The sequence below is a fragment of the Brachypodium distachyon genome, chromosome 2, assembly GCF_000005505.3.
Source record: "Brachypodium distachyon strain Bd21 chromosome 2, Brachypodium_distachyon_v3.0, whole genome shotgun sequence".
NCBI classification, from domain to species: domain Eukaryota; kingdom Viridiplantae; phylum Streptophyta; class Magnoliopsida; order Poales; family Poaceae; genus Brachypodium; species Brachypodium distachyon.
Window position 1 is genome coordinate 55,084,901 of NC_016132.3, and position 59,053 is coordinate 55,143,953.

Here is a 59,053-nt window from a genome sequence, read left to right on the forward strand (position 1 = left end):
TAGTGAGTTCTGATTTTGACAGACCATGTTCCAGATCGTGTAATTTTTGTTGATAAGATAGCATATCTCTCGAAGTATGGAGAAGGCGTTGTTTATTATGCAAAATATCTACTTGATATTTTTAGGTCGATAAGTATGAAAGTATCTTTGGAAGTAAAAATCACTATATATTTACTCAGAAAAAATTAAGTTGTTGGTAATCTTCTCACTTCGCTCAAGAACTATTTGCATCAGAATAGTAGCCATATATTCTATGTTGTAGATATTTTTTTATTACGATCATTCGATTATGGTCGATTTGACATATAATATGAGAAAAATTTATATTTAACATAAATATCAGTAGACTATATATCATAAGATGTACAAGATAAAAATTCATCATAAAGTCTGGACAATCAATTTTATTAAAATATATTTTGCGAACCTAGAAAAATAGTAAATGTGAGGAATTCGCCCTACCTAAAAAAATGTTCTCCTCCGCCGATGCTCCCAGCTTCGGCGCCAGCGTCGCGGCTGCGGATTCAAACAACTCCAGGCATCACAGACCATCCGAGGTAACAGAACAACGAGGCAACCATCCAAATTACTCGAATTTACCCAGCAGGACTTACCTGAGAGAGTCGAGGGAGAAAGACTTAGATCCGGGAGCTTGCGCCGCCGAGGACACCTTGGTCTCCTGCCATGCCACAACGCGAGGAACGTGAGGCCCGTGCAGCAATGTTGGCAGTTTGGGTATCTCCGGGAAGAGGAAGGGCATACCTGGTGCCTAGTGGAAGCGGCCGGTTAGGTACGAGCGCTCCAGATTCCAGCGAAGGGTCGCCAGCGCTGGATCCATTTCGAGACGAGGCGGAAGAAGAGCGATGGCTAGTGTGCAATGGCCGAAGGGGACAAGTGTGGAAGAGTACTTTAGGGCCTTCTGCAGCATCTCCACGACCACGAGCCAGCTTCGCCTAAACTGGTAAGATGCTACGGGCACGACCATGGGGTGGCCAACGGGCCGGACCATTAGAAAAAAACTGCCGATAGCAGTCCCGGCCCGGCACGGTGCTAAAAGGACTGTGCTGGCCCGTGCCCCGGCTTAGGCCGTGCCTGGGCCCTCGCCTCGGACCCATAGGTCGGCACGACCCGGCCAGTTTAGCATTTTTTATATATTTTTTCGGCAGGATGGCCACCTATAACTGCGACAGGAAATTAAGCTATTTTGATTTCTTCCTTCTGAGCTTATAGAATTGCAGCTGGTTGTCCAATTTGACTAAAGTTTATTTATAATTAGAGAGGCTAAATTTGGGGCCATCAGTTAGGGTTTGTCAGGTGGGGATTTTTCGTTGTTTGTCTAGAATAGTAAGGGGTGAGCGTAAAACCCAAAACCAAACACCGAAACCAAATTAACCGGAACATGGACCGATAACTCAAGCCAAATTAACCTCTACTAATTTCTAACCGAACTGAATTCGGTGAATTTGGTTATAATCCCTAATTAACTGAATAAATAGAACGAATAATAGATAGCTTAAAACCTTCTTTCAATTATATATGTTTCTTCCTTTTGAATCCGTACAATTAAATGCAGTTACTGGCTAGCCCATCATTTTTTAACAATGATTCGTGCATCTTTTGTACTGTACTACTATTTTTTTTATTATTTCTCAACTAAATCCAAAACAAACAAGGTAAAAGTGCTTCATCTCACGGTACAACTCGAAGCAACTTCCCGTTGTACCGGCCCAAACACCATTAAGTTCTGGAATTGTTATAAAAACTCAACCAAATGGATAAACTGTTGGGAACCTTTGTCTTCTTTTTTTGATGCAACTTCGAGGAACTTGTTAAGTCGGTCTAGAGGCCGTAAGAAGCGGTCTAAAGTTAGGCACATTTTGGCCGCTTGCTTGAAACCAAGAATTCATCGTACATACGCATCAAATAATCTTTCTCCCTCCTCTGGTCATCACATTTGTATTTCTTTTTTTAAAGAAATTACGACCGACTTCTAATTCATAAAGCCCATCAAGCAAAACTTACAAGGTGTTGAAGGAACAATAAACAAAGTATACAATCATTAAAAAGCAAATACGAAGCATAGCTCGCACATGGCAAAGCCCTCGTCGACCGAAACAATCACTCACAAAGGAAAAGGCAAACATAGAGCCTAGACGAGGGTACAAACACTCTAATTAAAGAAAAAACTCTCGCCTGCATCAAAAAAGATGGACGCCTTCGCATATCCCTTTGTCCATCATCAAAAGGGTCCGTCCTCTCGCCCTAGCTCGAAGGACGCGGATCCATTGAACTGCATAAAAGCTCACCGAGGGGCTCAAATCGTGACCACCAAAGAAGACTCCAAGCACAGTCACCAATTTGAGACAAGACAACAAGAAGACCAACAACGTCGATGACCACAAACCAGTCACGCTTTGACCAACTGTCAAAGACCATTCAATTCTCATGTGTGCTACAATGGTGATCCGAACATTAATTATGGACTATAGATGGACTCAAAACCGATTACTACAATAACACATTGTGGTAAGCCAACGGATGAAACCTCGAAGCTATATCTAGACGCATCATTTGATGAGATTCTTGGCAAGGGTTCTATTGAGTTGTTCTATGAAATGATTATGCAATGCTTTGTCCTTGTCATGAGTTGTGGTTTTCCTAATGTCGTCCACAATGACAATGACGTAAGCTATAGTTCTCAAGCATGACATGCAATTGTTGGAACAAATGCGAGGGGATCAGATTGTCACGTATTTTGATAGTCTCGCTTCTATTAGGATTGTGCAAAATGGGTTCAGCATTGATGGCATGAATGTCGTCGTTGTCAAACGACTATTGACTACCATAGCTCATATGTCAAGAGAAATCAACCATAATGGAATCGATGTATTTTCCACCTACAAACTCACAACACCTATGAAAGATAGGGATGCTAATTTATCGTATCAAGATTTTATAAATGATTATTTGTTATGAGTATTTAGAAACTTTGCAAAATAATCAGAAATTGCGGCAACTAGGGTTAAGCTGTCCAAACGTGGCCAACACAACGTAAGAGTAGGGATGCGATAATTGAGGTGGCTAGGGTTTATACCACACGTTTTCCCGTGTATTTAACAGACATTTGTATATGTTACATATAACGTCATTATCGTTGAATGTGCTTGTAAACGAACTTTTTACAACCTTCCAATTAGAATACTCCCCCGCGCATACGTACGTATATTTTTCAAAAGAACTTTCACGTAGAAGAACCCTAAATGCCGCCAACAAAATTTGCCATATAGTCGTGTGAAACCGAGATTTACATTACAAATCTGACACACAAAATACTACGGGTTTACACTTACAAACAAACCGCCAACAGAAATATCACGTGTTATATTCTAAAGTTGGCCACCACATATCTTTTCAACTCATTTTTGGAATACATTTACAGCACATTCAAAAAAAATTATCACCAGCTCAATACCACGCATTTTACCAGCTCTATATTTGGCGGACATTAATAGCTTATCATAAAAAATTTCGTATAAATAAGAGACTTTCTCGGCCCAAGTCGAACCCAAACCAGCACGATTCGGAGAGGAACACAGAGGCAAGCCCTCAAAAAAAAAGAGACGAGAGCGAAAAATCGAGAAACCTCCTTCATCTCTGTCGCCCAAACCGTTCTCCCCCCAACCGACCCCTTTGCTTTCTTTCTCTCGTCTCCCCTTCTCCCCTCGTGAAACCCTAACCACCTCCCTCCGCAGAGATCTTTGCACCGTTCTCCGATTGGAGCGGCGCGCTAGGCCCGCTATGGCGCCGGAGGCTGCGCAGATGGAAGTAGAGCGGCGGCTGCGCGACATCGGCTCCCGCTTCTCCTCGCTACCGGAGCCCAACACTGAACTGCTATCTTTACTCGAGGTGAGCGCCCAAGCGAATTCGAAAATCACTTCCTTTGCTGTCGCTGTTATCACTGTTCTCCTATCTGTCAGTTTTTTTTTTGAGATAAAGGAAGAATTCGTCACAAAGACGGAGTTATCGGCTCTACAATTTAGCGTTGGACTGTATCTGTTAGTCTATCCTAACGGCTTACTCATATAACCTGAGGTTACAGGAAGTAGGTGCTATTTTGGTTGCTTAGGAACTTTGAATTTGATTTTTTTTGTTTTGTTTATGCAGGAAGCGGATACCTGGTTATCCAGGGTGGATCAATCGCCGCCAACGAGCATATCCAATGCCCTGCACCCCACGATGGAGGCTTTGACCAAAAAAGGTCTACTAAACCACCCTGATCCAGGCGTCAAGGTTGCTGTTGCCTCTTGCTTAACTGAGGTCACCAGGATCACTGCACCAGAAGCCCCCTACGAGGATGACGTGATGAGGGTGAATCTTCTTTTCTTCTCAGGATGAAACCATGGTGTCTACAGGTTCTTACCCTTGTCACGTATGTATGTGGCCTTAGGATGTGTTTACTGCAATAGTCGTGGAGGCTTTTGGCAATTTGGATGATATGGACAGCCCCTCCATTTGCAAAGAGGGTTTCAATTCTTGAAACTGCTGCAAAGGTGAGGTCTTGCGTCTTGATGTTAGATCTCGAGTGTGAGGACCTGATACGGGACACATTTCACCATTTCTTCAGAACCATAAGGTACGGAACATATTTCTGTTTTTCTAGTTTTCCTTTTCTATAGTTTATGTTGAATATGGGAGATGCCAAATGCATTAGGAAGAGATAAGTTGTTTTCATCTTTACTTTCAAAGGAGTGTGGATTTTGTCAAATGAATTTGGACTAGGGAGAGGACATAGCGAAGTTGTGATCTTGACTTTGAGAGATCCCTAGGAATGACTGCGTCTCTCATAATGCATTGCTCATATGACATGATTAGATTTTATAATGATTAAATTTTTTACGGCATTGTATTTTCCTTTGATGTTATTGCTTGCGACATTTTAGAGATATGTCTGTATCAGTAACTTGTATCCTGATAACAAATTAGTGATTACATCTGCCTACCTAGGATTTTCGGAATTTCTTCATTTCCCCCAATGTTTAGCTTCTCCAAATCACTTGTTCGAAGAACTCAGGTCCAGTTGAGCTCGCTGCATAAAATATGACAGACTCCTCCATCAAATGTTATTTCCTTTTTTGCTCTCCCTTCTTTTGTTTGGAATTTGTTTCATTTTTCTCTGAAAAAGTAGTGTACAAAGTGCACATGATTATTTCAACTGGTGCAAGTTGATAGTTGATACAGTGTATCAGTGGTTTTGTTGATAAATTGACAAATTATTTTGAAATGGGAATTCAGTAACTCACGACAGATTTCTATTTCAAGAAATCCCACTACTTGCCTGTCCATTAGTATATTTCCTCTATGTATGTGCACGGTTGCGTTGTGTGTAGTTTAGCCGTGTTAGTTTTGTTGACTATATTTTTGTTTCTCATCTCATTCATTTACTTTCTTAATTTATTTCAGCCCAACACATCAAGAAAATGTCACCTCCTCTATGGAAACTATAATGATGTTTGTAATCCAGGAGAGTGAGGCTGTACACCCAGATCTGGCATCGTGCCTCCTTCAGAACCTTAGAAAGGAAAAGAAAGTAATTGCATCGTTACACTGTTAGCATTAACGATATAATTCTTACCACCTTCACTAATCCTTTTTAACTTGACTTTCCAGGATTCATTTCCGGCATCTTTGACGCTGGCAGAGAAGATACTGAATCTATGTCCTGAAAAGTTAAAGCCGGTGTTTATTCAGTTGCTTCAGGGCACTCCTTTAAATTTGTATAGCGAAACTGTTGAATCATTGGTAGAAGGTTCTTCACATGCTAGAGATGACAAAGATGATGCTTCTGGAAAAGACACGGTAAGCTGAACTTTTAACCGTATACAACTCCTATTTGAAGGTCTGAAGATATTTTTTGGAAATTTGTCGATCGAATGGTTGGTTTATTTTGCTGCGCATTTAGTGCATTTTTATATTTCTGTTGAAATGAAATGAACAAGGGTGCTCCCGTATAATTTCCTTTCGGCTAGAGTCAGACTTGTTGCTCACCGGAAGCTCTTCCTTTTTCGCAAACAGGGGTCCATGGGTGCAATGAAATTACTTTTTATGTTGGGAACTGTCAGATTTGTTGCTCACTAGGGTAGCAAAATAGGTCTCTGCTATCTGGGTACTCCTAGCTGTAGGAGTGTAACATAAACTGTGGCATTCTATGGCAGTTTTGTTTAGGTACTGTATTTTAGTTTTGAATGATCATATTAACCTGGGAAGGACCAAACAGAATTTGGACCTTCAAATTTTGAAGAGTCTGAGTTGTTTCTGCAAGAATAGTGTTAATGTGAAATTACAAACAACAGTTCGGTGACATTTTGGTTTCTTCTAGTGTCAGTAACATGATCCACCAATGTTTGTAGTGCACATTGTCTAAAGATGAGATCATATTAGCCAGAGTCTTGCTTGATGTATATATGTTATATTTCAGCAGCTGATTATTAAAATCCTAAGTTTTAAATGTGCAGGTAGCTGACAAAAAGTTACCTCAAACAACTGTTTCTGATAAGTCACCTCAGGTATCTCCCTTGGTTATTAAGTACCTAGAGTTCTAGGAAGTAATATAGAGTTATAATGGTGCGTATATTTTATTTTCTAGGAAATTTCAAAATCAGAGAAAGATGTCAATTGCCCTGGACAAGATGAGAGTCATCCATGCAGTACTCTCACACCTTCTTTGAACAATGTTGGTGCTTCAGCTGATAATGTCAAGGCTCCAAATGGACCAGCTTCTTCTAAACAGAAGCCTGAACTGCTTTCTGATGACAAGCAGACAAAAGTTTCTGATGAGTTGATACACAGTGACAAGGAAGCACCAGAACCAGTCACCGCAGAGCCTGGAAAGCTATCTGGTATCAGTTCAAAGAAAAGTCGCAAGCTTGACAGTTCAACTGAGTCTGAAGTGACTGAACGTTCTAAGGTTCCTAGCGATAATCAGGGACTTGTGGCATCTGGGGAGTTGTCCCCAGAGACAAATGATGGTAAGAATGAGCTGGCATTAGAGACTGGCAATAGAGCTGCTGATGACAAATCAAAGCCTGTTGATAGTACACCTGCTGTAGATAAACCAAAGCGAGGCCGGCCTCCTGCAGCAAAGTCACAGGAGAAGAAGCCTGTTGGCAAGAGCCAGGTATCAGGTCTAGAATCTAAAGAAGTCCGCTCACGCAGTGCTTCTGGAGGAAGGGCTGTAAGACGATTGGCTAAAGATGGTGTGAAATTGTCATCTAGAAGAAGTAACGAAGAAGAATCTTCAAAGAACCAACCAAAGGACAGGTCTAATCTGCAGAAAGAAGACACACTCTCTGATGAAGAAACTGACGAAGATCAAAGTTTGAAGGTAATTATCTTGCCACCAGTAGACGTTTTCAGGTGTTTTCTTTGCACATAAGTCATGCATGTGTAATTATGGTTTCGTATTAACATGATTTTACTATTCTTAGTTGGCAAATATAGTGTACTTTACAGGCATAATCTGTTTTTTAATTTTCTAATGTTCTACCTTCTGGCGGTTATCATGTTTTTGAACTTCTCCAGCCATTTCTTTTAGCATAATGGTTTTCTGAGTAGTAATGGCATTGTGTCGTTATGTTCTAGTTACATTGGAAGTTTATAGAGTTTCAGTTGCATTGACCAGTATAGTTCTATTTGCAAGTGAAATTTTGAGCATCTTATACGATCTTACCAGGTTAGCTACAACCACTATTTTATCGCAAATGCAGGAAATGGTGTCTCCAAAATCATTTACTAAGATGGAGAAAAGCAAAGCCCAACCAGGGGACAGTGGGGGATCAAAAAGGCAACGTTCGCAGGAAGCTGAAGAGGTATACATCCTTTATTATTTATTAGTGTTGGTGAATGGTCTTGTTGCGATCTGATTTCTCTTTCAGTTGGTAAAGCCTTTTCCATGCTTCTGACAGGTCCCTCCGTCAAAGAAAAACAAAGTTCTTGATGGAAGCCTTATTGGCTCAAGAATCAAAGTATGGTGGCCTGATGACAAGAAGTGAGTGCCTGGACAATCATATGTCCATGTTTCTTAGATGCAGTGTTGTTTTTAACATTGTCAATTTGTAGTCGTTAGTGTGAAGTGTTACTTGTTTATGCTTATTAGCATTTTTAGAATAAAGTCCTTGATTGAGATGAGGATGACACATGCTTTTGCTGACAACATTTCTGTTACATTATGCATTCCTATTTTTTGATGTTTCTAAATGCACATTATGGTTGCTCATTTGTCTTCTTTCTGAATAAAATTTGTAAGCCAATATCGCTTCTGGGTGGAGCTATACACATAATTCTGTTTTTTTTTCTTTAACTTTCCTTTCACTAGTTATGCATACAATGTCTTTTTCTCCTTGAGTTGTGTTATCCTGTTATTTGGTTAGTTTTGAAGCTGTTTTTGTTCTGCAGGTTCTATAATGGCGTTGTTAAAATTTTTGACGCTAATTCAAAAAAGCACAAGGTGCGTGTTCACTAGATGTGTGTTTTCGCTGCTTCTCTGTATTCCTTTGTGCTGACCAAAGACTAACAAGGTTCTTGTTTTTCTTGCTTTTATGTTATTTTATCGTCCAGGTTGTGTATGATGATGGTGACATTGAAATACTATTGCTGAAGGATGAGAAATGGGAATTCATTACCCAGTAAGTGTTTGATATTGATGTTCCGTCTTGATTCTGCCTACATAACACAGTTTATGTGAAATTGTTACTTCCTTTTCTACACAGTAGCAAACAGGACAGCATTGATGACTCACCCTGTGCATTCGTTTTTTCGTTTCGGTTCGGTTTATAGGTTTTTTGGTTAATACGGTTTGTATACTTCGGTTTAATACGGTTACGTATAAAAATACGGTTCGGTTATAACCATTTGATTTCGGTTCGGTTTCGGTTATAAACCAATTAACCAAAGTTGACGCGAATTTTTGAACGACACATAAATTTTTACACATGTTTCCTTTCTAAACAAAAAAAATTGAACTGTCTCAGTGCCTAGCTGGCCCAATTTGCTTCTGATATTGCTCTAGACTAGAGAGGCTTGTTCAGAGGCCCATATTGCACTATAGTCTAAAGAGGATGGCCCAACTGGCCAGGAAAAATGAAACGCAAATTGCAAGCAGAGGCAATCGAACTCACGACCAGCAAGCCAACAAGCACAGTACAGACCACTGGGGTAATGCTTCAAATCTGTTAGCTAGCGCACCATATCATTTATATGGATTCGGTTTTTTTCGTTTAACCGAAACCATTCGGTTTCTAACCGAAATAACCAAATCCAAATCGGTTCCGCTTTGTTGGAACCGGAACCGAAAACCGGAAAAACCAAAATTTCGGTTTGGTTTGGGTTATTTTTTTCCGGTTTCCGGTTCGGTTTTGCACACCCTGATTGATGACAGTGATCTTCCCAAGAAGAGAGGACGTCCAAAAGTTTTGCGTTCCACCAACAGTATGTCAAATGATGATAGCCCTGTGACAAGGATGAGGCTGTTAGCACTAAAAGTGTCAACTGATCAAAAGATGTGGCTGGCAGCAAGCACAAGGAATCCACTGTATCTAATCCAAAAGGCCCAAGCACACAGAAAGCTTCTGATGGATCCAAGTCAGATGGTCTTTCAACAAAAAGAAGGCCAAGGGAGAAAGAAGTGTCATCTGAAGATGAAGAACAGGGGTCTGCAAAAGCATCTATTGGGAACAAGCGCAGAAGGAAGGTCCTTAACTAAGTTTCTCCGTGCCTGCAGCTCTGGCATGAGGCAACCTGTCATGCTTGCTTCTTTTTCCTTGGGCTGCTTGCGTGCTGAGCCCTGTGCTGATTGAACATCCTGAACCAGCTTCTAGTTATAGCAGTCTCGGTAGTATCTGTAATGTTTAGGCGTTAACTTAGTTCATTGTGATCGGCTTGAAACCTTTTGGAAAACGGTTGTCATGCTTGCAGAGGTTCAAGCCTTCTTATTGCGTTGTAATGTAGTATTTGTTTACTTGTAGTGTCGATGCTATTCGAGCATGAAGCATCAATTATGAACGGAAAGTTTGTTTACTTAGAAGCCGAAATCATGTTCTTTATTGAGCTTGCAGTCTGAAATGGCTACTAATCTATCTCTACTAACATAAAAAGTAGGGAGATCTGGAGGTCAGATCTTAGCTATCTATCATTTAAAACCTAATGGCTCATGTAATTTCGATGATGTATTGATGTAGCACATCACATTCGTTAGGACAAGTTTTTGACCTGGTTTAGTATATGACATGAAATTGATATCTGTAATTATAATTCCATACCACATAAAATCACTTTTTGATCAAAATCTTGTCTACATCATATGGAGTATTATAAAAAGATTCGCTTGGGATACTTCTCCGGAACGATTTTTTTGTGTGCATTACTCGAGATGTGCATTGCATGTATATGACTATTACCTCCGTTCCATAATTCTTGTCTCAAAATTGCCCAAAAATGGATGTATCTATTTCTAAATCTAAAAAGCGTCTAGATGCATGTAATATTTCGACGAGAATTACGGAACGAAGGGAGCACTTTTTTTTCTAGCCATGTGTTCCTTGCAGCCTGTGCTCTCTCTGTCTCTAGTCTGTGCACGCCAAGGTTATACTACCATCCGGTGGATGTGGATATCTGTACTGGCAGGGTCACTCGATGTTCGTAAATCGTAATGAATGGCGCCGCGCCCGCGGTGTTACCATGGCCGATTCGTGAGCCAATCGTGGCACCATGGAAGTGTTCGAAGCAGCTCTGACAATCTGTGACTGAGAACTTATTGGCGGAACCCTTAGGACGATACTATCTTCGTTTCATAATTCTTGTCGAAATATTACGAGTATCTAGACGGTTTTTAGAAATAGATGCATCCATATTTGGGCAAATTTGAGACAAGAATTATGAAACGGAGGAAGTACCAACTTACGTAAAAGAACACCAATCGCTATACAATCCGTACGAAAAGCTTCAAAGGATACAAAGAACAAACAAACTTGAAGGTCGCACCGACTCGCCGTGCCATTTCCAACCACGCGATCCGACATCAACACAAGAACAGGAATAGAGTAACGAAAGTAGCAAAAACATAGAAGCAGGAATTTGGGTGGAAAATTGTTCGTCAGTGGTAAACTGGTAAGGCCGTGCGAATGAGGTGAATGGTGGAAGAGTGTTTGTCGGTGATAAATTGGTAAGGCCGTGCGAATGAGGTGAATGAGGTGATTGGAATGGACGGAGCTGACTCTTTCTGAAGATTTCACCAAGAATCTGACGTATTTTTGATAAATCTGGTTCTCTTGTTCGATTAAACCCACATTTGGTTGTTTCAAGACAGTTTGGAAATTACCCTATTTGGCACGAAAACTCTTGTTAATGTATCACAATGCTTTATTTTTTCCAATCATGTATAGTATAACTCAGTTGTAACCTACAACTCGACTTCAACCTACTCTGAACCAAGTTGAAACTTATTAAATTTTAAGATTATAGCCAACAATAGAGTGGCGCCAAACTATACAACCCAAAGAGGCAAACGTGAAAATATTGTTAAAAATGGGACGAAACATGCAATTACAACGCATAAAATGACTAAACTAAATTAGTCATAAATAAAATCCCGAATTTAGCGGGACGTGCAAGACATGGGTCCTGGACTCCTGGAGATGCATCCTGTAGTCAACGTTTTTTTGGCAGTTGCGTCTACCGCTGCTCCGGTTGAGCTGCTGAGCATGTGGTGGCCGTGTAAACGTCGAAACGTGCGCCGGTCTAACCCAGCACGATGCCGCGGCGACTTCTCCTTTCCTCTGGCTTAGAATACCGCAGCAGATTCCCTGATCAGAAGAAAAAGAAAAATGCCGCAGCAAGTGCAGATTCTTGCAGTATGGCACGGAGCATTCAGCAGGGGGAACCGAACGGTGCCGTCGTCACGCCAAAGCAACAGTACACGTCCCTACCCGCGTCCACCCTCCGTTCCGTCTCGTTTCTTTAAGCCGTACTATTACGCACCACAACAAAAATCAGCGGCAAATGAAAGCTGACTGCTGACAGAATACTTGCTCTGCATACGCCCTGCACACATAACCATTCCGGCCGGCGCGCCTCTCACCTTCCTCACCCAACCAAACCCCGGGAGCGATAGATACCCTACGACGAGACCCGCACACGGTTCCCCACCCCGATTCACAGCCGATTCTCGTCTCAGCTCGCGACGGGATCGATCATCGACCCGAGGTTGGATTGGACCGGAGGCCGGAAGGGGAATAATGGCGCGGTGAGTGAGACCGGCTGCTATCTTCGATGGCGGGAGGCGGGCGCGTGCGGTTCAACGTGGGCGGGCAGTTGTTCGAGACGACGACCACCACGCTCGCCAACGCCGGCCGCGACTCCATGCTCGGCGCGCTGCTCGACTCTTCCTGGAACGTCCCATGCGCTTCTTCGGCCGGAGGAGCAAAACAGCCGGCGGAGTACTTCATCGACCGCAACCCGGCGTGCTTCGCGGTGCTCCTCGACCTGCTCCGCACGGGCAGCCTCCACGTCCCGCCGCAACTCCCGGAGAAGCTCCTCTACCGCGAGGCGCTCTACTACGGCCTCCTGGACCACGTCCGCTCCGCGCGCTGGGGCGCCTTCGACGGCGACCGCCTCCGCCTGGCCTCCTCCGTCCCGGGCCGCGCGCCCGGGGACGGCACGGCCATCCGCGCCGCGCCCGACGGCGGGCTCTGCGTCGCCCACGGGGGCGCCGTGCGCGTCTACAACTGGATGCTCGACGAGCGCCGCCCCGTCTCGCTCGACCACTACTCCCAGGTCAACGACGCCGCCTACCTCGACGCCGCAACGCTCCTCGTCGCCGCGCGCGAGAAGAAGCGGCTCGGCAACGGCGAAGACGGCGGCGGGATGGCCGCCTTCTCCGCGGCCTCCGGGGACCTCCGCCACCGCTTCCGCGTCCAGCACGCCCGCCAGCCCAAGCCCTTCACCGCCGGCGCGCTCGCGTTCCATGGCTCCTCCGGGAGGATCTTCGCGAGCTGCAAGGGCCGCCTCAACGAGCACGGCGTCGGCGTCTGGGACAGCGCCACGGGCGAGCAGGCCGACTTCTTCTACGAGCCGCCGGGCTGCGCGCTGGGCGACGCCGACAGGCTCCAGTGGCTCGACGCCGCCAGCGCGCTCATGGTGGCCACGCTGTTCCCCAAGACGGACCACTGCTCCATCGGGCTGCTGGATTTCCGGGACAAGAGCGTGGCCTGGTCCTGGTCCGACGCCGGCACGGCCGAGGACAAGCGCGTGCTCCACGCCATTGCCATGGACGACGAGCACTCCGTCTGCGTCATCAACCAGTACGACGACCTCGGCTTCCTCGACCTCAGGACGACCGCCGGCGGGGTGCGCTGGAGTTCCCGGAGCAAGCTCATGAACCGGAAGGCGCCCGGGGAGGAGAGCTGCTACCCGAAGCTCGCCACGCACGGCGGGCAGCTCTTCTCCTCCATGAACGACAGCATCTCGGTGTTCAGTGGCCCCGAGCACGTGCTGACGTCCACGCTCAGGAGGAGCTACGGTGGCCCCATCTGCGATTTCTCCATTGGAGGCGACCGGCTCTTTGTTCTGCACAACGAGGAGAATGTGTTCGACGTCTGGGAGACGCCGCCCCCGCCCATCATCTGATCGACACGGCCTGCTCTGCTCTCGGGTTCGCCGTGACTTCAGTTGTACCCTTTGCGTTTTTTGTTCTCGCGCGTCACAAGTGCTCACTAGTCACTTACGGAAGAAAAGAAATACGTACAGTAAATTCAGAATGGTTTCAACAACTGATATTACTCATCACAGTTGACTGTAACTTTCGATATTAACAGCCAGGGCATTCCTAAGCTTGCTTGCTGACACAGGAAAGAGAAGTACAATTCAAGTACATTTCTAGTCTGTACTTTTTTCTTCTTTTGACAGGAGAGTTCAAGTCTGTACTTTGTAACGGACTGAGCATTATCATTTTGTACATGTCTTTTACTGAATTATCTTGCAACTTTCTAGTTATAAATGGGACGCGTTGTGATTTGTAAACACAAGTGACTGGTGCGCATCTGTTGTTGGTATCAGATGTTGTCCTGTCATAATCATCGCATATCGATTCTCAGCTGAATATGTTAGTGAATGCTAAAGCACCGAAAGATCTCTTACTCCGCACTTGATGTGGATGCCCCATAACCCATAATATCATATCCATCTGAGACCAACCTGCATTTTTAAATTAGCGAGTGAAGGATAAGATTTGCCCGTCCTGTTTATCCATGACTGCCAGAATATTAATTGCGAATTGGAACACGGCCTCCTTCTGCTTCACACAATCATTTTCTGTGACTTGCTTCTTTGTTCGAAATTTGCCTGTCCTGTTTATCCATAACTCTTCTTGAACGGAGTGATTTTGGTCTCAAATAAACCCCTGCATAAGTGCCTGGTTCTGCTCTGTTCTTCAGAAGAAGTCACAGGACTACGATCCACTGAATCTCCTGACGGAAGCAGTAGCAACGACACTGCCAGTCTGCCACTGCCGATGTGATGCTGCTTCGTAATCCATCGGTGAGAAACTGCTGCAACTCATGGTGAGCCGATGGATAAGCAAGTGGGGTGGGTGAGCTTTTGCTGCTTGGAGTTGGTAAGAAGCGGTAAAATTTCGGTGCATATCTAGTCCAAATTCCTGTTCTTTTTTCACTTGGAATGGAAGACACGTGACAGGTCAGTGCAGCGTGGCCGAAGCTATATCTTTGCCGGGCTACTTGGCGTACACGAAAGAGATGTATCGCTTTGCAACGTATTATGATGGAAATTATTGAGGCTGTTCTGCAGAAATCTGAAAAAAAGTTGGTAAAATCTACGGGAGCAATGTGCGTTGTGTGGTGACGAGTAGGCAATCTCTAGTTTATCATTACTGCTAGCTTGGGATTTCCTCTCTGTCTTTGGTACGCCGGGTATGGTATATAGCCGTATAGTATCGGACCATCCGTACCATAATCAAACTAGTTGCAGACAGACTGCAAATACAAGGGTCAAATCGAGACACCTCTGAAGTCTGAATCAACGGAGGCGCGTCGTCGACGGATTTGGACAGTGTACGAGATCAGGTTTTACTTCTACGCTGGCGCCGATTCGTCATGCACGCGGATCTGCTCGGTGGAGTGAACATTACTACTGATCCAGTGCTCCATCACTGCCTCCCAGGCTCCCACTCCCATGATCCCCTCTCCCCTCTCGCAGCCTTCGCAGGGGCCACGCCACGCACGAGGGAGGGCTGGGAAGGTGCTTTTGCTCGGTCGATGTCGTCGATCGGGTGGTGCGTGGCCATCCAGCCCATCCTGCTTGGGCTTGAATTCGATCAGCTTCTGGGAGCGGAGTCTGTGAGTGGCGATGGACCAGATTAAGAAGACACAACATGTGTTGATCGAGCGATCGACCTACTCCATACAGCAAATAAAATCAGGATCTTGGTCTAGGAAAAGAGAAAAAAAATCGAGGAAGGACTGAAGGAGACTTTCGACAGAGTGGAGGCATATTCCCTGCAGAGTTAGTGTTTAGAGTGAATTCCATTTCCTTACCTCCAAAGATAACATTTGTGACAATGAGTAGCAATTTAAGATTGTTTCCACCAAGGTACCCCAATAGAAGAAAAAAAAGTACACACTAGGAAGTGTTTCTTTTCTTTTCTAGACCTGGGAATTCAACAGGCCGGTCGTTTTTTTAGGGACAAACAGCTGAGCTGTGCACCTGGGCCAGATCAGTTGTCGTAGCTAGGCCCAAAGATTGCCTGAGCATTGAACGGCCCAATGACAATAGTATGAACTAGGGTGGAGTGGACACCGATGATTTGGAAATAAGACAAGCATACTTGATTACCACCTTGATTACATGTCTAAAACAAAACCTGGTTCTCAGAAATGGCCTACGCTGCAAAAAAAATTCCTTCGGGCTGCAACTTCAGTATAAGCAGCTTAGCTCGATCGATTGTTAATTCGACAACATGGCAGCCCTATGCGGTGCCTTCAGCCATGCGTGTGGTCGTGTCGGATACGTGTCGATTCGGATATGCTGGAACACAGGACCGCGTGTGGCTGCTGGTGCACTGACGCCAGGCTTTGGATCTTCTCAGTGCGCGTTATCTCATATTCTCATGATGATTTCCCTTGGAAATGTTCGTGCCTTTTTGTGGGCGATCTGGTGGGCTCGCTGCAGAGTAATCCATGCATGGAGAGATCTATCAGAGCCGGATCTGGCGATCTCCATCTACCTTCGGCTTCGTTGTGGCGTTCATTTGAAGATCTCATGCTAAGGAGAAGAGGTGAAATGGGCGGCGGTCCAAACGTGCGCTCCTCCCCTGCAGATGTTTATGGAGCGGGCTGTCCCGTGCCGGCAATACACAGAAAACTTCCCCGGAACCATAAACAACGAGGCCGTGGTTTTAATTAGTTCCAGTTTGGATCAGACCGATCACGGATCCATCCACAATTATTCACCACCAACGGCCGAGCATACGTACGGCGTCGTCGTTGGCATGGGGTCCAGGCCCAGCCTGTCAGATAAGGCCGCACACATCATAATCGTACAGGCTACAGGCCACGCACGGGATTACACTCCTAGCTAGTGCTGTACACGACGTACAGTACGTAGTTGTACGTCCCTGTCTGTAGTACGTGCCTGCAGCTAGTACTCGTTGCCCGGTTGGCAGATCTGGAGCCGCTTTTGGGGTCATGTGATGCTGCCGCAAATAGAAATGCGCGCGGGCGCCTCGTCCAGTACGGCGGTACGAGCGGGAGCGGAGAGCTAGTAGCTTCTACTGTTGTGCATGCGGCTGGCCGGCGCCCTGCAGCCACACGATAGATGGCATCGGTGCCGACTGCCGGCCTCCATTCTACTAGCTCCTACCCAATAGGCAGCGCATAGCGCACGGGATTAAAGCCACACGACGACCGGCACGCGGGGTGGAAAGGAAAGGAAGCGACCGTTCGACGTTGTACGGTCGACCGAGCCCCTGGACCACCGTTAGGCCGGCGCGCATGCATGTGCCTTCTACGGCGGCGATGGAAAAAATCGCAGCCCAGGCAGGCCCTGATCGAAATCGCGGCCGTCTCTGGACCACCATTAGAGTAATGTATAGTAGTGTGCATGATTCCTAACTAGCCTGCATGTAGAGTGTGCATATAATTTGTATGGAAATTAAAGGTGTCTCTGTGTCATCCTAGAAAGAAAAAAAGTGTCTCTGTGTGCATGTATGCTGTGGTCAATTTGAGTCAATTAACGAAGGGACCAGACAACGCAGACACAAAGTACTTTAAACGTTTTGCACTCGAGGCATGCGCTATTGTCGTTTCATACTTTCGGTTGCTTAAAACGAATATTACTAAAAAAAATACCACTACACTAATGAAACTCAAGGACCACAGAGGTGACAGAGCAACGTTACGTGCCAATTACTCCCTCCCTCCAATCCATATTAATTGTCACAAATTTGCTCAAAAATATGGATGTATCGATGTCTGAAAAACGTATAGATACATGTAATATTTTGACAATTAATATGAATTGGAGGGAGTAGCTAATATGCCCGCGAGCTTGTTTGTGCTAGCTTGTTGTAGCTCGATGGTGAGCCACACAATTGGATGGGATGTGTATTATCATCATATGAAGGTTGATCGGTTGTTCCTTTTTTTTAAGTTGATTATTCTCTCTTGTCTGGCCAAACCTTAGTAACGGAGTATTGGAGTCACTGGTACTTTTTCTCCGTCAAAAATACGTACAAAGACGAATTAACGCAAAATTACTTCTCGGAAGAGCGCTAAAGTCTGTGAGTCTTACTCCTGCATAATCTTCTTTCTAAATCAGGTGCACTAAAACATTGAGTAGAAATGCAATTAAGAATATATTTTGTAACGAGTAACGACGAGGACATGGAAACTTCTTAGATTGACATGAGTGTATTTTCTATGTTATCTTAGTATCATCCGGCCGGACACATGCAGGGGCGCGGACTCGCCACACGGCTTACTCTCCATCCATCTAACTATAATAGTGGGCTTATATCATTTGACTTGATCAAGCTTTTGACCGATAACTATTTTATTAATCGCTCCGTCCCATACTAAGTGACTCAAATCTGTTTAAATACGGATGTATCTATTCTATATCAAAAACGTTCAGATATATGTAATATTTCGTCACTTAATATGGGACGGAGGGAGTAGCATACATCATGTGATCTAAACTAATATCGTTGTATTCATATACTCCATCCGTTTCTTAAATTGGATTTATATTGTTTTCTTTGACCGAACCTTTGACCAATGTTTATGCTATCAATGTGTGACTTCTATGATACAAATCATAATCATAAATAAGTATTTTTTTTAAATACGAATCCAATGTCATCAATTTTATTGCACAAAACATATATATTAATAGATTAATTATTGGTCAAAGACTAGGTCAAATGATATACGCCCTAATTTAAGGAACAGAGGGAGTATAAAGTATCACGCAGAGGCGCTATGTTGGATATGGGGCGGCGTGAGCTATAAAAATAAGGTTTTCCCAACTCCAGATCCACCGCGTCAACGGTGCAAATTAACATGATGGCAGGGATCGTCTGGTCGCTCCTCTTATGAAGTAGCTGATTTAGTTATATCTTCGTGTTTTGCAGTTGGTCTTTGTGTCTTGGCACTTCTTTTCAGTTGGGCGAGGTTCGGCCAGCTTTGGCTTCGTCGTGGAGCTAGTGACGTTAGATCTCCTTGGATTTGTCTTGCAAGATATGGGGTGGTTATCTTCCTTCGTCGCATTCTTCTCCATAACACCGATGTCTTCTGACTCAACCAGCGACTTCTCGGTTGGTACGTCGACACCGTTTTTCTAGCTCTCACGTGGTTTTAGGGTCTAGAGACCGCATTGCGCCACCGGAGAGTACAGCAGTAAGACAATGTCGTTTATCCCAAAAACTTGTGTGTAATTTTCTTGGCAAAAGACACGTCACCGTATGCAAAAAAGAAATGCAAAAAAAGGTCTTCGTTATTTCCTTCACTATTGGTAGTGCTGTTTTTTCCTCAAAAAATGAAGAAAGGAGTCCTCCTCTTACTCTCTAGCAGTCGATAAACGAAAATTGTGCATATATTTGTTCGTCAGATCAAGAGCAACATATTCCAAATCCACGGCCGTTCTGCAGTTACTAGGATCCATCCATATCAGAAGTATTTTTAGCTAGACGGCGCTATGGCCCATGGCTAAACCTACTTTCACCCACCAGTATACCAGCACGCAACCACTCGGATTTTCCCCCGGACAGCAGCCGGCCACGTCTATCCGTACCTGCAACCTTAAAGCTAGCATGGTGTTCCCGTGGCTCCATCGAAACCGTCCGGAGTCCGTCGGCCCGGGCTGCCACAACTTGTGTGGGCTCGAGTGTTATCCGTGTCAGTTGCAACTCCTGTTACTATTCGCTGCCCCTCCGGCCTCCGTACGTGGCATGTGTTGTTTCCTCATAGGCTTGGGGCCTCCGGCTGCTACCTCGTGGCTGCCGGTGCCTCGTAGGCTCGCTCCGGCCGGCTGCTGATGACTCGTAGGCTCCAGGTCTCCGGCTGCTACCCGCTGGGCCTGGCTGCTGGTGCTTTTCGGCGACCTCGGCCTCCGAACTAGCTAGTCTGACTCGTCTTCCGATCACCCGTGGGCCGTGGACGTAGAGTATGTCTCTGTTCTTTCCCTCCATGTTCAGGTCTTCAGGACAGATGCGAAAGGTCCATTGACATCAAATTCTCCTTCACATTCGTGCTTCGGGCGAAAGCGTAGCATGGCAAAGCCAGTGCCAGCGATGGCAGCAGCTTCAATCTTGTTGGAGTCGTCCTAGCGGATGTTGCCATGTTGATCGGTGCCGCAGCCGCAGTGGGGTGCCCTTGCTGGGCTGTTGTTGTTCTCTCTGTTTTCAACTGGACTTCGGCCAAACAATGTTGGCATATCATACTTATGCCAGTTTTGAATGATGGGAAACAACACATGAAAGAATTCAAGGATGACATGCATTGAAGTTCCTTTGTGTGTGGGCATCCATGTATTCAAGAATATGGGACTGTCATCGCATACATGTAGCTGTAGTGAGGTTTTCCTGAAGAATTGTGCCTTCTCTGGCTCTAACTATTGACTTCCAGTACAACGTTACATTTTACAACAATGTTGTTCAAGCTCAGAAAGAATGAAGAGTACACTCAAACACATTATTCTACAGCTGCACCAAAGCATTTTGCCTTCAGCATCGGAAAGAATCATATGCTTATCTGGAGCCAAAATTCAGACTAGTGTACCCCTAAACAAGTAACAATTTATCTTGGAACATATATATCACATGCTTGCTTCGATCTCCTTGGGCCGCCACATGGTTTTCTGGACGCACAGCAAACCCTCGTTGCCCTTGGCGTAGGTCATGGTTACCTCCCAGTGTAGGGACTTTGCCATGCCTTCGAGTTCGATTATTGTCTCTGCGCTATCCCTCACAATCAATTTGCCTTCTGGCCTCAATATCCGGTCAACCTCGGCAAAGACTCCCAACAATTTGCATCTGCAAACAGATAATGCAATTGCTTGAGAAGATACAATTATGCAATGGGTATTACTTGCACAAACAAGCTGTTGGCACCCATTAAAAAAAACTTGTTGGATTCAAACCCAGGAATATTATAAACATGGAATAGGGTGGCATGTGGAGTGGATGATTCTTTGAAAAAAATGGAAATTGTACAAAGAAAGGTATTTGGATGCACTATAGGAATAATTTAGAAAATCGTTTCTTCAAGTTCTCAAAAAAAATATCATGATGTTTGAGTTGATGTTTGGAATCCTCCAAAAACTGGAGGAAAGGGAAGTTTACCATAATACTTTCAGGGTGTACGTGTGATGGAAGGGGAATTATAGGGAAAATTCCTAAAGGGTTCAAATTAGCCCTAGTTTTCGCTGAAGTACTTGCATTGGTCAGTTTGGCTCCAGTGCATTGCTCCAATAGCACATAAAATTACAGAAGGATATACTTATGTTGCTTTTGCTATTGTGATGGATTCTAATAATCCCCCACCCGCTTTTGCTTATTTTATTGTTTGGTCAACCAACCTTTCCTTTTTGTGTGTGTATTTTTCTACAGCATATTAAAAAATAAATTTAGCACAGTTCAGCAACCACAAACTTAGCCTTAACCAGTCAGTAAAAGTAAAGCTCTCAATGAGATTGATTAAATGCTAGTCTAACGTCAAGCACAGAAAGCCTACACTCTTTGGATAGAACTAAACTACTATCAAGTATGAAGAAACTGCTATCACTGGGACAGTAAAATACTGACCTCTTTTTCAGCTTTGAAAACAGATGATCTGCATGCAGTAGGTCATATGTTCTTGGGTAAGTGCTGAAAGATTCACACCAATCATGATACATTCCAAACAAGCCACGCTCATAAATTATGGGCAGTGTGTCAGGAGAATCAATTGGCACAATATTCATAACCCAGACTTGTCGCTGGCCCCTCAGAGCTGCAGCAAAACTGCAATGCCACAAGGTAAAACATTAGTTAAGAAATGGAAATAAAAAGGTGCCAAAACGCAACTCATCTTGACCAGTCTTGAATGAAACATTGTGAAGGGAGTTCATTTTCGATTCCAACCATGACATCAGGAGATTAAAAATGGTTTTACATCTTTGCAGAACTCAAATGGAAATAAAAAAATGATAAGTGAAATGGGGACGAGTTGCCCATTACATTTGTTGATAGCACAGTCCCAACAAATAATAGTAGGAGTAAAATGCACCCGAGGTCCCTACTCTTTCGCGAAAGTGTCAAGTAGGTCCCAAATCTTTGAAAATGCACGTTTAGGTCCTCATTGTTTGTTAAGTGGTTCATCTCAGGTCCCTCGCCTGTATGCACAGCTCCGGCCGCATGACATGGCTGCCACCTAGGCTTTGGGCCCACACGTCAGGCGAACACGTGGTGCTGCCACCTAGGATTAGTGACATCTGCATGTATACAAAAATGGAATCTTTTTACCACTCTTGCAGAACTCATCCTTCTCTTGGTAGCCACATTTTTCTTTTTAGGAACATCTGCCACGCAAGGGGTTTTCTGTAAGATTGCAACGCCACGTCGTCACCTGACGTGTGGGCCCAAAGCCTAGGTGGCAGCCACGTCATGCAGCCGGAGCTGTGCATACAGGCGAGGGACCTGGGATGAACCACTTACCAAACAATGAGAACCTAAACGTGCATTTTCAAAGATTAGGGACCTATTTGACACCTTCGCGAAAGAATAGGGACGTCGGGTGCATTTTACTCTAATAGTAATGTAGGGCATTTTGACAATTTTGCAACTAAAACAAATCTTTCAATTTTCTTCATTACCAAATTTCTCATTTCTTGAAGCTGTTAGGCCAAAACCTTGGCAATATGATTCTGTGTATTGTACTTGTGTGCTATGATTCAATGTTTCCAAGATATTAGTTCTGTGAGATCGAAAGCAAACCATTTACTTACCCGCCATATACAGCTCTCATGTCCATGACATTTCTCACTTTAGACCAGTCGATTCCCATGCCATTCACGTAAGATTTACTTACAACACGCTTCCAGTGTGCATAATCTGCCTCAAAGTCTTCATTTGCTGGTTTTCCATAAACTCCAACATGAGAGCCATCGATCCAGAAGGGGGTCTTCTCAAGCCTTTGAGGCCAAAACTCTGGCCATTTTGACCCCCTCACTGATGGACCAACAGGCAATTTATGTATGCATGCTTGTAATGTAATATTCCTGCATAACACAACAGTGTAAGAAAAGCAGAAAAGTACTTCACATTGAAAATATAGCCCACTGAAAGAGCCTTAACCATACCATGAAGCATCTGCATCATCAGTTTCCTTGCATAATGGAGGGCTGTCTTCTGATCTTTTCTCATAGCAATTGTTGTCCATTGGCTTCTGATATATGGCCATACCAACTTGATTTAGTGTATCCTTTGTTTTCTTAACCATTTTCCAGCACATGGATTTTGTCAGAGAAGACATGGCTGAAAGAGTAAGCAATTGTGTGTTAAGATCTGGTCCACCTGGATGTTGGATGAAATTTTTTGCAGTTCGTTCACAGCATTTGTTTACTGTTTTGAGAACAATAGGCCTGGTCTTTCACTCTTTCCATTAGTTGGGTGCATCTAATGCTCACCAATAGTTCATTCTATTTTTTATCATAACTCGTGCTTTCAGCTGTTATTATAGGTAAAAGGAACAGTTAAAGAGAATTTAAAACTTCTGAACTTCAATTACAAACAACAGCATGGTTTTCTCTATTGGCAGATTGTGGTGTGGTATTTTAAAAAAAAATGTGTAGGCATTCAACCTGAGCAGTAGGATATTTTGTTCTGATGGACCAAAGTGAAAAGGTGCACTCTGATGGATTTGAATGTTCTGAGAAACTGAGGACAAAATATCTCTGTTTGGTATGTGGTCATTGATATTGCAACAGCATTCTTTACGAGAGTATGAGTGAAATTAAAGGAGATGGTCAGTACAATACCGTTCCATATCTCAACATCTTCAGGGAGCTTTTGGTAAACAGGAGTGGCGGACCACACAAAGTAACCACCAGGGCGTAGTAGTCGGTTCAATTCCAGCAAAAGCTTGCCACCTGAAAGTAACCGGTTGTTAAAAACAGTATTCATATTTTATACATGAGTTTTTTTTTCTTTTTCAGAACCAGGTTTCCTTTTCGTTACTTTTTATAATGGAAATACTATGCCGTTGTTTGCAGGAGATGGAGATAGGGAAAACATGGCACCAACAAGACAAACCTTCAATGTGCCAAGGGACTCTGCAGCGAGCACAATGAATGACATCAAAAACCCTGCTGGGATATGGAAGTCTCTTGGTGCCCATTACAGCTGATATTGCTGGAATTCCTCTCTCCAACGCAAACTGTACTTGAGCTTCATGCTCATCTTTTGGAGCAAATGACATTGTGAGCACATCTCTATCAAACATGTAGCCTCCAAAGCTGGCAACCCCACAACCAACATCTAGAATGACACGGCTTCGTTTACCCCATGCAATATCAGGTAATGCCTGCACACGGAAGTTCGATCAAAGCATGTAAATGTATAGACTGTGAACAAGTAACGATATAATGGTAGTATCTCCTTAAAGACACAATTCACCATCATGGTCCTTAAACATGTGCAAATTTCTTTTAGGGACTAGGGAGTAATAACAGCACTTGCCGCAAGATTTGTGCATGTTCAATAGTATTAATCAATCATTGCTGTGTAGAGTATGAGGCATAGTTGGTGCAACGATAATAAACCTGCTGAATAGTATCGATGTAGTGGAGTGCGCCATTCTTGAACTGTGTCCCGCCCCCAGGAAACAAGAGATGATCCCCAGAAACTTTAACCCAGTTTTGATGGCCCTTGTACTCTGCAAGCTTGGTGTGAGGGACGTTGCTGTACCATACCTGCGTAAATAGTGCAACTTGTAATAAGCAAAATGAGATCTTCATCGGCTAAAGGTTACCCAATGTTGTGAAAACATCATGCAAAGCCAGAAGTACCTTGTCCCTGCTCTTGGGCCACTCGATGGGCCGCTTATATCCTTCTGGAAGTGGAACAAGGCAAGTCGGAGGCTCGTCAGGGCAATGCCTCTCACGATGTTCATAATGTTTTGTAGAATGAAGCTTCTTAATAGCCTTCTCATTGTCAAGGCAAGGTATGTAATCTGTCACGGCACTGCTATTACATAGTTTCCAGCTATATGTGATTCCATCACCTGAAGATTTTGATGATGCTTGGGCTTCCTTCTCCTTCTTTGACTCTGCTGCCTGCGTAGAGAATGACCCATTCTCAGTATTCGACTCCTTCAGAAGTTCAGATTGAGCCGCATCAGGAAACACCTCGTTAGCCTTCGCAGCCTGTTCCTTCTCTCCACTTTCTTCAACTTTCTCTTCTATTTGAGGCTGTTCAGTTGCATCTTGCATGGCATCATCACCAGACTTTCCTTCTTGATCTTCCTTCTTCTCTCCATTGAATTGATCAACATCATTTTCAGTTGTGGTCTCATTGTCTTTCCCCTCCTCGTCACCAGAACGCCCAGTTTCCCCACCCTCCTTCGAATTCTTTACCTCTGATTTTCCATTTGCATCATCAAATGAATCCTTAACCTCATCTTTTTCTTTTGGTGCTTCCTTTTCCTCAGTCCTCTCCACAGGCTTCTCCATTGTGTCCTCAGTGAACTTCTCTTCCTCAGGAGCATCCCTGTTATTGTGCGACTCATCTGGAACATTATCATTATTGTCGGTATCCTCGAATTTCGCCGAACTTCCACCAGCATTGCCAGATGGTGACTCCTCGGTTGCGCCAAAATCAACAGCTGCACGCTGATCCCTTACCTCTGGTTTCTTATTTGACGACGCATCTAATGGTTCCGACTTCTTATTTGAAGAGGATACCTCTAGTGGGAAGACGGTGGACGATGTCATCATCCAGGCACCGACCAGGCAGAGCGCCACAAAAACGACGACGGTGGTCGTCGTGCACAACGACGAGGATGGCGACGAAGGCCGCCTCCCGTCCATCTTTGCACCTCGGCCAAATGCCATTAAACCTACTCTGGCATGTACAGGACGAGCTCACCTCCCACTCCACGCGGCTTGTTTATATCGAGTCCACCGACCAAACAACCCAAAGGTTGCAGCTTGGTCACACAGGCGCGCACCTAGAGCAAACTACAAACCGTCAGAACTCAGAGAACTAGAAGTTTTATCGATCACTAGATCTAAATAAGTAAATATTTTCTAAAAACAGAAGGTAAAAATCGGATCTGCCAGAACAATACCAACTCAAACACGCTCCTTTTATTACTATACTATCCGTTTCTCCTTCCCTGCTAAGGCAGCTCTTTCCAAGAAGAAAAGCCATGGAAAGAGCCAGGGACATCTCATAATATCAACAAACATGGAAACAAAACTACAAAAAGCGCGTGCATTAAAACACCTCGACTGACCAAAAATCTGGCAGACTCCATCCCTTCGACAAATCGCCACCGGATCTATGGCCTGAGCTTGTTCCGAGCTGGGTACCGACGGGCGCAATCTACTAGCAGGCTCCAGAACCACGAGAAGCGCGCTAAATCAACTAGCAAATCTCGAATGAACATGAACGAACAAGCTTTAGCTAGATCCCCTCCTGCAGACGGACACAGGGGGGAGAAAAGAGAGAAAGAGGGGAGCAATGCAGAGGAGGTAGATTCGTACCTCGCCGGCCGGGGGAGCTGAGCTCCGATTCCGAGGGGATCTCGAGAGGGGAGGGGAGTGAGGCGTCCTTTGGGGTCTCGGATTCGCACTGGCCTCGCCGCGTTATAAAGGAGGGCTACAGCTAGGAGCGAGCAGTGGAGTGTGTGAAAGTGTGAGCGAAGGACGGAAGTCGGAAGGAGACGCTCGGCATTAAGCCGTACGCTCGGATTAAATTAGTGGGAATTTTTTGACTAAAAAAATGTTGGATTCGTGGATCGACGTCTTTTGCAGATTTGCCCTTCGGAGCTCGCATTATTAGAACCTGGCATTCTATTTTTCTTTAACCACGTGGACTAGCTAGCAGTGCATAATTGACTGAGCAAATGCTAAAATGTTGGATTCGTGGATCGACGTCCTTAGTTGTCGCGCATAATCACGACAACTAATTTGGACCATCCGATTCTCAACTGATCCAAGGCCTCGTTGTAATCAATTTGTGAGTTTTTCTTTCATTTTTCGAACTACTTTCATCCAACACACTGATGATGTTGAACATCAAAATTAGGGAGATGTTCCACGAATTCACCAACTTTCTCCCAGCACTTTTACACAACCGAGAGTATATAAAACGAAAACCTGAATTATTATTATTCTACAGCACAAAAAGGAAGCAATAAGCATCACGTACGGAACGCAAACATAGATGAGTACTCGCAGAACTGTTTATCGAAGGGTCGGAATGCAAAGATCGTGAGCCGGGAAATCAGCGTGAGCGGGAGAGAGGCCCTGTAGTATATGCTCCGCGTCAGCTACCTGCACCTCGCCCACTGCAGCACCTCCACCGACACGTAGGCCCACGCTCCCCGGGTCCGCTGTGAACCAGGCCCAAGGAGCGAGCTCCGCTCTCGCCGATCCCGATCCTCCGGGTGTCGGTGGCGCGGTCGGGCGTTGGGGGCAAGCGCACTCGCACCACCACCCGGCTCGGTTCCTGGATGGTCGCGGCTCATTGGGTCGCCCGTTAATGCGGCGCGGCCTACCTACCCGGTCGCTCCATAGTCCATAGTAGTGGATTGATGGCTATCCCTAACCCGTTGTTGGTAGTACTCGTCTCCATGCTGTTGCCGCACCAAACACCTCCCAGTTTGGGTGGAATCGACGCTGGATTTGCCTAACCCAAGAAGGCCTTTGAATATTTGAGGGATCGGACTAGCAGAATCTGTTCGCTGATTGGTGCTCCGTTCGATAGAACGGAGAGGGAATTGACTACTCCACCGTCCGTTGGATCGCTCACGGTTGCCTGGACTCTACTAGTATTCCACTGTACTCCTGCTAGATGGATCAACGGAGAACCCAGATCTGATGAGGTGTGCGACCGGGTCTCTCCCGGATCCGATCGAGCCCGGAAAGGTAAACTGAAGGCGAGCTTTACTACAGGGAATATATCATCAGCACGAGGGCCCAGCGGGGGAGATCTAGCATCGAACATCTCTCCACTCACCGTCGGGCACTCTGTACGATGATGGAGAAATCTGGCAGCTCGGCGCCTCGGCGGCGTACGTGGTAGGAGTAGCTGCAAAAGATTACTGCTAGTACAAGGAAAACTGGAAAGGCATGGGAAAATGGCGCGTGAGGTTTCAGTTGCTTGGAACGCACTTGATCAGGGGAAAATGAAACGGCGTGAGGTTCCAACTGATTGCTGCGCACTTGGATTTGATCGGGAAGGAAGTTGGGCACTCCGCCACAACGGAGCGCCTCACTGAACTTTCTCGCACGGCAACCACTCACGAGTCACACACATGTGCTCAGGCATGCTTGCTTGGCTGACTGCATGCATGATCTGCATGCCTCGATCGAGCCTTTCTTAGAACGACAGTGCGCGTCCATCCGATTCCGGCCACGGGGACGGGAGGAAACTTACCGACCCGCGACCGCGACCATCGGGTTGCTACTCTTTTTGACGAAACGAAGCAAGGCTGTTTGCTACGGAGTGGAGTACAAGTGTTTCCTGGTTCCTACCAACATCGTCCATACGAATTGACCGGTGCAATTATATTCGCCAACTTTGACAAGATGTTTTGCTATTTGGACGCCGCATCTCCAGTCACTTGTAAGAGCCAGGCCAGCCGCAGATGTTCAGGACGGGTAAGTAGTGAATTTTTCTTTTCTATCGAAACTCAGGGAGTAACGTCATTGATCACAATGAATCTGGAAGATGTACCGATGATATCATATCATGTGGTTACCCGGCCCTACCCACTGACAAGCACACCCTGTCGGAAACGAGGAGGGCTGGTGGATATTAGAGTGCAATTTTTTTTTCCGAGTGAATTGTTTTTTGTTTACAACCCAATGGCTGGGTTTCTAACTGAAATCATGCTGACAGAACAAGGTTTGAAATGACCCCAAGGCGAATCGCCATTATTCCCTGCAGACGGAATGGGCTGCGGCCCAACAACCTGCCGAAGAAATGTACCATGCCTCTTTTCCTTTAGACATTGTAGCTATTGATCCAGCCCACTAAAGAAAAGCTATTGATCTATGGGCCTGAAGTTTGTTCGGCCACATTACTACAAATTTTAGCCGTTCTAGTGGGCTAATAGGCCTTACCAATTTCGTCACACACTCACATGTTATGTGCCTCCGCTCAAAAAAACTCACGCCATGTACCTATATGTATCACATATTGTACTCCGTATCATAGTTTCTGAACCAACTATACCAAACTCCAGGCCCATGGATCAATTGCTTTTGCCTTCCTCGAAATTGCCGCGCTAGCATAGCAGCGTCCTGGGGGCTGGGAGACAACTGAACTGTATAGCTGTGAACGTCTTTTCATTTTGGTACTGCATATTTTCCACTCACATAAGCTTGATTTTTCCTATCCACAAATATAGAACGTATATTTCCTATGTCCTAAGCTAGTTTTGCGCCATCGCTCCGCTCAAACCGGTGGAAACCTCTCCAATTCAATCTGCTAACGCAAGCAGCTAGAAACATATAGTCGAATTACTGGGGGCCCAGCCGGACAAACATGTCAGGTCAAAGTTCCAGGAAGGCGACGCCGCCGTTTGGCTGTACGTGCTACATTAACCTCATCTTAGGCGAAGCGGTCAAGCTGTTTTGTCCTTGGCGGCGTTCAAGGGATAAAGCTGTCCTGTGTGCACGCATAGAAGAAGGATCAGGATGGTCCTCGAGGAGAAACGGCGGCTCGCGGTTATTCGGCCGCCGCCGCTCTGGGCCTCTGGCCAAGCATGTCCACTAGCTCCTGGCAAATTCCATGTGCGAAGAAACTGGAAGATTCCTGTCGAATCACGAGCGGTTCTCACCAATAAAACCGGAAATGACATATTTTTGCTTAACCCTAATAATAGACGACACACCGGTATAGTATGCAGCTTTTTCTAAGCCGCGGGAATTCTGCAGGTAGTGGTCTTTCTAGTGTGCGGGAGAGTTGTTCTTTGGCGTGCTTGGGTACCCGAACAACTTTGTTTGGTCAATCAAGAACGGTCCAGTGAGGCAGTGATTCGCCAGAAAATAAAAGGAAAAGGAAAGAGCAATCCAGTGGACGACGGGTGATGAGTTTTGACACAGTCACGTCGCGCTCGCGCCGCCCAACGACCGGATCCGCGGAGACGATAAGCACGAGGCAACTTGATCCATCCGTGTGAACTTGGGAAGTCTCCAGCAGCTAGCAGGTGCACGCACGCACTGCGCCGTGATTTATCGGGATCCGCCCGCCCTCCAACACGTGCACATTGACGCCACCCGCTGCCAACGTATTCTTGCTCTGTTCAACGCCTGCACAAAACACTGATTTTCATCACGTTTTCCCTCCGTTTTCTATCTTGTCTTGCATTGAAGCCTGCGGCACAAAGCAACACGTTTCCGTCGACCGTCGCCCGCAAAGCTTATCAGAACAGCTGGAGTTAGCTACTGACGGAAGTTACCATCAGTTCCGCCATTTTACTCGAAAGCTCGGCAGCCTCAGCACGGATTAATCTTTTTTTTTGTAAACTTATTCAATTTCTTTTGATGAATGGCTTACACAGACACTACCAATGGGCATTTTTTTTATTACAGTACCACTGCTCCACCATACACTGCCGCCTCTAGCACAGTAACCGCTACGGAAGGAACCCTTACAATAAACGAATGAAGAAACAGGAACAGGGAAGTTAGAAACTCCCCTGAACCGAATCAATCATATGCATGTCCCATGTATGTACACATATACACACACATGCAACCGCCCTCGATGATGCAAACAATGCAGCAGCCAACGCTATCACCCTTCACCTCCGCTAGCTGTCACCAAGTACTACTCCAGATATGAACCGGGAGGCCCCTCCACGGACTCATCGCCGCCCTTCAATTCGAGTCGACATCACCAACGACACCTGCCTTTGTCTTATCAACCATCTAATCCCTCTTCTAAATTCTTCTTAAAATTATCCCGTGCTCGATCGGGTCAACTCCGGCGGCTCGCCCGCGAACGTCATTGCCTCCCAAGAACTAACGATGGATGCCATGATTTTGATCGCTTTGTTGCTTAGAACGGCTTGCCCCAGTACATGAGGATGTCCTGGAGCAGCGGGTCGCCGCCGAGCCCGAGCCCGCCGCCGGCGGATGCCGGGTTGTCGGCGGTGGTGGTGGAGAAGGAGCGCTCCCACTCGCTGATCTTGGGCTGGCTCTGCACCTCGCCGCCGCCCGGGAACTGGTCCGGCGACAGCACGGCGGCCTGCTCCGAACAGCTCGAGTCCGCGTGCAGCCGCGGCATCGAGTCCGACGGCCGGTCGTAGTACGCCGCGTAGTCGGGGAAAGCCGGCGGGGCCATGCCGGAACCCACCAGGGGCTTCTGCTCTGGAGGGGAGCTCGCCATGGCGGCAGCCCCGTAGCCGCCCATCAGCGGCGGCTTCTGGTCCGCGGCCGCCGGCTTCTCCAGCCCGCCCTTCTTGTTGTAGATGCGGCACAGGACCCAATCGTCCAACTGCACAGAACAAAATCACGGAACATGTCAGCAGAGCATACAGATCACGACGTACTATATCACTAATAATTTAAAACGAAATCGATATGGAAGCCAAGAATTATTGAAACGGACGATTGGTTTTGATGCTTTCTACCGGTCCACTAGTTGTTTATGTGGACTGTTTATCGCCATCGTCGCTGTCGGATGGGCGAGACGAATAATAACCCAATAATAATTGGTCCCGGGAATGAAAGGGATCAGGACTCAGGAGATGCCATCGAATGCTTCCATACAGAATGGGGACTCGTCGACCGCGAATCACTGAAGCAACTTGCACCGGGTGCGGGCCCCCCATCCCCGTAAAATCCCGCGGCCCCAAAACCATGGGCCAAGCCTATCCGCCCATTAAAAAAATCTACCACATGGAAATATCGGACTAAAATATCTCAGCTGGTTTATGCTAGCTGTAGAAAATTAATTAACCAGATGAAGAAATTCATCTGCAGTGCTGGCGCATCGGGACTCTATCAAGAATTGCGTAATCAATTGCTTACCCTGAGGCTGTTCTTCTTGCGGGCGGAGCGGTCGACGTCGGCGAGGCGGTACTCGTGCATGATCCAGTTGGTCTTCTCGCCCTTGGGCGCCTTCCCGGCGTAGAAGACGAGCGCCTTCTTGATGGCCACGGGCTTGGGCGAGCCCACGGGCTTGTCGGCCCCCGTGGCCTTCCAGTACCCCGACCCGGCCGCCCTGTTGGGCCTCGACCCGTTCGGGTACTTGCGGTCCCGCGGGGAGAAGAAGTACCACTCCTTCTCGCCGTACAGCGCCATCTCTGCGCGAACAAATCAAAATCACCGCAAGATTAGAACACGGTATCGACGGGATGAAGATAATTTTAAGGGGAGGAGCAGAGGAGAGGAGCGTACTGGGGAGCTGCCATGGGTCGAACTTGTAGAGGTCGATCTCGGCGATGATGGGGACGGCGATGGGCGCGCCGGCGCAGCGGCGGCAGAGGTAGTGCATGACGAGCTCCTCGTCCGTCGGGTGGAAGCGGAAGCCCGGCGGCAGCTGCAGGTCCTGTCCGCCGCTCATCTTCGATACTCTCTCACGCTCGCTACTTCTTCCTCTCTAGTCTCTACTGGAAGGACAACTATCTCTCCGCTGTTCTTCTCTGTTGTGTGTACAGGAAGGAGGAGAGGAGGCTTGAAACTTGTTCCGGGAGAGGAGCCCGGGATTTATAGAGCCCAACCAGGGGTGGTGCGTGGACCGCGACACGTGTGGCCCGTGCGGGCCGCGGCTCCGAGATAGCACCCCACACGTGGTGGCGGAGCTGGGGGCGCCGCTGACCGTTTGACCCCCCCGTACACGTGGAAGCCCCCGAGCGGGGGGATGCCGCTTCTGTCATGGCTTACGTCAGGGTTCTTGGACCGACGCGCCGCACGGCACGGCAGGCAGGAAGGCGGCTGGCGCAGGCAGGCAGGCTGACATGGACCGACGGATGGGCCGCTTCCCGTTTCGGGAAGGGAAGGCTACAGGTGGGCCAGACGAAGCCCGCATGGCCCATGGCGGCGTGACACGCGCGGGCTGAGGAGGATGGGGACCGACGAGCGACGACGAGAGAGTGCTGTGCGGTGCGGCGCTTTCTGTGCGCGGGCGGCGTGGATGGATGCAGCGTGAGGACGTGGGAGATAAGGATGGATTCAAGTCGATCGAAAGGGATGATGATCGACCAGACGAAGAACAGACGATGATCTGTGTGTTTGTGTGTTAGGTGTGTAGTTGGGGGTTATAGCAGTAGATTTCGGAATAAAAGGGAAATGGATAAAGGAAAAAAAGGGTATCAGGTAGTACAAGCCAGCTAAGGATATTTTGGTGTTGGGTGTTGTCAACCGCACACAGCTACACGCTCGCACATTTTACATGAGCAAGCTTTCTAATCGCACGCTAGAACTGCCAAAGAACCAAATAAAATAAATACAAATTCCACTAAATTTCTACTCAACAATCCCCAGATCTAGAAGTGTAAATCCGGGTATTGGTGGGTGAAGTCCCACGTTTTTATCTCGCGGCCACTTGGAAAAAAGATTCTGGGTTCTACAGCTCACGGATAAAACGAAGTCTTTGGTTTGTAGCAATCGCGCTCCGCTTTGGGTCTGCTGCTCACGGGATCCCAAAGAAGTTCTCCCGCCGCACACGAGGGAGAAAATAAAAAGACAAACGTGACCGTGGAAGCGCTCCGGTGCATTGCATCGGCATCTGGTGCACGTGCGGCAGAATGCCCTGCAGACCCGCAGCCGGATGGATAGGCTCGGCGACCGCTGGACCGAAGAACTGCTCCAACAAACCTCACGGTCCACCGTTGTTTCTTCCGTACCCGATCAAATCAAGCGCCGCCCTTTGGAGTTTGGACCGCGCGCTGCGCTGCGCTTCGGCCACCGGAGCAGAGCAGAGCAGGAAAACCCCCCGCGTGTCCCGCGCGTCTCCTCACCTTTCTTTCTTCATACAAGTGTCTTTCATTGATGGTCACGGATAGATGGCAGAATTATTCCGGATCCTGCCGCGCTGCCAGTAGTAAGCTCCTGTTTGCGCTGCACAGGTGTCAGGTCTCAGAAAAAAAAGAGGAAGCGCCAGAAAACAGCGCGGCGACTTTTAATCGCGCGCGCCGTGTGTTCTTTATGCCCTCTCTCGATCTTCCTTTTTTTTTAAAGTGTGTGATTTGATCGGGTTCGGTCCACCCGTGACGCCTAATCATGCACGCACGTAGCCGAAGCGTGCGGGCTTGTATTGTTTTTCGAGCTTTAAAACGCGTGTGTACGTGCGTGCGTGGCTGGGAATGGCCCCGGATAGAAAGGATGCCGCTTTCGTTGGTCGACACCTGTGTCTGGGGGGGGGGGGGGGCGGATCAGTCAAAACTTGAAAGGGCGTTTTATTTTTGGGTGGGATTATTATTATTCCCTTTGGCGTCGGCAGGCAACGTAGACACACATCGGCCGCGCTTATCTATCTCCTCCCCCTGCCTGCAGCTGAAATCGAGCCTGCTGGACGCGCGTGCTGAGTGCCGACTAGTGCTTTACTTGATGCTGATGTGCTGAGGCCGACTAAGCTTGTTGCTGGACGAGCTGGCAACTTGACACGGACACGCCGCGTGGCATGCATATGGCTAGCCTGCCAGACAGTGGTCTTTGCTTAAGGCCTCTTTTCAGTGTTTTCTGAAATTGGCCTCTTTTCAGTGTGGTTAAGCCAATGTCTGAATGTCTCTGTAAGGTTTTACTTTGTGTTTATGAGAACAAATTATGAATTTCTCACATTCATAAATAGTTCTCTCTCCGATCCATAATAGGTGTCGAAAAGTTAGTACAAAATTGTTCGGACCACATGTCTACGCACGCATGGCAAGAACGTATCCATTTGTTTAGAGGCTGCTTTGATGCAAACTGTACGTCGTGCTGATCCTGATTTCTGAATATACACATAGACTAATCTATCGTCTAATCTGCTTCTTCGAAAGCTGTACTTTTTTAAACTTCCCTGATTGCTCGATGCTTCCAAAGGTGATAGCAATGCGACCATCATCCCCTAGCATTAGTTTATTGCAACTAATCACTCAGGCTGTCTCTCGATCGCACGGCACAGATTAAAAATAATGGCGTCCGATTGATCTCGTTCCAGAGGCGATCGAAAGCAGTGGCTGGCCTAACTCCATGACCTCAGTTTGTATTATTTGTATTGTCGAGCTGGAGTTCCCGAGGGTTCCATGACTTGTTTTATGCCAGGTTGCTTGCCTGGATGAGCCAATCGGACCAGTATATATAATTGCTTTGGTTAGTGTACATCATTAGCCATTAGGGGGTGATTAAATAAACCATGAGCATACGTATGTACATGTGACAGTCTGACAGAGCATGAGCATATATAATCGTGTCTCCTGATTGCGGGCACACGAGCAGGTTTCAGCAAGATCTGTGTGTGTATTTTCATTTGGGGGTGCTCTGTTTTTTTCCTTTCCTTTTTTGAAGATTGATGCTGATTGCTGCTTATAGCCAGCCATGCACTCCCACTACTGCTTCCATTTGAGATATAATCTTAGGTTTTTATTTGCACCTCATGATCGAAGAGTTATATCCAGACATTATTTAAAAAGATGAGTACTTACAACATTGTGACCATCTTAGTGGATCATATCCATGCGAGAGTACTGGGCTAGAATGAACCACCGCATTTGCAATACAGAATAAACTAGCCGGTCGCCCGTGCAGATTGCGCGGCTAGACTTTATAATAAAATGGAATTTTTTTAATTCATATTTTTCTAATAGATTAATTTTTTTATGCAATTTAGATGTATTTTATTTCAAAATGTTCAATGAATTTTTGAAATATTTGATTTGTTAAATTTATCACCTGTGAAAATATATAGTTTTTTACTTGCATTTGTCACTGTAAATCTTCTGAATGATAAGACTGAATGTCATGAATGTTTAGATTTGTTTAAATCCGTAGCACAATATATGGTAGATTAGGTAGTCGCTACTGTTTTAGCAAAAGAGTTTTATTTTGTTAACACCGTGTGGAATATTATTATTTTTTAGCTTGTACTGGTAACATATGTGTTTTTATGTTATATTTGAACCATTTTATTTTCTACATATATAGATTTTTTTAATCCTCATTTCTTTGTACGAATGATATATAATAATTGATGTTTACTACTTTGTCCATCATCCATTTGCATGAACTTTTCTGAAGTTTCTTTTAGTCGACGTTTGACACAAAATCTACCTCAGTTCTCATGTTATTTCTGGTGGTGCTGCTGCTTCCGGCGGACAGTAGTGAGAGATGTTCAACTTCAGGTGTCCGTATGCGGTCGTGGTCGTGGATTTGGGTGCACCTACGGTAGATTGGATTTCGACTGGCGTTTTCGTTGGAAGGTGTTGCTACCGATCGGCGGCTGTTGTCGCATGCATGGATTCAGTGACGGTGCATCTACGGATTTATGGAACCTGAAATTGTACGGACTCCGCAGATTGGGGGTGCACTGCTGTGGTGCTGCCTGATGGAGCTTTGAGAATGGAAGACTGACATCCAGTGCCACGGGGACAACTAGACAGCTAGTCGGCTACGCGAGGCTGTGACCTAGCGCTAGCGGCCAGCGCCACGGGTGGTGCCAAGGAAAGTCATGGCGGCATTGGGGCAGTGGGCTGGGGTAGTAGCGGGCAGGCTAGAAGCTGGAAGAACATCGGCGACAGCCAGTTGCAGCTGTCTGTTACTATGGACGGCAGCGGACCAGTTCCCAACTGCGGCTGCAGGGGTGGGGTTGAGATGAGGTGGCTTTGGGGCAGGCTTGGGCGGAGGCGGGCGCGGGGGCTGGACGCTGGCTCGAGCAGCCAGGGCGGTCGATCGGTGGCTACCAGCTCCCCACTGCCCTGCTGGTTGTTATGTCTCTCTCTTGCCATCTCGCGGTGGCAAACCCCCAATTTCTCCCGATTCACCCCAAGCACACGACTATTGTGTCCTCGCGCTTGTGTTTTATCTGGTTTAATTTTGACCACAAAATTTATAATGCTTTGATGATATATGGAAAGACGTGGTGACTCGATGGCTAGAAACCTAAAAACCAACTACAAATATATATTTTTGAGCTGGTGCAACTTTCTTATTGTATCAAATGACTGTTACATCACTTAGGAGCAGAGGAAGAAACTACAAATTGATTTTAACTACTTCCTCCGATCCATATTAATGGTCGAAATACTACATGTATTTAAGACATCTTTTAGACATAGATACATTCATATTCGTGAAAAATTGAGAGAATTAAGATAGATACGAGGTACTATAAAACAGAACCGCAGTTTTGCTGCAATCTTGCTAACATCAGCATGATGTCATGGTCAGCAATAGTGGAGTACACAGCTACAGCTAAATATGGATCTGAACTTCCAATCTAGCGAAGTACCTGCTGGCTCCACAGTAGTAGAACACATCTGATGGACGTACGTGTGAGCTCGATCTGTAACCGGACGCCAACACCTTTGATCTCATGCGTCTGATCGATCTCCCATAGCCGACCTGAGCACCCTGGACGGTGTTCTTGTCCTCGTAGGCGACGGCGAAGCCGCCGGACTTGTCGGAGACTCGGAGCTGAAGCAGCCGCCGAAGAGCTTGCCCAGAGCGATGTTTAAGGACTGCCTTGGCCTTAAGGTGGACGTGCGTGACAACACAATTGTTCTCCTGGCTGTATTGCAACTTTGCAGCAACGCGGGAAGTAGTACATAGGAATATTGCATGGACTAATGCATGCTTAGTCCTGGTCGGATTGCATGGATGAAGTCCCGGCCGCCGACGCATGCGCCACGCATCGTTATACGGTAGTAATAGATAGATTTGGATGGATAAATTTAGACCTACGATAACTTTTGCAAAATTTAGAACGTATAATTTCTGCTATTTTAATTAGATATTAGATTAGATTAGATGGCAAACGTATGTGCTATTTGAGTACTCTCCTCCTAAATATGTCTTAAAACTCGACCAATTAGAAAAATAGATTTATAGGACTCAATCATCTGAGGAATAAGGACTTCTCAATCAACAACATGAGCTGTCCGATCAACTTCGAGATTCATGTAGTTGCCTTCATGTTTTTGTTAGTGTGTTTGATGTAGATGGACTTTAGGATTCTTGTACTCCCCCTCCTATCCATAATAAGTGTCTCAGATTTTGTTTACAAAGTTATACTAAATCTAACACACCTATCATAGATCGGAGAAAGTAGTTGTCATAAATCGTTGCAAACGTGACATATGGGCCTCGTAGAGTTACAAAAAACAGGGCGATATCCCAGGAACGGAACAAAATAATTTCCCCAACTAGTTCTGCAAAGCCTGAGCCGGAGGCCCAAGCCTTTTCTGGAAGTAGACATGCCTACTGTCCAACCAAGATCCAAACTACATTGACAAAATAACTTCAGATCTCAATACCATGTGAATAACTGCAAAATGTCGTACATTCCATTGTTTGATGTGATAATCAAATCAGAATGGAATAGACCAAATATATTAGTGAAGATAGCAGTAGTACCGCAAAATACAAAATTTAATAAAAAAGGGAATTCCACTATAGACCAGCTGCGTAAACATTTGCATTAACACCAAAGACAGGTAAAAGATTCCATTAACTTTAAAGACAGGTAAACATTTGCATTAACTTCAAAGACAGGTAAACCTTCGCCAAAACTTTATTTTTGTTCCTAACTCCATGCTTAGGGATTGCTTGGAAGCGGTACTTTTTGGTACAGGTTTGGTATTTAGTTCAAATTTGAACTAAAGACTGGAGCTCACACCTACAATCTGGGCTGCCACATTAGAATATCATCTGGACAGCATCAGCAACCAAGATGGCTCTCTTTGGTTTCTGCCCTATGTGCCACACACGGAAGTCTTTATCGAACCAGTCCAATCGATGCCAAAACCGCAGTTGAAACATTGAGAACGGCCCTTGCTGTTGTCCTTGGGGATCCATGTAGTACCACATCTTGACAGAGTCAGGCCCATCTGGAGCGCTTGGCGTGACCGTAAACAAGGGTCCTGAAGCAGTGAGTGCTTCAGGGGAACCACGTTGTGCAGCTTCAGGCTCACGCTGCTCCGCATGAAGCTCATCATCATCACCATCCAGATCGATGATCTCATTGTGATGCCTCGTGCCATTTTTATCCTCCCCATCCGCAGTAACTACACGAGATAACTTTCTTATTAGAGAAGGGGAAACAGGTAAAGAAACAATCATTGGCACAGGGTTTAAAATAGTATTATATGGTGGGATCTGATTAAACCACCATACAACAAGAACAGTAAACCATGTAAATGAACTGGTAAAATGCAAGCTAAATGCAGTTTTTCACAATGCATTGTCACCTAAATGAATGCTTAAATTGATGAAAAATGGACATCAGTATGCAGCATAAAAAGACCTCCAGAATTTCAGCAGATGCAGAATAAGTGAAAGGACTGAGTAGCAAACCTTGACCAGGGAGCACTAGAGTATGCAGTCCAGAACGAGGAGTGTCAGCATTACAAAGGGCCTTGCCATCAGCTGTGGATTTAACATGAAATACATAAATGATTCAAACTAACAATTGCAATAGCATGCAAACTATATTTCAGGAGTCATGGTGGAAGATACATATTAACAGTACAATCAGTGGACAGCTAACAGCAGAAGTGACCACAAGTCCTCAGAAGAAGATTAACTATATTCATATGTCAATATGCTTATTTAACACATTATATCTGCATGTTACACACGGAGAACTAGTACTGTTTTTTTGAGATGCACAATTGCATTTTGCATGGACTTTTCGTTGGTAACTAGAAATTGCTAATTCCTCACGAGGCGCTACCATCTGGCTTTTTTTCTGGGGCGGCGTCCAAACTCAATAGTGGCTAAAAACCAAAGGGTCGAAAGGTGCAGCAGAGTACTAATCTTCCCTTGGTGATTTGTCGAATATTTATGTATTTAATTTCTCTTACACGAATTAGTATCGATTTGTAATCCATTTGTAGATAGCAGCATAGAAGTACGGAATTAAATAGGGAAAGTTGCATAAATGTCGCTGTGAAGTCCCAAGTTCCCCCAAAGGCCACAGGCTATGAGGGCAATTGAATGTCATAGGGCTAACATTGCTTAAATATGAGCCCTAAATCAAGCGACAGACATGCTTTAAATGCTACAGTGCTTCAGTACACGTCGTGCCTTCTGACATTGCCATTGCAATGGCACGTTAACATCATACACGTGAGCCTTTGCATAAAAAATGGACACATGAGATTAAGCTGAACAATGCACACATATCATCTGATATTGCCATTACGCAGTAACAATAACATTAGGTGTGTGACCTTATGGATGAAATGGGCACACGAGATTCATCCGAAAATTCATGTGTGCTGTAGCCAGTGGCCCACATGCCAGTGAGATAACAAATGGCATTTTTCATATCTGCAAACTTTGTAGTGGTATTTATCTAATGCGTTATCTAGATTTCAAAATTATTTAGGACTATTTTCATATTTTGTTGGGATTTTTTTTGAGTTTATTTGATATAGGAAACAAACAACTAGCACTAGATATGCTTCCTTTCTTGATAGACAGAATTTCTCAGTCTGCCCCCATAAAAACAGATACTACTAACAATGCAAAAGATGCAAATCAGAAAACAAAGAGTCGCTGTAGAGTACCTTGAGAAGCAACTTCAGAGGCAGAATCAATTTGCACAGACGCACCTGGAGTATAAATGTAAGGTAAACAAAGGAAAAGGATGTAAAAGTTTTTCTAACATGAGCTACCAGACAGAAAAACATATCTGAATACTAAAAACAGACCTTCGGGCGATTCCTGTATACCAACTGCCAGAGGATCAGTGACTTGCTGTGTTACACCTGAAAACAGAAGGCAAGCAGGTCTTCATATTAAAAGGTGAGAGAGAATTCCAAATATTTCCATCCATATCCATAGATCTATAGCGAAAAGTAAAGAATTGATCAGAAAAATTATGTTGAGGGAGAAAAGCAGAGGCGTTGAATAGCAAAGAGTCGATTCACAGTAGGTCCTAAAAGTATCCGAGAGGTGCCATGTTAGTCCCAATTCTATGAAAGTGCACATATAGGTCCAATAATAGTACTTTAAGTGAGTCACCCGTGGTCCTAAGCTCGCTGGTGCAGCTGACCTGCACCCGTGGTGCTTTGATTTTGGCAATGTAGCATACTTGAATGGCTAGTTTGCAAGGACCACGCTTGAGTCCCAAGCTGCCCAGCCACCAAGTAACTTTCTCACATTGATCAATGTGGTCAGTTCGGCCATCAACATATGTCTTGTTAGTTTCATAATAGCAAAAGAAACAGACATGATTAATCTCTAATGAGAACAACTCTTTGAGGGATCTTATTAGTGAAATGAGCGCAAATTTATCACTAGAATGGGGCCATTAAGGGTATGTTTGGTTTTAGTCAAAACTTGCCCTACCAATATTTTGGTACCCAAATTTTGGTGATGCTTTTGCTTTTCCATGGTTAGTCGATGTTGGAATTAAAAATGAAATAGATTCAGATCGGGTTTGCAAATCGATGATTCCAGTTCATTGACTCTGTTACAGTATATACATGTCCCTAAATACAATTAGGACTATCTTGGTACCCCTCTAATACTTCTAGGACCTCCGATGTATTTCACAGCAAAGCAAATATATAAATGGAATGGAGCCCTACTAAATGGAAAATTCAACTCCAATAATATGAAACAACTTATGAGGTGCACTTGAAATGGAAAATTGGCACAAAAACTTCAAGACAAACAGAGGAAAAACAGATGATAATTCTCCAAAGCATTAGGTAAAATACAATGACTAACTACTAAAAACAAACCTTCTCGTGATTCCTCTGGAACAACTTCCAAAGAATCACACGGTTGTACCGTTGCACCTGGAGACAAAATTAAGTTGATCTTAGTTGAGAAGTGAACATACACTCCTGCAGTAAGTTCCATCTGTCGAAGATGTACTTAGTCTCCATATATTTTGTATAATATCCCCATTGCACAAGGGGTTTCCTACATATTTACCGCATGTACATGTATATATATCATTTTCGAAAAATGTACATGTATATATACCAGCCTATGGCCCACCAACTAATGTTTGCTTGTCGAAAAAAATAATGTTTAGAAGGGCCAGAATATCACATTTTCAAACATAGTGGAAACAAATGGGGAAAAACATGATTAGAACAAATCTCCAATATCAATGATATGAAACAAATCACAAATTGCACCTGAAATGGAAAATTGACAAGATGCAATGTAAGGAAGAAATTTTCTTCTAAAACATTAGCCACCCAAAAATATCATAAGGTTTTACTAAAGCGGTGTGTGATAACTGATTACTAAAAATAGTCTTACTAATAGAAGAGAGCAGGCAAACCTGCCATTAGTTCCATCTAATATACTCCGTTCTAACAACCAAAGGTGACAACTATTTTAGGGAAAAAGGCAGACATGCAGAATATCATATTATTAACTGAAAGGGAGCACTGAAGGGGGGGAAACATGATCAAAACAAACTTAATTGGCAAAAATGCAAGGCAATCATCAATGGGAAAAAAGCAAGTATAAATATTCCTTTAATCATTACATAACCAAAACATCATAACTGATTACTAAAACAAACCTTCTGCCGTTTCCTCTATAATGGTTTCCAAAGAAACAGGTACTTGTGTTGTTGCATCTGGAGAAAGAAAGGTAAGCAGGTCTTAGTATTAAAAGAGATCATGCAAACCTGCCATTAGTTCTATCTAATGTTTGCAACTACAGCTCACAATACAAACTATTTTAGGGGAAAATGTAGATAGCAATATCGTACCAAATGGTACTTACTCTAAGGGAAAGGGTTAGTTAAAACAAAAGGTTTCTTCAATCACATTTACATGGAAACAATCCATGAGGTGCACGTGGAATGGATGGGTGTCCTAATACATCAAAATAAATAGCACATGCCACATAAATTGATAATATATGAATCTATTGATAATAGCACATGTGCACATCGTTACTTTTAGGATTCACAAGCAAATGCTCCAAGAGTTCCCAAAGGTACTGAATAAATTCAAGCAAGGACTGGATCCAATAATTGGACCAAATTAAATACTCATGTAACAACGATTTTGGGATTGTTGTCCAAGATGGCATAGGCCAGCTTCTTTAACCAGGGAGTCCTTGTGCATTCTGCCAGGAAAATACTAAGCTTGTAATGCTACCTACCTTTCTATCAATGAATTATGTACAACTTTTTTTTGTGCATTCTCGAAGGAAAGATAGACAATTATTCCAGGCCATTCAAGCCGGACTTGGAATTCTTTCACGTGGCAAGAGCTTGGAAAGCTCATCCTTTGTACCATATGTGATCCTTTCTCCACACTAAACTATGTGTACACGAACGATCACACCAAATTATATGTTCCAAAGTTATGGACTACGCCACATTCTATGTCCCACAGAAACAAATACGTGGCTGTGAAAAGATACCCCTAGGGCCCCACATATCAGATATGTTGGCTCTGACAGGAGTGCGGTTTCTTTAACGGTTGGGGTGGGGTTGGATAAGTGTAGTTCTTTGAGAAGGTTTATATGAGAAGTGTGGTTTTGTGATGGTTCTGCAAGATTCCACGTAGTTTTGAGGAATTCACTAACAGAGCATATTCAATTTCCCTACATTTTTATGTGAGATTGAAGTGAGGGAATAAAAAGATGATGATAAAAGGAAGGGTCGGTCGGACAAATCTTGTCTCTTCAACAAGGAGAGGAAGGAGAACATTGCAACCAAGGAGAAGAGACGAGTATCATAGACTCAAAAATCTGCGGCGGATGCCCGTCATTACTGAAGAGGGTCGCGGTTGGTGTATAACTCTCAAGAGGAGGGAGAGCAAGGTCTCCGCATTTCCACAAGACGGTATTGCGGAATCGTCATTATTTTTATTTATTTTTTGAGATTGCGGAGCCGTCATTAAGGTAAAGCAATCCATCTCCTGTTGTATTAGGCTGAATTGGGCTAGATTTACTGGGCTGTGTCTTGTGCCGCATGCATGCCCCCATCTCCTGATGTATTAGGCTGACTTGGGCTAGATTATCTGGGCTGTGTCTTGGGCCGCATGCATGCCGCCATCTCCTGTTCTAATGGGCTGACTTGGGCTAGATTTACTGGGATGTCTTGTGCCGCAAGCACGCCCTCATAGCGTCGTCAAAAGAAAATAATACTTTCGAGTAAAAAAATTGAAGCAGTGTGAAGTAACTTGTCTTGCTTTACTAAGTAATTTTTTTTCAAGAAACCACCAGGAGCTATTCAATAAGTAGAAAAAGAATCGATCCAGTCTATGAGGGGAACCGTATCGAAAACCTCAAATGGTCGGTTTATAAGGAAAATGGCCGAAAACAAACAACCTTTGATAATGAAAGAAGTCAGTCCTTGGGCACAAGCACAAAGGGGATATTGTATCCTATATGCAGGTTGTTACTCAACTAAAGAAATGTCACGTGCTTGGGGAATTTGGGGATTATAGGAAGATCGCAGGAAGTAAGGGTGCTCTACGGGAGGACGAGGCTTGTAACCTCGTCGCCCTGTGGCAAGGAATTGGGGCGCCCAGGGCGCAGGGGAAAATAGGGTTTGGGTTTTTGATTGCTTGCTTTATTGATTGAATAGGGGGGACTATAAATAGCCCTTACAAACTTGGGGATCAAGCTAGACTCTTACAGAATTGGAATAGGACTCCTAATCAGATTGGAAACAGTAGGGAAAACCTTCTACGGGACGAAACCTTTCTATCTCCAATCTGGACTCTTAATTACTCAAATTAACTAAACTGACCCAGACATGGGGTCCTTCTCTGCCCTAGGTGGCCGGTGCCTATACGTGCGCCCCCACATGACAAGAAAAAACAAACTTTACCTGAATTTTGAAGTGGATGAGATCAGAGCGAGTGGTTTTGGAAATAGATGTGGAAGAAACGTAGTCTCCAACGACACTAGACCACTCACAAAAAGGTTTGAAATTCATTTCCTAAATTTAAGTGTGAAGTGTCAAGCAGTGTTATATCAGTTGTCAAACTGGACATTAGTGGTATTCAGAGGCGTACAAATTGTTTGACGCAGACTAGCTGCCTACCTCATGTGTCTATGCCTTATAATCTACGAACAATTTACAATTCATTTCAAAATTATAAGTAACACCAACCAATTATAAATTATTCTTGGAAATGAAATACAAGTAAAGCCATTTTCCTAAATATGAGGGATGCAATACACAGCGAACAAAAGATCAATCCAAAGCAATAATATCAGGAGGTTTCAGGAAGTGCCTTGCAGTTTCCCCCTCAAATGTATAAACTGTAAGCACTAGAATTTGAACTTAAAAAAAAACTGTATTCAACATGAAACAAAGTCGAAACATTCTCATTTGAGTTCACCAAAAGGAAGGATGAAATACTTCTTTTCCAATTTTTATGAGTTTCTTAGCTTAGTTTCTGATCTCACTTGCCTTCGCAGACATACACATTGAGCACACTTGAAATAGATTCAAAACAGGTAAAACGAGTAAAACCTTTAATTTTTTCTTCCGCAAAATTCATGCAAGCAGCAATCTTCCTTTTTATACCTGCACAATGATCCATCGTTAGCTTCTTGTCGACATAGCAAATCGATAATCTGTTACATTATTAAACAATGTTAAAAGGAGCTCTCAGATAAACCCTGAGGGGCTAGCTGAGTGAAAAGAAAAATATTTAAACAATCATTCTAGGTGATTCCAGATTATAGTGGTGTAGGTTAATTCAGAAACTTTAAAGAATGCATTATGCATATAATCTAAACTAAAAAGGAAAGCATAAGCAAACGTTAATCTTGAAAGTATGGACCATCAGTTATGGTGGATCCAGATTATAACATCATACTCCTTAAAAATATTACAGTAGAACGGTGCAGATTAAACTAAGTAGTAGTTGTTAGGAATATATAGAAAGTATCTAAACAAAAAAGGGAAGAGCAAACAAACATGAATTTGGATAACAAGTCTGGCATCAATTATGTTCACGCAAGACATACTCGCCTAGAACAAGGACTTTGCTACTTTTTAAACATGAAGAAATGGAGCCTCATATGCCTACATAAACACGACCTGGTATATGATACCTAGCAGAAGTTGCCCGTGTTCATATGGACATAATACAAGCTGCAAAACATCATCAGCATATTATGCTAAAGCAGCGCAATCCTACTTATCTATTAGCTGGTTATAACATCATTAAACTTACTAACAACATCATCAATGTTTCACTAGTTGCTTCAATCACATTGCAGCAGAAATTGTTTGCTGAGGTTATAGTACGGTCTTGTCATGACTTTTTTCTTTATTTGTTTCACAATGCTTGAGAATCTAAGGGACCATATTTGAGTCTGACCACCTAGATGGTTGCTACGGTATCGCTTTACCAAATAATTTAGCCCTCAATAGCTAAATTTCAATAATTCTCAAGTTTGATCGCCAGGATGGTTGCTAAAATAATGTCCAGCCTAAACATTTTCCTTGAAAGGAAAAACAGTGTTTGATCAAGCCATCTATGCCTCATTGCCACTAGACTTAAGGTTTCAATGGGCTACTTGCCGCTGGAGGCAGTAAAACTTCTCAGCACTTTCTTCTAAAACTACGAATGGAATCTTGATAGCACAAACAACATCCATGATTGGTGTAAGAGGAATTGTTACAGGAGGTAATATGCATTATTAAATACAGAAGATAAGCATTGCAACATTCAGCCAGGCAATTGAACATGGTAGTCGGTTAGGTTGTTTAAAAATTAGTGGGCGTGGCAGGACTTCGGCTTCTCTCTGCCATTAGCATTTAGGATCAGGGGCGGACTTACGCCCTGGACAACCTGGGCTGCCGGTCGTGGCCCAATTGGTATAGCTAACCTTCACTAGATAATTTCTGAAAAATCACAAGATCCAGTAAATTAGCCCACAACTTTAGCCCCGGTTATGGCCTAACTAGCAGCCATCCGGTCAGCCCATCTATTCTAATCCCAACAAAACGTGAAACTGCCCAAATTCCTCAGGAACTTTGCCGTTGTGTCATCGATTGGCTGCGCCAGGTAATTGTTGAGAGTACTTGATCCGTTTATTCCTTTGCCCCACCACCCTCCCCCCACCCCACGCTACCCACGGTTCCTGCTATGCTGAGCATTGGAAAGCAACGATTTTAATTGATTCCACTCAACCTGATGTGTAGAATAGAAAAGGAAGATGAGTGGAAGGGGAACGAGAAATATTTGCAAGCATTGGAAGATGATAAAATTTAGAGGGTTTCCAAATAATGAGGTCCTACGGTTGATGATGAAAAGATATATTGGCTTTACAGGTTTAGGTTCTTGTCCTATGGTGATGACGGAAATATTGGCATGGATGAGCAAAGCTTCAGCATTTAGGTACTAAAATTTTATCTTGAATATGCATTTATGATGGAGAATTTATATTTTGCTATGTTTTCCTGTGTTGTCCACGGTGCATCTGGGTACAAACTAGTTATACTTTTTGACTATTGAAATTTAGCCCCGGTCACGCCCTAATCCTAGGTCCGACACTGTTTAGGATAGTCATTTCGCGTGTGTGGAAGGTTGGCCTAGCACTAGGCATGTACATAAACCTGGCTGTTTTGCCCTTGACATCAATCTGACATTTTTTATAACGATTAACGAAAAAACACTTAGGTACAAAGAGGCAGTGCCCAATGTACAAAAAAGTTCTGCAACCAATTGACTCCATGATATCGTAAACAAATCCACCAAAGTAAATATTAAAACAAAAGAGTTTCAAATATTTAGCAAAAAACTAAACGAGAATAAGTTCTGAAACATTAGATCTATGTTGAATTATACTGCAAAGACACGGGCACACATTCTGTATCCACAATGTTACAAAATAGGTGGTAGCTCCTTTTTGACATAAAAGGATTAGTATTTCAAAAGGATGATAGAAGAACTGAAGAAGGATGCCTTCGTGGGGATCTTTCCCTTGAAACACCTCTGCAGGGATAAATTACTTGACAGTTGGACCTAAATAAGATACAGTTTAATGACCATGACTATGAATTTATCAAAAAATTGAAACCTTCAAGTTCAAAGTTTAGTAACAATGATCCAGGAACCGTTTAGAATACAAACAAATAGTGGTAAACATTAGACAACTCGAAGTTAACTTATATATCTGTCATCTACGAGATAGTTCGGCTGCAGATAACACATAAGGTGTACTCATTACTATTATGTCAATTGAATTATATATAACCAAAAAAAGGTTCGTATGCCCTCAAAAGAAAAAGAAAAGAAGGCTCGTATGCACAGTAGGCTCTACAAATTTTCAAAATCTGGTATGAGCTCATATCCATCATTCGGTACCCAACCCAAAGGCATATTATCTGCATTCACAGTCACATACATAAGTCCAGATCATTATTCGGTGTAGCCATATCTGCTCAAAGTATGCTCATCTCATCAATATGCTGCAAGTACTTGGTTACTTTAATGCCAAACCAGACTTCCCAGACGAACAATTCTCATTTAATAAATAGTAATTACCTTCTGCAGGGGTGAACATAATGACATACTAACCTTAAGGAATGTAATGGGGGGACTAACTGAGTTCACACAAAGCATTCTGCATTGGCAAATCCAAATAACAGCTAGAATTTCTTTTTAAAATACTAAGAATTAGGGAAAAGAAATTTATCTCTGCGTGTTTTTCTGTTCCAAATTTTGGGTTATGAACTTCTGTATTATTGGTTTCCATAGTGGGACCAGGGCTGAGATGTTGGATGGCACATGTAAAACTTTGAATGTATTTGGCAGCATTATAAATAAATAAACATATGGACTGCAAGAAGGAAACCGTTTTATTTAAGAACCAACATTTCAAGTGTGTACCTCTATTTCCTTGAGAAAAGTTGCTTGCTGCTGATTCAGTTTCAGCTTCTTTATTCTCCTCCTCTGGATCTGGAATAACTTCTGGGATCTCCTCAAGGCGACGCTGCCTTTCAGCCGGTGCCCTTAGAAGCTTTTGTTTACAAAGTAGATCATGCGCTGTAAAAAAATCGGTCAAGGAAAAGGATCCAAAAGTTTTATTCCTGTGTTTCAAGTAGGGGTTAAGAGTTAAAAAAGTACGGAAACAGCCTGGTTAATTTATGGCTGCATGGTTATTACAGTCGATCTGAAAAGGATATTCGCAGCGCCACCCCTTATCAAATGCTCTCTCTATCTGTTTTTCCAGCCTAAGAAGCTCCCTGTCCATCCACTGAAGAAAAAGGCAACTTGGAAATCATTGTAAAGAAGCATAAAGAACGCATGGACATAAAGAAAGGAACAATGTATATTAGTAGGGAGCACGAGTATTCGATTTGGGATGAGAACCCAGAATTTTTGCTTCAAGCTTAATGGTATCTACAGAAGAAATCAAACATGCAATTGACATAGCATGCCACTCAAAACATTCATCACTTTTCCTTTGGAAGAATGGTGAGGAGGATCTAACAGTAACCCTATGAACACTAAGATGTACGCCACTAAATCCAGCCAACATAAAAAAGGACGTCCTACCTCCTAACTACAGGTGTCATGTTGAGGGCGAAGCTTGAAATGAAATGTCAGGCATTCAGGCTTGAAAATAAATAAATAAAGAATCAGTGGAAAAATATTGCATTTGTAATTTTTTCGATTTTTTTTGTTACTTTTACGTTTTATCAGAATACAGACAAGCCCAGAAAAATCAATTCGCACCGACTAAGTGCACATGAACATGCCTACCCTAAACTTACAAAACCAAAGCACTTCAAGTATGAAACCAAAGACTAAAGCAAAACAACTAAACACATAAAGTTTGAACACAAGCTAAGAACGAAATATGATACTCCTTTCTGCGGATAGAGTTAAGAAAGGATATGAATAATCTTTTGCGGAACCATGCACTATTTCATCCAGTAATATTTATAATCCCTTGGCCTCTTTCCCGCCTATATATATGCATGTATTTGAATCAAAAGATACCACGATAAAGTTCCAAATTGAAGCAATTTAAGAGTGTGCTTACATGATTTACTATGTCTGCATGTACACTTGCCACTTTTTCCTCTAACTCAGCCTGTCAAAAAACAAAAAGTCAGAGCATTGAAGAAGAAATTGACATTGGACATTAGATGCTCAAGTAAAACAAGAGCCGAGATGACACTAGAAAAAGACCCTGAATAATTTTTAAAAATATTTCCAACATATAAGAAACTAAAAAACACAAAATAAACAAGCTGGTTTATATATAGCAACAAAATATTTGTTCCCAGATCTCATGTGCACTTGCTATATTACCCCCTTCAAATCAAAGAGTACCAACATGGGGATATGGGGTCTAAATTTTGGCCAATAATAATGGTGAATATTAATATTTAGATTAGATTTTTTAAAATTATCAAGGTTCAAGAAGGCGCAAATCCACGCCCACCTAGGCACCCTGGGGCGTCAGTAGAACACGGCGAGCTAGGCAGACTGAGCGCCTATGTGCTCCTGGCAGTACTGAGACGGGGCAGGGTGTGTGACAAGCTGCCACTTAGGCGGGGATGGAAATGAGTGAGAGAAGTGAAACAAGTCGTTTCGTCTCACAGAGCAAGACCATGCCTCCTCCTCATCTCACCACATGTCCCACCCCCGAGCTCCTCCCAGCGCCGCTGACATAGAGCTCCTTTTCCCCTCAGGTGAGCTCCCTGCACCGCGTCTCCGTTCCTTCAATTTCAAAGTTTCGGGGTTCCCTACTGCTACTGCATGTTGTGCTGTCTCTCTTTTTTAGTCTTAAAAATCGCACAAAACACATGTTCCCTCTGCCATCCCAGATGGTATGCCATACAGAACAGAACCTAGGAACTGACAAAATGCTTTCCCGACCCCCCGCCCCACCGCGGCAGGCCTGCACCCTCTCTAGTTTCTATGGCGGCTGGCGCCGCGTCCTCTCTCCTCTCTACCACGGCTGCCCGCACGTCCTCTCCACAGCGGTGGACTGCTTTTCCACCGCTCTTGTTGTGTTGCCGACGCTTGTGTGTTGTTCTGCCGCCTGACGCTGGAGTGTTGTGTGCCTATGATGTTGCTATCGTACTGCTGCTGCATGTTATTTCTTTTGTGAACTTGATTTGTTGCTCTTGGCCGCATGTTTTGACTAGAGAGTGCAGAATTGAGAACTTGAGATGCATGTGTTAGATTTGTTATTGGGTCATGTGTGTTTGTGTGCCTGTGAATGAGGCATGCATGTTAAAATTCTGCTGAAACTGTTATTATTGAAAACCACTCCTGTGTACATGTTCTCTCAACATTAGGTTTGGTTTCCTAGTTCTCAGTGAAAAAATCGGTTAGCATTTGTGACTAACAAAAGTAGTCAAAAACTGAATCATGGCAACCGAATTTCCGGTTATAACAGAATGCCCACCCTGACTGTCAGTATTGCCCGTGACCTTGTGAAGCATGACACCAAGCATATTGGTATAGATGCTTCCTTCAAGAGGTCCTGCATGCCGAATCAGGTGATTGCTCTACAGCATGTGCCTTCCCAAGGTCAGCTAGCAGATTTCTTCAGGAAGGCCGAGATTAGAGCACAAGTGCATAACAACTTCTATCTATCAAAACTCAGTATTGTGGATCCACCATGAATTTGTGGGGGTGTTAGACATGTATATAGCCATACGTGTTAGCCGTGTAATATCCCCATGGTATAAGGTTTTTTGTGTGTGCATATTTACCACACTTGGCCTATAGCCTTATTGAAATATAAGTTGCATATTTCCTCATATATCTATCTCTGTGAAAAAAACAGTAGGTGTCCCACGTGAACACGGGGCTACTATTATTCGCTTGCTTATGTACTGCATTATGTAAGCGCGTTCTTCCTCCTAAGTATTTGCCCTAGTCCTAGATGCCAACAATTTGACCGCAGACGCATAGCACAAGGAGCATAGACCCTCCTGGCACGCTCGTATACCGAGTAATATGATTCTCAATCTGATATTAAATGATTAGGTACATACAAGTAGACATACAGACCTATCTTAAACATGCAACTTCCGCGGCTGAGACAAACAAACACATACATGCTAACTAGTAGTAGCAACAGATCAACTGAAGCAATGTATTTCAAAAAGGAAAGAAATATGTATCCAACAATATATCTCATAGTCAAACATTAGAGTGAAAAAAAGGAACGTCACAAGAGGTGAACTTACAACAGTAGGCCTTTTCAAGGGCTCTTTCTTGGTCAATAGAATATCATGGCACTCATCCTGTCATCAAGCATAGAAGAAGAATTAATTTTGAGTAGGTGAAACCATTTTGCAGAATGTACTAAATAATAACAACCTAATTCATAAAGATGATAGCTTTCGCTACATTTTCCAATGATACACACTTAGCATAAGTGCTACTGGACTAAGAGAACCATACCTCCTCAAAGTCCTCCTCTGACAGCATGGTAATCTTGACATCATCCCACATGCTGGAAACACAAAAAAGAATATCTGTACAAGTATCCTTTATCTTGTATTCCTCTGAAGACCTCTTAATGCCTGCCATGGATGTTTCCACAAGCAGGTGAGAAAAAAATTCCCTGCTTACAATGAACAATAAAGCAGAATGCAGATAGGCCTAGTGTATGACAGTATGAGACCATTGAGATATGAATCTGTTTGGATATTCAGGCCAGTTTTCAGAGCAAAACTGTATTTATTTGCCATTTAGTATGTAGCATCGTGATTTGGGCTTTCATTCCATGACTCTAAACTACAAGGCTAATAAATTGCACTTGAACATTACCTGTAACAAACCCAATCTGGTAATATTTCTTAGACATCTGATAACTATAACTCTTGAGATCATTCTTAACTCTAACCAAACAGCCAAGTACTTTCTGTTCAAATGTGTCTGGCTGACCCAGAAGTTTCGTAACTAACGTCCTTCTCAAATAAATTAAATTCAAGTTCTTCTGATTAAGAGAGGCAAGACATCTCTTGTTTACTTCTGGAACCCTCTTCAGAATTGTTGGCTCCAAACAATTCCGTAACTTTTTTTGCACAGTTGAACCATCGTCGTAATCAGAACCATCAGTTTCATCCTCTGATTCTGAAATGGCATTGGCAGCAAAATGTGTATCCAGCAGGCCATGAATCAGATTGTACTTCACTTTCCTTTTACTAAACAAAGAATGCAAGTTATCATCACACACGACAGATTTTTTCTTCTTATCCTGGAATAGATTCCTCTGTCTGATGTACTCCTTGACAACTTCAGTAACTTTGAAATGTTCAATAGGCTTTGTTGTATCCTTACCAATACATGACAAGAAATCAGTTAGCTCTTTTGAAGCCCAGCCAACATATGTTTTCTTCTTTGCCTTTCTTCTCTTCAGTGATGCTTGCACTTCATTTGGTATGTCCATTTTGTCAGGCCTAAATGTTTCCCCAGCATTATCATTGTCACCCGATGAACTTCCATCTGTCTTGCGATGCTGTTCTGGAGATTTCTCTGAATCCCTCCCTTCTTTAGAGCTTTGGCTTCTTTTAAGAAGATGCCTTGCTATTCTCAAGTCAAGTAATGTCAATTCCTCTTGGTCTTTAATGAATGACCAGTAGCCTACAAAGCCAGATTCATAGTACTCAGTCCTTCCAAAATCAGCCCTTGCCTGGAGATGCACATGAACTCTTGTTAGAAGAGACAAAAGTTAAAAACCCATTGGACGGGTAGACTGGCATTCTTGTTTAAACTAGCCTGACTTATAGTTATATATCTACAAAGAAATCCAACACAAGTGCAAGCGGGTGACCTACAGATAAATATGTGGTGAATAGCTTTACGGTATGCATCAAGCTTGTTATTTTTTGGGGAGGCAAAAATGACTAATGGAATGGCATGTCATGGTAGGTGGAAACTTAATACCAGTTTGAAAAAAATGGAAGCTTGTTACAGTAACTCAAGAACAGGTTGGGGGATGGGGGGTATGCATATGCATGTAGTTACCTTTTCATAATCAGCATCAGCATATTTCTCCAGCACTAGTGTCAGATTTAAACAGGTGCTGCAGAATCCTTTGCCCTGCTTCATTTGGGCGGACTTAAAGTCTCCGAGGATGACTCCATGAGAAGCGGATAATTCTCTGATCTGCTTCACTTGGACAAACTCAATTTCCCCAAGGCACTCTTCACAAGCAGATCTTGGACAACACAAGCATCGATAGACTGAACTCCTTTTGCAATTAACACATGTGTGGCAAACTGTAAATAGTTAAAAATAGGCACAAGAACCAATATCAATACTTTATCAAACAGAAGTTAAAAGAGGCATTTTGTTAAACTGAAGTGTGTGTGATTCCCATACCAGTCATGCATGGTAGAAATGCTAGAAAGGATAAATCATAAGTGCTCACCACAAATAAATTCTTCGTCGGACATAAAGAGGTCGTCTTTTTTTCCCACGCAGGATGGATGGAAAGCTTTGAGGCAGTTCCTGAAAGGCATCACAAGGCATGTTTTTAGCGAAACTGTCGCCAACTGCTATGACTAGAAATTATCGAGAAGATGTTGTTCCCAGATCACGACAGACACTATGCAAGGTTGTATTCGTCAACCATGCAGACTTTGTGGCACCAAAATCCACCTAGCCGCATTGGGCGCTCTCCAGAACACACCAGGAAATTTGCAGATGACGCACTATACCAGTACAGATCCACCGATAACTAAGAGCATCTCTAGCAGGTTCCCTATATCTATTCCCGATCCCTAAATACTGCCACCGGTCCCTAAAAACTGGCAGAACACTGCTCCACAAGGTTCACTATATGGTTCCCAATCCCTAAAACTTACTAGAATTCAAAATGAATTTCAAAATCTAGGCCCAAATAAATGATGGGTGCCAAACAAGTAGTTAGGGAATTCCCTATTTTCTCTTTCCTCTTCCCCAAATCCAGGGAACCAAGAGGTTCCCTAAAACTGAAAAGCCTACGCGCGAAGGCCCAACTGCCGAACTCGAAAATTTCCCTAAGAACGCAGCCGCCGAATCGCCGTCAGCGCCCTCCCCGCCGCCGCCGAGACACCACAACCCCGTTACCGACCGGAATCGGGGCCGGCGAGCAGTAGGTAGGCCGCCGCCGCCAAATCGGCCGGTACAGGAGCTCCTCCGGCCACCTCCTCGTCCCCCCGTGAGCCACCACCGGCCCGCAAAGCGCCCAGCGGCCCCCATGAGCCATCCTTCTTTTCAGACAGGAAAGGAGGCAAGGCAACGACAGAAAACTCGAAGCAACAATGCTACCCTTTCCCCGGACGTTCGGCGCACATCGCCGACCGACCAACACGCGATACGTAGATTCCGGCAACCCCCGGAAAAAGGAAAGAGAGAGAGGGCGAGGGGGAGGGGGGCTTACTCAACGTCGCAGACGCGGACGTGGCCAGCGTCCATGCAGACGAAGCACATGAACTCGGCCATGTAATCATCAGCCCGCTTCCCCCACCTCCTGGGCTTGATTCCGTCCATCGCCATGCTCCTATCCACCCCACGCGCCGGCCAACGGCGCGAATCCGATTCCGCGATTCGCTCAAATAACTGCTCCGAACCGGCGGACCCAAACGGAACCCCCCGCCCACGGCCTCCGAGACGGCGGCGTGGCGGGTTTGGGGGGGAAGCGGCGGCGGGGGAAGGATTGGCGAGGGTTTGGTGGGGGTCTGGGAATGGAAGGAGACGCGGATTTATTCGGGGCGCGGGCGAGGGAGTGGAATTGGAAAGTTTGAGAGTGGAAGGTCGCAGCGCCGAGGAGCGGAGGCGCGGGTTTAACGAGGACGACTGGACTGACTGGAAGGGAGAGAATTTTCGGGTTCTCGACAGTCGAGCGAGTGAGGACATGTCAGGTGTCACCGTGGCAGGCAGTAAAAGCGAGGCTGTCCACAGTGTCATTTGCATACGGACGAAACCAGATCAATTCGGACGGGTAAGGCTGGTACCATATTTTTTTTATCGGATTCGGAAACGACATGCATACGGTTTCGAATGCGGAAGCGTAACGGATTATGTTGGAAATGGAAACAGTAGGGACTCACGACAGACGGATAATGCTGCCGAGTAGTGAGATTACAGTCACTTAATCATCACGTACAATACAACATGTGCTTAATGTGTGCTTAATACCACATCCAGCAACAACAAATCCATTTTGTAACTGCAGCAGCCAGGAGCCGCGTTTCGGAGAGAACGAGAGACGTAGATTTTTCTTTTGCTGCGTGTTGTGTGGTTAGGCATTTGGAAACCAGCACATCTGGGCCTTAGGCCTCGTACAAATAATACCCAACTTTAGCTCTTTTGGTTAGAAAACGGATAATATCCGAATAATTACTGCCGGATAATCCGATCTAAAATCCGGATAATCTGTTATCCGTCGGATTATGCTTATACCGTATCCGAATAAGTTATCCGATATCCGATTCCGTATCCGACCGGATAGACATTTCTCTTCCCATATCCGGTGCCGTCGGATCCGGATCCGGATTTAGCCGGATAATATCCGATCCGGTTTCACCCATACATTTGCACCCATTGTCCTACTAGTAATAGTTGAGTAGATAAATATTGGAGTTGCTTCTTTCCCCATCTGGCGTCCAAATGTGATGGTAGGTGTGTGCATTTTTTGTGGTGATTAGTGTGTCAATAATTTGCCATGGTGAAGCAAAGTCGTCAAGCCATAGATGATGACAATGACGCTCATGGATGGCCACGAGGGACGGCATGTGTTTGAGTTTGTGCCGTACTAACCATGTAGGACATCGTTTGTATTTTTCTGCTTTCGCTTGAATTTTCTAATCTACACAACAAATTTCTTATTAATGAAAAAAAGGCAACAAGTTTTTATCCATTAAAAGATGCATACTAACATGACACGGGTCAGACTAGCAAGGATGGGTCCATAAGTTAAAGACTGGCCGAAATGACAGGCTGAACAAAGTGAAGGATCAAAAGAACGAGAAATCTAGACAAAAAAAAGTCTGGGTGGTGGAGGGATGAAGAGCTTGGTCTAAGGGTATCTCCGGTGTTTATTTCTCAAAGTAGGTCTTAAGGCATGGCCCACTATTTTCTATTCCCTTGAGACCCAGCCGTAGCGCAAAGGCTCGGCCTTATGAAAATTTTGTTAAGACCCAGACCTACAACGTATAAGGATGGGCCTTAAGGGTTGGCATGTTTCTTAAGACCTGGTTTTGGGCTACATTGGAGTCGCCCTAACACAGACCATGAGCCATCCCATCCACTTCTAGACCACCATGAAGCATGAGCTGGATTTTACTATCTCGCTCTCGCTTTCTCCTTTCTTCGCCAAACGGTAGCATTGTTCATTTGTCAAGGACACATAACACATAAAACATCCTCTCCACTAGGGGTTGTACCCTCATTCGTCTAGTTTGTCTCGACGACAGAAAATACCGGTTCGGTCTAAAACCAGAGAGTGGTCTATAATAGCTCGATAGGATAATCTCGGTTATTGACTTGAAAGGCCACGCGATGAATCTCTAACATAGCACTAGGACCCTCTTAGGAGCCGCCCAATCCTATTAAAAATATGAATTGATGTGTTAACCTTGCCGATGTGCAATGACATTCACTAATATTGACATCTTTATACATGTGCCAACCAGCATCTCGAACCCTTGAGCATCGACATTCTAAACTCAAGCATTATTGCTCCATAACAACAATTGTTATCTACATCAATATAGCGAGCACAAATCGTCTATGTCCAATCAATACAAACCATCCAAAAAAGTTATTCAACTAGACGAGAAATATGTCGGAACAATACACTCTGCTGTTATAATTCAACACTAATCACCATCCTAAATGCACAATTTCACCCTTAGTTTTACCGGGTAATTTTCCTTTACATCTCTTTGATGTTTCGGTTTTGTCACATCTCTATGTTCTACATACCTACTTCCATTGATGAGCACAATAGTCCACGTATCCCATATTGTGTCTGTTGTGGTGGGTAACATATCTACCTCCTCGGCCTTTCAACTGCATACACCACTATATATTTCACAACATATATATCATGCAAAGCAATCAACTTGTCTCGTGGCGAATATGTGTATAAATTTTTATGTATTCAAAATACCCTATGCGCACTGCCTTTTATTTCTACATAACTGTAAATTTGTACACAATTTAAAAGATTTTAGTTCCAAAAAATGTCAAGTTGTTTGAGATTGATATCTACGTATGTCTATATCTTTTATTTTATTTTTTGAGATGATGTCTATGTCTATATCAATATCAATATAAAAACAAATGAGCTGTGTATGATCCATCTAATGAAGACCATCTAAAAATGATTGTCCAATGAATCAAAACATGAGTTGCACTCGCCAATTATTCGCATTAAAAACCTTCCTTTCATTTTACACCCGCATTAAAAAAATTCTTTTTTTACGCCTGAAAGATCGGTATGGTCAACTAGAAGGGGGGGGGGTGAATAGGCGACTAACTTTACTTTTTCTTTTCAATTTTATGGGATACAAGCATCAATACATGGATTCACTAAAACGTCTAAATGATGAACACCCCTTGTATGATGCAATAGCCGAAGCACGAACACAAGCAATAGATAATCAATTGAAACTTGCTTGATAGCCGAAGCACACGATAAACAATTAAGCTTTGCGAGTAACTAAAGGGGCAAGAATGATACCACACGGGGAGACGAAGATTTCACCGGAGTTACACTTATTGGGTCGGTGTACGTTTCCGTTTCAAGGAGTGCTCTACCACAAAGGTAGAGGCGCCACAAAGGCTCACTCTATTCTCCAACTCACCACACCACAAAGGTGGGATGAGCTCTCACAACACCACAAAGGTGAGGTGAGTGCCACTAGTGGCTTCCTTGAGGGCGAACGCCGAACCCTTACAAACAAGGAGAAGGGCACAACTCCACAACTTAACTGGAGGCTCCTTCCCGAATCCTCAAGCACCTCCTCACAAGATTGGAGGCCTTGAAAAGACACCTTTCGGCTAGGAATCCCAAAATCCCAGGAATAACAAAATCCACAAAGGAAACAAGGGGAATCAACTTTTCAATTTGGTGAAACCCTAGATCAAGATCTTCTCCTCCAATCCTCAAAGAATCAAGAGTGGGGAAGCACTAGGGAGGGAGATCTAGGAATTTG

The 59,053-nt window shown here is 44.3% G+C and overlaps 4 protein-coding genes, 1 long non-coding RNA gene and 1 pseudogene across 7 annotated transcripts; 3 read left to right on the plus strand and 3 right to left on the minus strand.

The window, feature by feature from the left end:
• Positions 1-3,583: 3,583 nt before the first annotated feature.
• Positions 3,584-10,075, plus strand: LOC100824184 (annotated as a pseudogene).
• A 174-nt stretch (positions 10,076-10,249) lies between these two features.
• Positions 10,250-14,032, plus strand: LOC100824493 (BTB/POZ domain-containing protein At2g24240). The gene has a single exon (XM_003567290.4). It carries the CDS (start codon positions 12,322-12,324, stop codon positions 13,675-13,677), a length of 1,356 nt encoding a protein of 451 aa, XP_003567338.1. The 5' UTR covers positions 10,250-12,321; the 3' UTR covers positions 13,678-14,032.
• Positions 14,033-18,501: 4,469 nt separating this feature from the next.
• Positions 18,502-24,230, plus strand: LOC112270872. Its single transcript, XR_002963417.1, has 2 exons — positions 18,502-19,725; positions 23,812-24,230. It is a non-coding gene; the product is annotated as an uncharacterized LOC112270872 (long non-coding RNA).
• On the minus strand, positions 20,057-26,463 carry LOC100824785 (probable methyltransferase PMT26). 3 transcript variants are annotated; one of them, XM_003564736.4, is made up of 9 exons: positions 26,305-26,463; positions 24,607-25,766; positions 24,361-24,510; positions 23,852-24,122; positions 23,578-23,688; positions 22,900-23,074; positions 22,546-22,818; positions 21,365-21,562; positions 20,057-20,593 (listed from the first exon to the last, which is right to left on the minus strand). In XM_003564736.4, the coding sequence occupies exons 2-9, from the start codon at positions 25,648-25,650 to the stop codon at positions 20,377-20,379; spliced, it is 2,439 nt and encodes an 812-aa protein (XP_003564784.1). In that variant the 5' UTR covers positions 25,651-25,766; positions 26,305-26,463; the 3' UTR covers positions 20,057-20,376. The 3 variants fall into 3 exon arrangements, with proteins under 3 accessions (XP_003564784.1, XP_014754565.1, XP_010232657.1); XM_014899079.2 differs by having other exon boundaries at positions 24,607-25,776; positions 26,305-26,461; XM_010234355.3 differs by lacking the exon at positions 26,305-26,463 and adding an exon at positions 26,055-26,075.
• A 3,861-nt stretch (positions 26,464-30,324) lies between these two features.
• Positions 30,325-32,470, minus strand: LOC100825087 (NAC domain-containing protein 48). The gene is made up of 3 exons (XM_003564737.4): positions 32,176-32,470; positions 31,807-32,081; positions 30,325-31,270 (listed from the first exon to the last, which is right to left on the minus strand). The coding sequence occupies exons 1-3, from the start codon at positions 32,339-32,341 to the stop codon at positions 30,833-30,835; spliced, it is 879 nt and encodes a 292-aa protein (XP_003564785.1). The 5' UTR covers positions 32,342-32,470; the 3' UTR covers positions 30,325-30,832.
• Positions 32,471-38,367: 5,897 nt separating this feature from the next.
• Positions 38,368-55,712, minus strand: LOC100824800 (uncharacterized protein At5g08430). The gene is made up of 16 exons (XM_003567291.4): positions 55,273-55,712; positions 54,280-54,359; positions 53,874-54,127; positions 52,674-53,538; positions 52,305-52,426; positions 52,088-52,144; positions 49,921-49,971; positions 49,058-49,128; positions 48,762-48,919; positions 45,389-45,442; positions 42,467-42,523; positions 41,667-41,723; positions 40,629-40,685; positions 40,485-40,529; positions 39,268-39,339; positions 38,368-38,978 (listed from the first exon to the last, which is right to left on the minus strand). Exons 1-16 carry the CDS (start codon positions 55,386-55,388, stop codon positions 38,611-38,613), a joined length of 2,484 nt encoding a protein of 827 aa, XP_003567339.1. The 5' UTR covers positions 55,389-55,712; the 3' UTR covers positions 38,368-38,610.
• Positions 55,713-59,053: the final 3,341 nt, after the last annotated feature.

What these genes read in the sequence shown, in the direction of transcription:
- LOC100824493 (XM_003567290.4), top strand. Translation starts at nt 12,322, where the DNA reads ATGGCGGGAGGCGGGCGCGTGCGGTTCAACGTGGGCGGGCAGTTGTTC.
- LOC100824785 (XM_003564736.4), bottom strand. Translation starts at nt 25,650, where the DNA reads ATGGCATTTGGCCGAGGTGCAAAGATGGACGGGAGGCGGCCTTCGTCG. An exon ending in GGCCCAAGAGCAGGGACAAG is followed by an intron (nt 24,511 to 24,606) that starts GTACTTCTGGCT and finishes CTATTTACGCAG; the next exon opens with GTATGGTACAGCAACGTCCC. An exon ending in GATGATGCAGATGCTTCATG is followed by an intron (nt 22,819 to 22,899) that starts GTATGGTTAAGG and finishes TGTGTTATGCAG; the next exon opens with GAATATTACATTACAAGCAT.
- LOC100825087 (XM_003564737.4), bottom strand. Translation starts at nt 32,341, where the DNA reads ATGAGCGGCGGACAGGACCTGCAGCTGCCGCCGGGCTTCCGCTTCCAC. An exon ending in CGACCCATGGCAGCTCCCCA is followed by an intron (nt 32,082 to 32,175) that starts GTACGCTCCTCT and finishes TTGTTCGCGCAG; the next exon opens with AGATGGCGCTGTACGGCGAG. An exon ending in GCAAGAAGAACAGCCTCAGG is followed by an intron (nt 31,271 to 31,806) that starts GTAAGCAATTGA and finishes TGTTCTGTGCAG; the next exon opens with TTGGACGATTGGGTCCTGTG.
- LOC100824800 (XM_003567291.4), bottom strand. Translation starts at nt 55,388, where the DNA reads ATGGCGATGGACGGAATCAAGCCCAGGAGGTGGGGGAAGCGGGCTGAT. An exon ending in CCAGATTGGGTTTGTTACAG is followed by an intron (nt 52,427 to 52,673) that starts GTAATGTTCAAG and finishes CATCCATGGCAG; the next exon opens with GCATTAAGAGGTCTTCAGAG. An exon ending in TCTAGTGCTCCCTGGTCAAG is followed by an intron (nt 38,979 to 39,267) that starts GTTTGCTACTCA and finishes TATCTCGTGTAG; the next exon opens with TTACTGCGGATGGGGAGGAT.